The sequence below is a fragment of the Balaenoptera ricei genome, chromosome 7 (genome assembly GCF_028023285.1).
Source record: "Balaenoptera ricei isolate mBalRic1 chromosome 7, mBalRic1.hap2, whole genome shotgun sequence".
Lineage (NCBI taxonomy): Eukaryota > Metazoa > Chordata > Mammalia > Artiodactyla > Balaenopteridae > Balaenoptera > Balaenoptera ricei.
The window spans coordinates 91,872,404-91,944,492 of NC_082645.1; the positions used below are offsets into that span (position 1 = coordinate 91,872,404).

Genomic DNA, 72,089 nt, shown 5'->3' on the forward strand with positions numbered 1-72,089 from the left:
GGAAACTAACCCCATTACCATACAACTCGAGACTGCAGGCCACGTGGCACAGCAGTTCTCCTGGGTTCCCTTACCCTCCTGCTCTCCGCCCGGGTGCCCCTTCCTAAAAAAGTCTCTTGCTTTGTCACCAAGTGTGTCTCCTTGGACAATTTATTTCCAAGTGTTAGACAAGAGCCCAATCTCAGGCCCTGGAATTGGTCCCCCTTCCTGCAACGATTATTCTGACTTTTAATTACATATACATAATTCAGTAAATTTTATTTTGGGGGACTTCCCTGGTGGCACGGTGGTTAAGAATCCACCTGCCAGTGCAGGGGACACAGGTTCAAGCTCTGGTCCAGGAGGATCCCACATGCTGTGGAAGCAACTAAGCCCGTGTGCCATGGGCTTATCTGGAGAATGGGGATCATGATATTATCTACATCAGAGTGTTGTGAGATTTCTATAAGACAGTATAGTAAAGCACATAAAGAGTAAGGTCTCAATAAACGTTTATATTATTATTATTATTACTTGCTATGAATTGCCCAAAGTGCTTTTCACTTATACAATCTGTTGATGAAGTGCTATTATTACCTACCCACTTTGTGGCAGGGACCACAACTGCCTCCTCAAAATCCATTCCTTTCTTCTTTCTTACCTTCAGAACCACAATTTTATTTAGGAAATGAATGTTGTTGCTGTACCCAGATAAAATGCTACATTTCCCAGCTTCCATGGATGCTGAGAATGACCACTAAGATTTATGTAGAAAACATGGGCTGGGGCTTCAAGGAAAGTTGGCTCTGCTTTGGAGGTATGCTTTGGAAGATCGACCAAATGACTGAAGATTCAGCAGCTCTTTAGGAACTATAAGGGAAGGAAAAGTGCAGGAGAGATGTTACAAAAAGCCTAGACTCCTTGAGACCTCAGCCTGGAAATTCTTGAAGCTGTATTACAATCTCCCACCTCCAAACTTATTGTTCATTAGAAATATAAGCCTTTATGTGTTTAGGTCACTACTACTTTGAGTTTGTTGTTATTATATTTTATTATATTTTGCCAAACCAAATTGTAACTCACATACGCAACACCATGCTAAAATCCTTAAAAAATAATGCTAACTTCATCATTCGAGGTATCATTATAGGGAATTCCCTGGCGGTCCGGTGGTTAGGACTCCACGCTCTCACTGCCGAGGGCCTGGGTTCGATCTCTGGTGGGGGAACTAAAATCCCACAAGCCATGTGGTGCAGCTAAAAAAAAAAAAAAAAAAAGGAATCATTATAATTATATTAGAGTCTCATCGTGTGAGGTAACCTGGGTAATTTTGTCTTGAAACAAACAAAAAACTTTGGGAATATACCTCACAGTGTTGTTGTAAAGATGGAATAAAAAGAAAGAAAGCACAGGGCTTCCCTGGTGGTGCAGTGGTTGAGAGTCTGCCTGCCAATGCAGGGGACACGGGTTTGAGCCCTGATCTGGGAGGATCCCACATGCCGCGGGGCAGCTGGGCCCATGTGCCACAACTGCTGAGCCTGTGCATCTGGAGCCTGTGCTCCGCAACGGGAGAGGCCGCGACGGTGAGAGGCCCGCGCACCGCGATGAAGAGTGGCCCCCGCTCGCCGCAGCTGGAGAGAGCCCTCGCACAGAAACGAAGACCCAACACAGCCAAAATTAAATAAATAAAAAATGATAAGTCAGATACAAGTTGGTAACCCTTGGATGGCTGCTTCATATTAAAAAGAAAAAAAAAAAAAAGAAAGAAAGCACATAAATTGATTTGCCTAATACAGTCCCTGGCATGTAGTGATTATTTGGTTTGTAGTGGCTAACATTATAGGGCTGTCCCAAAGGGAATCAAGCCTGAGAAAACTTTGCCTTGTCCTTGGAGTAGAAAGCAGGGACAATTATTTTTATAGCTCATCAGTTGACAGTATGTATCATTATTTTTTTTGTCTGATAAATTCATTATTCAAGAGGATTTCAGCTCAAGAGTGATTGAGAAGATAAGTCATAAAGGAGGGTCAATACGTTTCCTGAGTCTGGAAGCACAAGAGGAGTGACTTTCTACTCAAAGATGATGCCAGGCAACAATTTGTAATCTCCTGATGTTGTGTTTCTGGGCTATGAGAGAAAACGTATCATTGTACCCTGTATCTAAGCTCTGAACTGATTATGTCATAGTTTATGTCTAGGTAGGATGTGTATTCAGAAAAGCACAGCTGTGCCTGGGCCAGAGAGCTTGGCTCATCATTGCCTGATTCTTTACTCCTATTTGCTGGTCATACAACCAGCATATCACAACACAGAACAGGTATGAACTCAGTGGCTCTGTGTGTTTTTGAACAGTGGAAACATCTACAGAGATTGTCTCCCTAACCTGTGGTGGCCCATGTAATTAATGGGTGACTTTGAAACTTTCAGACAGACGGTCATTGCCAAAAACCCTCAGTGAAGTCACAATTCACATGCTGAGGAGAATTTTTTTAATTGGCTCAGTCTGGTTTAGCATCATACTCTTTTCAGTTATGCTATAAAAGAGAAATAAAATGTTGGAGACAGCTCCCAGTCAATGTATATTTATCTCATCTTAAGTTTATTCTCACTGGACTTAGGAGACAGGCCTCTCTGAAAATTGTTGGCCATGTCACGAGACGTCTTTTGTGAAGCCACAGTGTCCAAGATGATGTGCAAAGCACATAAGACTACTGCTTTCCTAGCATTTTGTCCTGCTTATCCAAACAATGGCCTAATTTAAGTGGAAGGAAACATTTTCTAGGGCAGCCATTCATAGATAGTTCATACATAGATAGTGTAGAATTGGTAATCACATTCTAATGTTATAAATTGTTTTATGACATTAAAAAACAAGCTAGGGCTTCCCTGGTGGTGCAGTGGTTGAGAATCTGCCTGCCAATGCAGGGGACATGGGTTTGAGCCCTGGTCTGGGAGGATCCCGCGTGCCGCGGAGCAACTAGGCCCGTGAGCCACAATTGCTGAGCCTGCGCATCTGGAGCCTGTGCTCCGCAACAAGAAAGGCCGCGATGGTGAGGGGCTCGCACACCGCGATGAAGGGTGGCCCCCACTTGCCGCAGCTAGAGAGGGCCCTCACACAGAGACGAAGACCCAACACAGCCATAAACAAATAAATAAATAAATAAACCCAAAGTTTAAAAAAAAACCCAAAAAACAAGCTAACTCAATTCTATGCTATATATAGGAGACACACCTAAATCAAAGAGATTATGGCACCTCCATACAATGGAGTCTTCTGCAGGTGAGAAAGGAATAAAGAATATCTCTGGGGCTTTGCTGGTGGCACAGTGGTTAAGAATCCGCCTGCCAATGCAGGGGACACAGGTTCCAGCCCTGGTCTGGGAAGATCCCACATGCTGTGGAAGCAACTAAGCCCGTGTGCCACAACTACTAAGCCTGCGCTCTAGAGCCCACAAGCCACAACTACTGAAGACCGCGTGCCACAACTACTGAAGCCCACGCACCTAGAGCCCGTGCTCCGCAACAAGAGAAGCCACCACGATGAGAAGCCCGTGCACTGCAACGAAGAGTAGCCCCCGCTTGCTGTAACTAGAGAAAGCCCGCGCACAGCAACGAAGACCCAGTGCAGCCAAAAATAAATAAATAAATGTATTAAAAAAAAAAAGGAATATCTCTACATACTGATGTAGAGTGTTCAGCAAGATAATTTCAGTAAAAAAAAAAAAAAGATGGGTCCAGAACTATATTACAGTATGCTACTTTTTGAGTAAGTATTGGGCTATACTCTGCAGGCCTACAAGGCCTGCACTTGCTCAGCTTCAAGACCAAAGAAAGAGCCTGGAGTCAGCAACAGAGACATCAGTGGTTTAATGGATGGGGGATCTTACACGTCTGAAGCAAGGTCCTGGAGTGACATCCCACTGTGTGCTGCAGACTGTGGGCAGCACATGGTGGCGGTCTTCACACCCAGGGGAAGGGAAGATTGCCAGTTATGGGGGGAATTGACATTAGGTTGGTTCATTAGTTACCAGGGAAACCAGCAGAGGGGCATGCCCCTCACTGTCCCTTTGGTAAGAACAATCTCTATGTAAAACAACTATACCCCAATTAAAAAAACAACAACAACAATCTCTAGCTGGGGCCTGGGGCAAGTGCACAGGAACGTCAGTCATGTGAGTAAGGTATAGATGAAGCAGACACTGGTAGGGTAGAGGATGTACAGAGAGCAAGAGAACAGCCATCTTGAGCTGTCTGACCATACAGTAAGATAGGGTGTGTGTGTGTGTGTATGTATCTACATGTGTGTATGTGTGTGTCTATATGTATATATTGACAAAGATTCTTTGCTTGACCAAACTTTACGCCATCTCCCCTGAACCCTCTCTTCAACAAGGATTCTTTCTTGCAAAATCTAGTTTTAGCAAGAATCCCGCTAAGTCAGTTTAGGAGAACTCCCCACAGCATGGCTGATACATATGCCAAATTAGTAGCCTCTTTCTCAACCACCCCCCAAATTTAAGTAGTTTCCAAGCTTCTGGAATATGCCCATAGGTTTCATTTTGAGGCTCTAGACCTTTGGTGGGATTTTCGCCCTCCCTTGAGGAAGAAAACTTCTTTCACATTTGTTTTTTAAACTGAAGTATAGTTGACTAACAATGTTGTGTTAATCTCTGCTATACAGCAAAGTGATTCAGTTATACATATATATACATTCTTTTTTAAAATACTTTTTTCCATTATGGTTTATCATAGGATACTGATATAGTTCTTTGTGCTATACAATAGGACATGTTTGTTGCCCCAAGGCAGGTGGGATCTTAGTTCTCTGACCAGGGATTGAACCCGCATCCCCTGCATTGGAAGGCGGATTCTTAACCACTGGACCACCAGGGAAGTCCCAAAGAACATGTTTAAGGCAAATAAAATGGTTGGGAAATTTGACGCAGTCCAGGCCTGGAAACTCTGAACCAATCATAATGGAATATTAGGAATTCCTTCCCCATCTTCATACAGGATCTGGAATTTGTTATCTGACTTAATCTCGATGTCATAATTCAGGAACTGCGGTGGTAAAGTACTGGCTCTCCCAGTTTTCCCTCTGCGGAGCCCCACTGTGCAGGAATGCCATGAACTTGCCCATGGCATAAAATCCTAGCTGATGCTTCAGAGGACCAGGCTTTGTCTTAGAAATATTTTCCAGTGGATAGAAAAACAGCTCTTCCTGCTTTATAGCTCACTGCAGGCTCTGTCCCTGAGAGTGTCCGTGGAACTGCTGATGCAGAGGTTTATTTCAGTGAGGCGGTATTAGGCAGCTGCTATGAGGGTGAGACGGACTCCCCCTGTTGAGTCTATGACTAATCACTTGATCCAAAACTTTGTTCCCTTTCTTGTCCCACCCATGTATTCCCCTCAGGATTGAGAAGTATCAAAGAAATGGGGGGGGGGGTGTTGAAACCAAGCAGAACCCTGCGGGGCCTTCTCAGGTACAAAAGCCCCTCCACATCTCCCATGTCTTGTTTGTAGAAAAAAGGCATTATTAGTCTCTTAGGCCTTTCCCCAGTTCCAAAAAGCAGACTCAAGCAGTTACTAATTTGAGAAATGAGGGAATGCAGAAACAAAGGAAAAGCAGTTAAACAAGAAAAGTAATGATAGTTGAAACAATGTTCAGCAATAAAACAGAGTGCTAGTTCCTCCTCAAGGGATTTACATAACAATCTGATGTATATCTTTTTTTTTTTTTGATGTATATCTTTGAGTCCTTCTGCAGGAACTAAGACCCCTACCGAGGTGCAGGATGGCGATTACATGCTGACCACAGCATGTAGAACCCAGACTGGTTGGAACCTGATGATTAAAATTCCCTAAACATCACCCTGTTACCTCACCACCAACCAATCAGAAGAAATTCCACGAGCTGCAACCCTCACCCCAAATGATGCCCTGATAGCTATTGAGGAATTTGGGTCTTTTGAGAAAGAGCTGCTCTTTCTCCTTGTTTGGCCTTGCAATAAACCTGTATTTTCCTTCGCCACAGTCTGGTGTCGGTAGGTTGGCTTTGTTGCGCAGCACACAAGAGGACCCAAGTTCAGTTCCAAAAAAATTTTGGTGATTACTAAGGGACAGCTATCCTGAGTGAGCATCTTACTCTTGGCACATAGGCTCCTGGCTGGTGGTGTCACTCGCATCCTCTCCAGCACTGCTGGAACAACTATGCCTCACAGATAGTCCTGAGCACTTGCTGCACACCACCATTGTGCTGGCAGCAGACCATCATTGGCCCATGGCACTTTCGATTCCATGATGAAGGAAACATTTCTTTTTTTTTTTTTTAAAGTATTCGCCATGTATTTCTTCTTTAGGTCTTTTTTTTTTTTAATTTATTTTTATATTTATTTTTGGCTGTGTTGGGTCTTCGTTTCTGCGCGAGGGCTTTCTCTAGTTGCGGCAAGCGGGGGCCACTCTTCATCGCAGTGCGCAGGCCTCTCACTATCGCGGCCTCTCTTGTTGCGGGGCACAGGCTCCAGACACGCAGGCTCAGTAGTTGTGGCTTACGGGCCTAGTTGCTCTGCGGCATGTGGGATATTCCCAGACCAGGGCTCGAACCCGTGTCCCCCGCATTGGCAGGCAGATTCTCAACCACTGCACCACCAGGGAAGCCCCAGGAAACATTTCTAATGCATGGTGGAAGCTTATGTGGGATGACACCAACGTATTTTTCCCTACTGGGTGGCCTTGATTGGATTTTCCTTTTTTGGGGGTGGGGGGTGGGAAGAAAGGCAAAAGACTTGGTCATCTGATTTTGAGTGGAGTGCTGCTGTTGCAGGAAGGGGGACCAAGAGTGGGCTCTTGTCTAACACTTGGAAATAAACTATCTGAGGAGACACACATGGTGACAAAGCAAGAGACTCTATTAAGAAGGGGCACCCGGGCAGAGAGCAGGAAGGTAAGGGAACTCAGGAGAACTGCTCTGCCACATGGCTTGCAGTCTTGAGTTGTATGGTAGTGGGGTTAGTTTCCAGGTTGTCTCTGGCTAATCACTCTGACTCAGGGTCCTTCCTGGTGGCATGCACATCGCTCAGCCAAGATGGATTCCAGCGAGAAGGATTCTGAGAGGTTGGTAGGACATATGGACTGGCATCTCCTCTCTCCTTTTGACCTTTCCCGAATTCTTCTGGTTGGTGGTAGCTTGTTAGTTCCTCATTCCTTACCAAGACCTCCTGTTTTAAGATAACTCATGCAAGTGGTTACTATTGTGCCTGGCCAGGCGAGCAGTTTCAGTCAGCAGTTCCCCTAACAATTCTCCCCTGAGAGACTTCATTCTCAAGATACTTGTTGGGAATTGGGGCAGAGGTCTCTTTCTTCTGTAACTACTTCTGAAACAGGAGGGAAGTGGGCAGGGCACAATCTTTAAAGGAATGACATAGCCCAAGAACATGATATAAACTGAGTAGAACCATATAGGTCCAAGATGGCAGACCAGTCGACTTCCACTAGACCTTGAGCCTCAGTATACGCTCATTGTAACACATCAGCAAGCTAAATGACACACCCACAGGTGTCATGACAGTTCCAAGGCCAACCATAAGGGTCAAAAAGTGGGCAGGGGCCCAATTCCTGGAAATCTCCACCCCTTCCCCAAAGTAGTTGGAATACTCCTCCCACTCATTAGCCTATGAAATTACCCACCCCTATTAAAAACTGACAACCCCATACCCTGGGGCCACTCTCACCTTCTGAGGTGGCCCACACTCTGTCTGTGGAGTGTGTTTCTTTCTAAATAAATCCACTTCTTACCTATCACTTCGTTTCTCACTGAATTCTTTCTGTGAGGAGACATCAAGAACCAGAGCTTCATTAAGTCCTGAGACCAGGTGTGTAATCTCAATGAAAAGACTGTGGGTTCAACTCCCAGTCTGAGCTGCAAGGTTTCATCACTTTAACTGGATTTTCCCTTCCGGGTTGAGGAGTCCATTGGCCATTTGGCACCACTTGAGTGGTAACTGGGAAACACCCTGTTAGACCAAGGCTTGTTTGCACTTCTGTCTGGAATGGCAGGTAGGAAACTTTCCATTCTAGTGCTAGGGAACTTGCCATCCTGAGAAGCTGCTGGATATGGATCTGCCAGTTTTTCTGCCTCTAGTAATATCGGCCATGAATAGAAACAATTGTTCTATTCCATCTTGTAGTCCCCTAGCTTGTATTTTGCAAAGCTGGGAGATCTTCAGCTATGTTCCCATGAAATAAAAAAAAAATGGTATTTTATCATAACACTGCTTAGCTTCAGTACTCCTTGGGGTGTGGAGAACAACAGCCCCTAATGGCTCTCTAAATTATAACACCATCTTTCAACTAGAACTGTCCTGTAAAAGGGAAAGAAAATGGGATGAAATTCCTTATGCATAGGTTTTTTATGCTATTATATCAAAGTGAGTCTTTTGGAATTGGTTTGGCTTTTATCTTGGGTGTGTGTGTGAGTATCTCTGTACATGAGTCTGAATCCTGTTTTCTCTTCCTGGTTTTGACCCTCATTAGGGGGTCCTGGTTTGCGGGGAGAACCCACTGGTGAGAGAGAAAGGAACTGAAAGGATTAATCATTCTCAGAGACACTCCTAGTACTGACCCTCATTAGAGGGCCATGGTATTGACCTTCATTAAAGGATCCTGATAACTTTCATCAGGCTGTTGAATGTTCTCCTAGGCTCATCTGTGCACTTCTTTGTAAAGTCCAGTTTTAGCAAGAGTCCTGCTAAGTAATTTCACCAAAACCTCCCGCCCTCCGTATTTGACCACCCCGGATATCTGATCAGAACCCTCATTCTGAATTCACCCTCAGGTGATTCACCACCCTGGCCTGTCTTCAGCAAATCGTGTTAGGTGGGTTTTGCCATAACCTTCCTTATTCCTAATGTTTCTTCTCAGTAATTTTCCCTTCACTGTCCCCCCCTCCTGCTCCGTAGCTGTAAGTTTCCCCTTGTCCATGCTGTATTGAGACTTAAGTGCAGTCTCTCCTTCACTGTGAAGTCCCAGCTGGAGAGGTTCCCGTACCTTTGCTACGGCCCTGAATAATGCTTGTCTTCCCATTTTAACAAGCTGTCAATGACAAATTAATCAGTCAATCTAAGAAAGAAGTGGAAAATTTTATTCAAGCCAAATTTGAGGATTATAACCCGGGAAGAGCATATCAAAAAGCTCCGAGAACTATTCCGTCCATTAGAAGTCAAGGCACAGTTACGTAAGTTTTTGAGACAGAGGGCTGTACATCAAGTGACGTTTATCGACAGTTTATATGATCCAGATCTAAGCGTCATCAATGGTGGGTCATGTGACCCCTTACAAGATCAAGGAGGAATGTTATCTTTGGAGGAGTTGTCTTGATGCTAGGAGAAGGTTGCTCTTTTTGGTTGAGCAGGTTTGGTCGATGCATGATGTCTATACAGTGGACAGTGCGGAGAGAGGAGACCAAAGGGCAAAGAAGAAGAATATTTTTTTTTTTTGGCCACTCCCCGCAACATGCGGGATCTCAGTTCCCCGACCTGAGGGATTGAACCCGGGCTCACAGCAGTGAAAGCACTGAGTCCTAACCCCTGGACCACCAGGGAACTTCCAAGAATTCTTTTGTTTAAATTTTTCTTGTTTTGCCATAAAATATGATTTTTATTTCACAAAGAATCACTGAATATTCTTCTTCACGGCAGCACCGTAAGGGACATCGCGACACCTTGCGGCCAAACTGCAGTGTCGCACGGACCTCAGCACCTTGAGCGAGTGCAGATTTCGGAGTCTCATGGAACTCTGCACCTTGGCTCCCTAAGTGATACTTCCTATCACTTCTCCCTACTGAATACTTCCTCCCTACTGGATCGCCCTGTACCTCTGCTCGGTACAAGGGGCCTTCCCCAGGCACTCTTTGGTGAGTCTTTGCTTTGCCTTATTTTAGTCGGAAACTTCTCGACTCATCTGTGCAATTCCTCTAGAATCCTGTTCTGGCAAGAACCCTGCTAATCAGTTTCACTAGAACTTTCCACCCTCCATAACTGATCACATTAGATATCTGATCAGGTTTGTCATTCTCCAGCCCCCAGGATGAGTCTGACCAGCCTGTTGAGTGTTTAGAAGGATTCGGTTAGATTGGTTTAGTCAGAACACGCCTTTTCATGATGTTTCCTCCTCATAATTTTACATCCACTGCCCCCGACCCTGCTCTTGGCTGGAAGTTTCCGCTTGCCCATGCTGTATCCGGAGCTGACTCCAGTGTACTCCCAATCGTAGAGGTCCCTATCCCTAGGGCTACGGTCCTGAATGAAGCCTGTTTTACCACATTAACAACTGTCATTGAACTTTTTTTTTAGAGTGAAACCGCATACCACACTGTAAACTGCATTGCTGGCAACAGGCACGTATGGCATCGCACGTGTCTCGTACTTGGCCCCGTCCGTAGGTACTGCAAGCCGCTCCTTTCGCGGCACTGTGCACGGCACTCTCAGGAAGAGCGAGAGGAGGGAGCTCAACTTTCTTTTCGAGCTCCCTAAATTTTTTTTTTCAGGTAAAAACCATGTTTTCCTTTTTATTGACACCTTTTCCTCTCTTGGCTGCTACTTTGGTAATAATTAGGTCCCCACCTCTCAAGAACACTGCAACTGAACAGGCTGAGTATTGCATGTAAACACTGCATGTGAACACAGTCTCCAAACCAGGGCTTTCGGAATAACAAGGACAACAAAACTAGGAATAAATAACAAGAACAGCAAAACCAGGAACAAATAACAAGAACAGCAAAACCAGCCTTTCTCTTCACTTACAAAGGAGTCACTCAGAGGGGCTTCCCTGGCGGTGCAGTGGTTAAGAATCCGCCTGCCAATGCAGGGGACACGGGTTCAAGCCCTGGTCTGGGAAGATCCCACATGCTGTGGAGCAACTAAGCCCGTGCTCCACAACTACTGAGCCTGCGCTCTAGAGCCTGTGAGCCACAACTACTGAGCTGCGTGCCACAACTACTGAAGCCCGCGTGCCACAACTACTGAAGCCTGCAAGCCTAGAGCCCGTGCTCTGCAACAAGAGAAGCCACCGCAATGAGAAGTCCATGCACCGCAACGAAGAGAAGCCCTCGCTCGCCACAAGTAGAGAAAGCCCGTGCACAGCAACAAAGGCCCAATGCAGCCAAAAATAAATAAATAAATAAATTTATTAAAAAAAAAAAAAAAAAGGAGTCACTCGGAGGGTCCAAAGCTCTGCTTTCCAAACGTAGAAAACCTGGGGCTCAATGTAAAACTGGAAACCAAAATGTATCAGAAACGAAGCATAGTACAATACTTCCTCAAATACTCAAGGTCTGATCATCCTGCCTGTTCAACAAGGAATGGCCCCACTCCAGCATTTTTAAAGGAAATGCTATTTCTCTTTCTATTTCATTTTCTAGCTGGGTATAAGATCTACTAAAAATGATACACTGAATCAGAATAAATCAGCTGAGTCACGAGAGATACTCCCAGATAATGATTTTTGGTTGCTGAGATTATTCAGCACATTATTTCAAAGTGGCAAAATTCAGGACAATCTTAGAGAGAATTCAAAAGTGGCAGCTATACTTGCTGATAGGTTCACGCGAGACACATGTACATACAACCCCATTTTACGGTGTATATGTCAAGGGGCCAAGGTCCCTGATCAGCACCACAAGTTATTTTGTACATTACAGTGCACAGGACAACAGAGGGAAAGACACCTTCTTGGAGAGGTTCTTATCACTCCGAAGGAGGCTAGAGTCCAGCGCCCCGGGTGGTGAGATCACTCTGCCCTAAATACCAATAGTTCAAAAACCTACCCTGGACTTATTTTGAGCCGAAGTAGAAAGACACACAGATATGAAAATGATTGCCATGAAGGAAGAATATATTTATGACACCATAGTCTCCCACAGCTGGTCATGCAGGGCCACCTGGGGAGGTAGCAGGCAAGGTCAGCAGGCAGGGACGGGGTGCAGAGGCAGGGGGACATTGAGCGGGTCGGAGCCTTTATGGAGGTTTTCTTGGGAAAGAATGGGCGAAGCAAGGTGTGAAGCTTCGACCCGCAGTCCCGCAATACTTGCAACTTCCCAGTCTTGAGACTGAAGAAAGAACCCAGAGTCAGAGTCAGAGACATCAACGATTTATCTGACAGGGAATCTTACAAGTCAGAGGCAGAGGTCCTGGAGGGACGCTCCACCGAGTTCGGCCGATGGCAGGTAGGAAAGCGCAGCAGGCTTTGCTACACACGGGAGGAGGAGGTGATCACTTATGGGGGGCATGACATCAGAGGGGCTCCTTGGTTGCGAGGGGACTGATGGAACGCATTCACCCCACAGCATTTTGGGTTAGCAACTGTTGAGAGGGCCGCTGTTTCCTGTTGATGACCGAACAGACTGGAGCCATTCTGGTCCCAGGGCTAGAACAATCGTTAGCTGGGGATTGGGCCAATCACGTAGGCAGTCATTGATGAAATTTTCAGCTTAGCTAACACAACATTGTAAATCAATTACACTTCAATAAAAAAAATTTAACACAGTAAAACAAACAAACAAACAAACTTCCCAAAGATAACGTAAAGGAACAAATTCAGTTAGTCCTTGTTATGGACTGAATTGAATCCCCCAAATTTATATGTTGAAGTCCTAGCCCCCATTACATCAGAACGTGACTGCATTTGGAGACAGGACCTTTAAAGGGGTAATTAGGTTAAAACGAAGGCATATGGGTGGGCCTTAACCCAATATGACTGGTGTCCTTATAAAAAGAGGAAACAGGGAAACAGTCAATATAAACAGAGGGAAGACTATGTGAGAACACGGTGAGAAGGCTTCTGTCTCCGAACCAAGGAAAGAGGACTCAGAAGAAACACTCTCAATACCTTCATTTGGGACTTCTAGCCTCCAGAACTGTGAGGGGATAAAGTTCTGCTGATTAAGGTAAAAAAACAAACAACCTTTTAGCTTAGAGAGGTGCCTGGAGGCACGAGGCTGGGAAGCTGCAGCTACAGGGTGTCCCTTGAGGAGAGGGAGGGTGGGTGTGCAAGTCCACAGCCTGGGGCACTTTAGCTCCTTACCTGGAGGCACCTAATGTCCCAGCAGAGCCAGACAAGCATCCTACTCAGGCGATGAGGACCCCTTCGCACACCCAGCGCAGAGCTGCTGGTCGCCTCCATTGTTTGACCATAACAAGGGCTGGATTCTCACCCAGATCTGCAAATCAAGAGACACATCTCTCTGGAAGATAAGAGCTCCATCCTCAAGATAAAAAAAAGAGACTGGAGTAATACCTGTGTAGGGAATCCTCACAAGGAAGGACTGCCATACCTGGACCCAAGGAGCTTGCTTCCTGTGGGGGGCTCCTGTCTGATGTGCAGCAGACAGAATGTCATAGTGACTCAGCAAGGGGGGGCTCTAGGGGACTGAGACCATCAGGCAGTATCTCACCCTCTGCTACACTGTGTAGTCGTCTTTTTACAAGTGAGAAGTACGACATTATTCTGCAAGAGGAAGATTCCAGAGACTTAAACACGCAAAGGTTTGCACCTTGGGAGCCCCTTGGAACGTTGACAGCTCAGGATCTAAAAGAAAGTTCTGTGTTAATGAGTTACACAGTTCACGTGGAAGGAAATGTCACTTTATAATCAATAATAATACTAGCGGTCCAGTGGTTAGGACTCCCCGCTTCCACTGCAGGGGGCATGTGTTCGATCCCTGGTCGGGAACTAATATCCGAAAGCCGCGCAGTACGACCAAAAATAATAGTAACAATAATAAGAAGAATACTAAGAATAGGAATAATACTGAGTGAGGTTATAACTAAAACCTCAACGTATAAAGGAGATGTAAAAGGAGCACATAATTTAGTGGGTGAGCCATGAAACTAGAGATGGGATTTGGGGGTAAATTTGCTACTATCTGAATTTTAATCCAGACATCTCTGTTAACAAGCCATCGGGAAGTCACTTCCCACACATTTCCTCCTTTTCACAAAGAGGGGGCTGGCACAGTTATTTGATAAAGTCCCTTTCAGGCCTGAATTCGTTGACTAAGATTTACTGTAGTGTCTTAACGCTTTTTCATGCCACAGTAGTGTGGAACATTAGAGGAAAATCTAGACTTTTAGTTGATAGAGAGCCAGTTGGAATATCAATGATAGGATTTTAGTTTTAGGAAAAATTGGTTTGATTTCTAGCTTGATTACTTTAGCTTTAATATTATTAGGTGAGCTTGAGCAAATCATTTAATCTTTGAGCCTAGTTTTCTCACTTACAAAATGAGGCTAATAGGCTAAATGATTTCCAAGTTTCCAGCTAGTCCTAGAGTTCTATTTCTACATAGTTGAATTATTTTATCATGCTGTTTCTTAACTATCATGCTGTGACTAACACTTTTGAAGCTACTAATTTTACGTCAAGCTTTAAAGTCTATAGTTTTTTTAAAAAATAAAATTATTTATTTATTTATTTATTTATTTATTTATTTATTTATTTATGGCTGTGTTGGGTCTTCACTGCTGTGCGGAGGCTTTCTCCAGTTGCGGCGAGCGGGGGTTACTCTTCGCTGCGGTGTGCGGGCTTCTCACTGTCGTGGCTTCTCTTGTTGCGGAGCATGGACTCTAGGCGCCCGGGCTTCAGTAGTAGTGGCTTGCGGGCTCTAGAGCGCAGGCTCAGTAGTTGTGGCGCACAGGCTTAGCTGCTCCGCGGCATGTGGGATCTTCCCGGGCCAGGGCTTGAACCCATGGCCCGCTGCACTGGCAGGCAGATTCTTAACCACTGTGCCACCAGGGAAGCCCCTAAAGTCTATAGTTTTTATCTTTGGAAAATATTATTTGATCTTCAGTATGTCCAAATCAATTTAATAAAATCATCTTAAAACAGGGGAAAAAAACCTTTCAGCTTAGGATGGGGAGGCAATCATACACCTAGGTAAGGGTGAGGCAGGGCCAGGTCCAGCAGGGGATGTACAGAGAGCAAGACAGCAGCCATCTTATGAGGCCTGATCATACACAATGTAAGCAAGGGTAACATGCTGCAAAAAAAAAAACAAACCCAATAAAGGCTGGGACCTAAACTCCCCCTGCGCTCCTGTCTTCTGTCTTCTGACGAGGTCAGCGATTTTCCACATGGCCCCGTGCGTCCTGCCTGCTGGCTGTGCCTCCTGTCTTTAGGACCTGGAAAGACTCACTGAATAAAGTGTATATATATATTTTTATGTATTCTACTGTAATCCTTGGTGTCAGAGGATGGCAACATCAAACTGAGCATTGAAAATACCAATTTCAAAAGTAAAGATACACTGGAAAATGTAAAAACAAATGGAGACGATATTAGTCAAACTAAAGTGGATGATTGGAGGATGACAGCTCTCTCATAAAAACGACGACAACAACAAACAACCTATCACTGGAGAGCTTGAATAGCTCTTTAGATTTAGGGTTGTTTCCCAGCTGTGTAAAACCTGGTCGTGGAGAGTCTGAGGATCTTAGTACCTCCTGAACCTTAGGATGCGGGCCATGCCGGCTTCCCTCAGGCAGTGAGCCGTAGCTCGGAGACCATGTTAGAGACCCCTTGACATTAGTCGCTCTTTTATTTTCTTTTATTTTAAAAAATTTTTACTGGGGACTTCCCTGGTGGTCCAGTGGTAAAGAATCCGCCTTCCAATGCAGGGGATCGGGTTTGATCCCTGGTTGGGGAACTAAGATCCCACATGCCGCGGGGCAACTAAGCCCGTGCGCCACAACTAGAGAGAGAAGCCTGCGCGCCGCAAGGAAGATCCCGCGTGCCGCAAGGAAAGATCCCAAGGGACAAAGATCCTCCGTGCTGCAACGAAGATCCCGCGTGACAGAGATCCTGCGTGCCGCAACTAAGGCCTGACACAGCCAAATGAATAAATAAATAAAATAAAAAATTTTTTATTGGACTATAATTGATTTACAATGTTGTGTTACTTTCTGCTCTACAGCAAAGTGAATGTTATACATATACATATATCCACTATTTTTTAGATTCTTTTCCCAGATAGGTCATTACAGAGTATTGAGTAGAGTTCCCTGTGCTATACAGTAGGTCCTTATTAGTTATCTATTTTATATATAGTAGTGTGTATATGTCATTCCCGATCTCCCAATTTATCCCTCCCTTCCTTTCCCCCCTGGTAACCATAAGGTTGTTTTCTGCGTCTATTTCTGTTTTGTAAATAAGTTCGTTTGTACCATTTTTTTAGATTCCACGTATAAGCGATATCCTTATCGTTACTCTTATCCTTCTCTGTCTGACTTACTTCACTCAGTATGACAATCTCTAGGTCCATCCATGTTGCGGCAAATGGCATTTGTCACCTCCTTATTTTCTGTCTTTGATATAAAATCCTTAAGGATAGTTTGAATTCTCTCGAATCTAGCAAAGTTCTTCAGTCTCTACCTCCTCCTCCTCTTCCCCAACATTTTCCTCCATTGGGTGTTCACCACACACGCAGTCAGTGAGTCCCTTTGCCTGCTCTGAGCAGCAGCCTTGCAGGGATTGAGCCCAGGCCACGGCAGTGAAAGCCCGGAATCCTAACCACTAAGTCACCAGGGAGCTCCCCTAGTAGCATCAGTTGTATCTTTCCAATTCTGCTGCGTGCTAATAAATGGCAGCACTGGGAATTCCCTGGCGGTCCAGTGGCTAGGTCTCAGCGCTTTCACTGCTGTGGGTCGGGGAACGAAGATCCTGCAAGCCTCGCAGCACAGCCAAATAAAGAAAAAAAAAATGTGTCAGCACTTGATAGCCCACATACATTGATTGGGTGCTGTGTAATCTCTCTCTTTTTTTTTTTTGGGTTCATAGTTGATTAGTTTTGACAAAAGGTCAATTGATGACTGCAAAGAACGTGAACTGATAGAATGTAATATTCAATTTTGTGCACATATTTTTCTTTTTGCCAAAAAGTGGTGTCCCATTTCTCTTGAATACCATATATCACCTCAGTATTTAACATTTGGTTCAACTGAATACAGATGGTTACTGTTTAATAGTATTTTTTAAAATTGAAGTATAGTGGATTTACAATATTATTGTATGTTAGTTTCAGGTGTATCGAATAGTGATTCAGTATTTTTACAGATTATACTCCTTTTTTTCATGTAATCTTTTATGAATTGGTCCACCTCTTGGGGACTTTTGGGGATAACTGGAACCAGTTGCTCCTTTCCCCCTTTTCACTAACCATTGAGCTGTTGGGCTCCAATGATGTGACCCCCTAAATCCCACCGGTTTGGGGGACAAATCATGATAGTAGCAAGGCAGACAACAGTGGCGATCTATTCTATTCTATTCTATTCTTCTTTTGGCCGAGGCTTGCGGCACGTGGGATCTTAGTTCCCCGACCAGGGATCGAACCCGTGCCCACTGCAGTGGAAGCATGGAGACCTAACCACTGGACCGCCAGGGAATTCCCACAGTGGTGATGTTTTAGACCTGAACAGCCATGTTCAGTGGGCCATGATTTCCTGAGAAGGAGACCCACACCTGGACCCCAGGAATGGTCTGAGACCCTTGAGATGCTGTCCGGTGGTGCACTCTCCTCGTACTCCGTGAAACAGGCTGGATGTGGACGCAGCAAAGCGCAGAGAAAAATGGGACATGGTTTACTGGGTGCCCCAGAAGCATAGAACGTTCTGGATACAGTCACTTTCATCTAAATGACTCAGATGGCCCCACTGCCTATCAGACTCAACTCTCACTAGGACGGTAGTCACTCCTCATCCCCTCAGACGACCTTTTCCAGAAACTGATGAGTTCAATTCCCTATATACCCCCAGGTGCTCTATCCTGGACCCTGGGTGCTCGCCAACCAGGACACATATGTAGAGTTCCCCTGGGCAATGAGTCCCAGACATTTACCCCTGACCCCAGCTTTGTACAGGTATCACTGACAAATAGAAATTGAATATACTTAAAGTGTACAGCTCTATAACTTGATATACACATACATTGTGAAATGATTACCCAACCAAGCTAATTAACACGATCATCCCCTCGCATAGTTACCTGTGTTTGTGTATGTGTGCTGACAACACTTACAATCTACTCTTTTAGTAAATTTCAAGAACAAAATACAGGGACTTCCCTGGTGGCACAGTGGTTAAGAATCCACCTGCCAATGCGGGGGACACAGTTCAATCCCTGGTCTGGGAAGATCCCATATGCCACGGAGCAAAAAAGTCTGCACGCCACAACTACTGAGCCTGCGCTCTAGAGCCCATGTGCCACAACTACTGAGCCCTCGTGCCACAGCTACTGAAGCCCGTGCGCCTAGAGCCCGTGCTCCGCAACAAGAGAAGCCACTGCAATGAGAAGCCCGCGCACCGCAACGAAGAGCAGCCCCCATTCGCCGCAACTAGAGAAAGCCGGCGTGCAGCAACAAAGACCCAATGCAGCCAAAAATAAATAAATAAAATAAATAAATTTTAAAAAAAGAACAAAATACAGTATTAATTATAGTCACCATGTTGTACTGTAGACCCTCAGAACATACTCATTTTTTTTTTTTTTTGAGCAGACAATGGTTTATTGCAGGGTGAAGCAAAGAGACAGGCAGCTCGTGATCAAAAGGCCCGAACTCTCCAACGGTTTTCAGGGAAGAGTTTTTAAGGGCAAAATTTGGGGTGATGGCTGCAGGGTGCATGACCGGCTGGCTGGTGGTGAGGTAACAGTGGTGTGCCAGGAATCTCAATCATCAGCCTTCTGGTTCCGACCAGTCTGGGGTCTCAGCATATAGTAACCATCCTCCACCTCGGTGGGGGGCTTAGTTCCTGCAGAACAACTCAAAGGTAAGTGTCAGATTGTTATGTCTATCCCTTGAGGAGGAATTAGGACTCTGTTTTATTGCTACACTTGTTTCTTGACTGCTTTTCCTTTGTTTTTGCATTCCTTCACTTCCCTAATTAGTAACCTCTTGAATCTACACTTTGAAAATCAGGGAAAGTCGAGGAGACTACAACCTTTTTCTACAAACAGGGAACGGGGGACATAGAAAGGCTTTTGTACCCTGGAAAGCCCCACAGGGTCCTGCTCAGTTTCAGAATGCCTTAGTGTCACTCCAAAAGTCTGTGGCTCCCACTGGGTGGGTCCCCATCAGAGAGATAGCAGAATGAATACCTGTGTGCGTGAGTGTGCGCACGCGCACACACACTCACATACACGCACACACACACCCCGCTGCCCTCCACTGCTCCCAGGCTGAACTCGGTGTTTCACACTTAAACTGCCCTTTAAGCCTGGCTGGAGATCTTCTGCCCCTTTAAGAGAAGACCCATCGGGTAGGAAAGGACCAAAGAGCCAAAAGAATTACCATATTCCCTTTTTACCGTACTTCCCTCCTGCTGCTTCGTAATGGCTCTGTCTACCAGAGGCCAGAGCACTAGGATGGACATAGCCCCCCAAAGAATGAGAATGGGCTCACTCCTTGGTCAAAGAGAGCACAACTCTCCTTTTTTCAGCCCTGGAGGCTACAGAATTAAGCTTGGGATTCCTGATAAAGTTTGGCCCCTGCAGGGTTCCCCCAAGATCTCCAAAAGCCCTGAGCCCAAGTACAGGATTGGGCTGCCGGTGGCTAGGAAGTGAAGAGGAATTTTATGCTGCTGGCTCTAAACAGGGATTGCAATATTTGCTGGACTGTGAGAGGCAACTTCCTTTGGGCGGTGGTTCGCCAGTAGCCCGCGGTCAGGCAGCACCCAGCACCTCAGTCCTACTCAGATGCTGAGGTTCTCTGAGGTTCCTCTGGCCTCCCTGCCCCAGCCCTGCCAGACCATGATTTGTGACCACATTTCACCATGATTTCCCATGTTTCACAGCATTTGCTCAGATCTCTGATGCTTGAAATGGCGTGTGACTACTCTCCGGGTCTCAGGGACCTAAAGGTCTGGGTACACTCTTCACTTCCCACCTGGGACAAAGGGGCAAGAGTACTAACAACTGGGGCTTCCCTGGTGGTGCAGTGGTTGAGAATCTGCCTGCCAGTGCAGGCGACACGGGTTTGAGCCCTGGCCTGGGAAGATCCCACATGCCGCGGAGCAATTGGGCCCGTGAGGCACAACTACTGAGCCTGCGCGTCTGGAGCTTGTGCTCCGCAGCAAGAGGGGCCGTGACAGTGAGAGGCCCGCGCACCACGATGAAGAGTGGCCCCTGCTCGCCGCAACTAGAGAAAGCCCTCGCACAGAACCGAAGACCCAACACAGCCAAAAATAAATAAATAAATAAACAAAGAAGCTTTCATTTAAAAAAACAAAACAAAACAAAAAAGAGTAGTAAAACTGCAAAGCCTCTCCAAAATGACCTTGGTAAATTTCATCCTTAGGGCAGCTTCTTAAAGCCTGTTGGGGACACCCTGTTTCTTTAAGACGAAAAAACTCAAAAGCCAACTGAATTCCAAAGGAGGCTCAAATGCCCCTTACTGTTTTGCAAATGGCTCTCTTAGCCCGAGGTGGGTCTGCCTGTGAGACTGGCTGCATCCTTCTCCTCTTTGAGTCCTGGGGGTCTAAGGAATTGAGTTTTGGGTCTCTGTGTGTGGGGGGGTCTGGTACCTGCAGCTTCACCCAAAAATCATTAGCTACCCCTTTGGGCAAAAAGAGCACAGCCTGCTGTTGAACCACGGTCTGCCAGTTGCCCGAGTCCTGCCAATTCCCCATGGTTCGCCAGGTGCCCGTGGTCCGCCAGGTGCCCGCGGTCCACGAGGCGCCCTGTCCGCGGTCCACCAGATGCCCACGGTCCACGGGGTGCCCACGGTCCACCAGGTGCCCAAGGTCCACCAGGTGCCCACGGTCCACCAGGTGCCCACGGTCCACGAGGCGCCCTGCCCACGGTCCACCAATTGCTTGAGGCCTGCTGAACTGTCATCCTGCAGCGTTGTAATTGCCACGCTGAATCTGCCCTCATCCCCTTAGCTTCCCAGCCCTTCTTTGCTTCTCTGCACACACCTCCCCGTGACTCACTATTAGTGCACGTTCGTGTGACGGATGCAGAGTGAGGCCAGACAAACCGAAATGTCAGAGTTTGGAGCAGAGAAAGGTTTATTCCAGGGCCATGCAAGGAGACAGAGTTGTACCCTTTGACCAGCATCTCCCCATTTCTCCCACCCTCAGCCTCTAGCAACCACTGTTCTACTCTCTGCTCCTATGAACTAGACTTTTTTAGATTCCACGGAAAAATAAGATCACACAGTGTTTGTCTTTCTGTGTCTGGCTTATTTCCGTAGCATAATGTCCTTCAGGTTCATCCACGTTGTAGCAAATAACAGTATTTACTTTTTTTTAAACCCTGAATAATATTCTATTGTATATATCTATACACCACATTTTGCTTATCCATTCATCCATCGATGGACACTTAGGTTGTTTCCATATCTTGGCTACTGTAAATAATGCTGCCATGAACACTGGAGTGCAGATCTGACTTTGTGAGATATCATTTCCTCTGGATATACACCCAGAAGTGGGATTGCTGGATCATATGGTAGTTCTATTTTTTATTTTTTATGGAAACTCCATTGTGTTTTCTAGAATGGTTGTACCGACTCACACTCAATTTTTTTTTGAAGGGTTTAATGACTTCTCCACTTCCCATTAGAGAAGTCCCCGTACTACTGCTATGTTCCTGAATAAGACATGTCTTGCCACTTAAACAATTTTAGGCTGGGAAATCACACTACTAACACCCGACAAAAAACAACGCAATGCAGTAGCCATCAAGCAGCAAGCTAGCCAAGCACCAGCGGTGCCCTTTAGGCAGTGGTTGCTGCCGTTGGGTCCCATTGATGCGCCAAGCAGTCCAAGGACCTACCATCTCCGTCTGGCGAAAGCACTCTGCCATGCAGTGCCAATTGTTCTAAAAACCTACCCTGGATTTGTTTTCAGCATAAATAGTAAGACACACACACAGCGAAAATAATTGTGATGACCGAAGAAGTTCTGTACTAATTTCACAGTCCCCTAGAAACAGGAGGGCCACCAGGGGAGACAGTCTGCACCATCAGCAGGAAGAGAGAGGAGAACTGGGGGCAGGGTCCTTTCTGGAGGTTTTCTCCAGAGGGAATGGGCAAGGTAAACAAGAGCAGGAACTATGATTGGAGAGTTTGAACATTTACTAGGAACCCTGGGCCATAAGGTTGTTCTCCAGTAGTCTCACACCTGGCCCTGCAGCGATTAGGGCAGGGGATAGAGTCCTGGAGTGCAGAGGTCTGATAAAAGGATCCGCCTGGGTAGGGGGTATGGACTCTGAATTGGTTTGCTTGCATATCAAAGTTTTGCTGGCAGGCAAGTTGCTTGTTATCTCTTGGATGTAGTTAATCCTGGAGAGTGGGTTCCCAGTGTCCACAGGCTCCAAATGCCAGAGCATTTAGGAGTACATTAAATAAGATAGGACAGTTAATACCATTGACCCTGTGGCACTCGAGCGTTTCTTAGAGGCTTTGGCGGTAAGGATGATACCTTAGTCATAGTAGATACGAAAAATGAACAAGTTCTAGAAACCTGCTGTGCAACACTGTGCCTACAGATAAAAATGCGGTATTGTATACCTGACTATCGGTTAAGAGGGTAGATCTCATTAAATGTTCTTACCACAATAAAATGAAGTATAATAAAATAAATATAACAGTAGGGAAGTACATTATTACAGTATTTTAAGAGGCAAACAAGCAGGACATGGATCACTAACATACCTATCAGTAGAATTAGCAAAAGTTTGAAAGGTTTGTTACTTACAGTTTACCAGGCAGGGTAGAATATAGCAGGATCCCGGGGGAAGCAAGCTGCTAGCTCTGGAAGGCAGACATCCCGTGGGTGATATTGCTGTAAATGATCCCGGAGACGTTTAGGGGAGGAGTAGGGGAGGCTGCTGTAAGTGTGGAGCGGCACAGCTGGGTTGAGTCCAAGGGGTAATTCTGCATAAGAGCTTGAGGAGGGTGCTGAGTCCTCTTTAGCAGTGAACTCCTGGGCTGGGGTGATGCCATCTGCTGCAAGGTCCTTTCCGACAGTGAGCCAAAATCCTTTTTGAAAGGTGGTAAATCCTCTGTACCCTGGTTCATCTGTTTTGATGCTGGAAAGCCCCACGCAGGGCTGCCAGGCAGCGGATATTCTCTCCGCTCTCAGGTCCCTGGTGGTCTGGACAAGTTGTTCTGGCAGGCTCAGGTTCAGGTGGGGAAGCAGCCCCTCAGTTTCTGAAAAACAACAGCAAGGACAACAATGACCACCACCACCACCAACACCGACAAAATGACTCCAGTTCTGACTCCAGTTTGTTACTCACTCTATGGTCATGTACAAGAGATTCTGAGGTCCATTTAGGAGCAAATACCCATAGACGGTGTTTCGAAGGATGCCAAAGTTTTCATCCCTACACCTTCTTCTCCAAAAGCCTCTTGAGTCAGGTTCCTGCTCCACAGTCCATCATCACAACTCTATTTCTCCACTGTCTAATTTATTTTAGTTTAAATTTTAATTTAGCTAACATTTTAAATAGAAAAAAATTCAGAAAACTCATAAACCATAACATAATAAGCACCAGTGAAAAATTTCACTCTCTTCACCGTCATCTTTCCCATTTCTCACAACCTCAGCTCTGCCATAAATGATTTTATTCATTTCCTGAGTTTCATTGTGAAAATACAATTACTGTATATATTTATATTCCTAGTTCTCCTTCTCTAACACAAAATTATTATACTTTGCTTTTTTCTCTTAATATATTCTGGAACTCTTTCCAAATAATATTCAAATGTCACCAGTGAATTTTTAAAAAATAGGGTCTATGGAATTCACATCAGCCTCTAAATTCTTCCTTATAGCAACTGTATTCCAATGGAATACTTCTAATATTGTTGCAAGTCAACCAGTGAAAACATCTGGGAGCTTAAATAGAGGAAAAGGCTCACGAATATAGTTCTCATATTGATGACTTCATCATACAGAAAGGCAATAGGAATTATTGTTTTTTTTAAAGTTAAAACTCCAGAGAACATAAGTTTTGCAATGATTTTTGAGTTAAAGAAAGGAACAAGGGGACTTCCCTGGTGGCGCAGTGGTTAAGAATCCGCCTGCCAGTGCAGGGGACACGGGTTTGATCCCTGGTCCGGGAAGATCCCACACGCCACGGAGCAGCTAAGCCCATGCACCACAACTACTAAGCCCGCGTTCTACAGCCCTCGAGCCACAACTACTGAGCCCAAGTGCCGCAACTACTGAAGCCCGCATGCCTAGAGCCCGTGCTCCGCAACAAGAGAAGCCACCGCAAAGAGAAGCCTGCGCACCGCAGCGAAGAGTAGCTCCCGCTCGCCACAACTACAGAAAGCCCGCATGCAGCAATGAAGACCCAACACAGCCAAAATAAATAAATTCATTAAAAAAAAAAAGAAAGGAACAAGTGTTAAGTTTAACTGAAGGAAGAATAGGGTGGGAAGGCTAGAACAGAGATGTTAAATCTCACTGTGCATAATTTTAAATTGATCTGGGGGAAAACGCTTTGATATTAGAAGTGTAGCTGCTTGCCCTGGTGCCATGCCTTTGCCTACATCCACTCCTGACAAGCAGAAGCAACCAGTAAAAATGTTTTTGGTCTTTAGTTCTGGTGGATCGTCTGTATGTTTAGTTAGAAATAGGCTTATATTGCTATTTAGTGATTTGCCACCTTTAGACATTACGCAGTTGACTCGAACAAGGCTGTGGTTGGGGCACTGTCTCCCCCTGTGCTCTCCTCCCCGTATTTATACTGCCATTCGCCTAGGTCCGCCATATACCTCTGCAACTTTTAGCTATATACTTTAACTTTCATTCCCTTTCACGAACCTCTTGTTCCAACAATCAGAAAGATGAAGACATTAGCACTACTATCCTTTCCTCATCCTTCCTTCTTCTTTTAGATGAAATTTTTGTCAAGGATGGGAAATATCTTACAGGAAAGAATCAAGAACAAGATAAAATGAATGGAGGTATTTTGTGACCATTCTCATTAATTTTAAAATTGTGACTTGAATGGGGCATGTGAGTGAATTCTTTTCCCTTAAAGATGACATTATACCCTTTAAAGAGGTAAAATGCCAAGCTAATGGATAAAAGCTTCATAACGATCTGACTTGTGAATAGGTAGATAGGCACAATAACAGAACTTGGGGGAAACATAATCCAAACTCTAAACCTATGGAATCTAAATTCTTTTATGACTCAGGAATGAGATCTAGGTTTTCCCTAGAGCCTTCTTCCTTAAGACATTAGCCTAATGTTAGCTTACACAGCTCACAAAATACAGGTATTATTGGAATGATTTCCGGACCTAAAAGAGAAGCTTTTATTCTTCCTTTGAAGAAAGAAGAATATGAAATAACATATACATAGGATCATTTTTCTCCCTGAGGAGGGAATGGGATACATACAATCCCAACCTTGATCCCTAGAGTCCTTTAAATAAATATTTGCCGAATGTATGGGTTTAGATCTGTAGTGGATTAATAAAGGATTGGGGGGAAATTACAACTTTTAGAGCTTCATCTTAAAGATAATTAAACTCCGTCGAAAATGCACCCATTGCCACTTCACAGAAATCTGGTCTGGAAGGACTGCTAATCCGATGCAGGATGGCACTTCCTCTAATTTTACATGATAGTATCATGTTGGAAAAAAGTGCAGCCACAAACTAAAATGCAATGGTTTCCGGTAACTTAGTATTTTTATTTCATACTTAGTGAAAGAACACTTTCAGACTTAGATGCAGACTATTATGTATCAATCTTGTGCGTGCATAAAAAAGGGAGATATAAGTAAAATTGGTTATGGTGTTCCCCCAATTTCTTCACTTTCCAACTTTTCTAAATCACTTTTTGAAACAGTTGTTGATGGCTGTGGTTTTCCATACAGTACTGTCTTTTGTGCCACCAAAAGTGTTGGTGGTGCACCAAGCCTTCAAAAAGTGCTCCACTTGGGGCTTCCCTGGTGGCGCAGTGGTTGAGAATCTGCCTGTCAATGCAGGGGACACGGGTTCGAGCCCTGGTGTGGGAAGATCCCACATGCCGCGGAGCAACTGTGGCCCGTGAGCCACGATTACAGAGCCTGAGCGTCTGGAGCCTGTGCTCCACAACAAGAGAGGCCGCGATAGTGAGAGGCCCGCGCACCGCGATGAAGAGTGGCCCCTGCTTGCCGCAACTAGAGAAAGCCCTCGCACAGAAACGAAGACCCAACACTGCCATAAAAAAAAAAAAAAAAAAAAAAAAGTGCTCCACTATCAAATCCGGGATTTTTTCCAAGCTGCAGATCCTATTCCTCAAGTTTTGATGCCAGCACTTTCTTGATCTATCCTGAAGAGTTCAATGGATGGTTTTCAGGTAACACCCAGGACTCATTTTCCTTCTTCAATGATTTTTTTGGACTAAAACGTAAGAGCAGTTGTAACTGACTAACCGTACCATCAGGAATAATAACTATGTAATTTCACTTTTTTTGGGGGGGGATGTTAGGCTTACTATTTAACTGTTCAGATATAGGTTTCCAAAGTGCATTAAGAACTAATGTACTTGGTGAGTAATTCAGGGCTCCCACGGTTTAATAGCTTGTAGCCAGTGCCATATCTCTCTTTTGTAAGTGCCAAAATCTCTTTTTGGTCTTGGGAAAATCTTCCCTCTTTTTCTAAGAAAAACTCCCTTTAAGTCTGAGAGACTCCTATGTCTCTCCCTCCTCTTAATTCCTCCTCCTGTTAATTCCCTCCTCTTAGGGTTGTGGGCTTTATTATATTAAAAAATGCACTTAACTCAGTTGAAATAAGGACAATGTGAACAGCTACATGCAAGTTTCTATGTGTGGAGGGAAGGACAACTAGGTTAATATAATAGCCACCTGGCCAATAATATTGAGACCAGTTTGTAAAATGCACCCCGATTTCAGAGATGTTAAAGAGTGAAAAATGTGTGTGTTAGCATCTGTGAAATACATCATGTCATGGTGGCTGGGTTAACAGGTGATGGGTTTTCTTTGATCAGTTCCAAGGCTGGGATTTGGAAAGGGCTTGCCTTAAAAGAAATCAGTACTTTTTGGTGTGTTTAAAAAATCTAAAGGGGTTGACGAACGAACAGTTGCAATAGCCCTCGTTTAAAGCAGGGGAGAAAGTTGTAACAGGGGGAAAGATGTAGTGGGGGAGGCAGGAGCTGAGAATTACATAAAGAATGGAAACTACGGATGCCAAAGCAATGGTTAGGTTTAAAAAAGGGGAGGGGGACAATGTCACAAGCTCACCAAAAAAGCATAATGATAGTTATGGCAAAGAGCAAAGTAGCTCATGTTGAGATTATTTTTACGTAAGACATAAGCTCTCCAACTGGAGGCCCTCTCCATTTTAGGTATGATAATTTTCCTTATGACAGATTATGATATATTTAGTACTGTGATTGATTTAGGTTTGTATCCATTATACACAAAACTGTTTTTGCACACCACTATATTTGTAGTGAGTGGTACAGAATATAATTAAATGACAGTAGATTCTGGTCAATATTCGGAACCCTTTCACATGCAATGCAGGTCTCTGAATACCTAACTTCTTTAAACCTCACTTTTCTCATTTGTCCAAGGGGGTCATAATAGCGTTCGTCCTAAGATCCTATAAAGGGTTGCTCTGAGTATGAATTGCAAGAATACACACGTAAACCTTCAACACGGTGCCTAGCACAAAGTAAGCGCTCATTAAACAGCAGCTTTTGTTAGGTGCACCTCATGTGGGAAACACACGAAAACAGCGCGAACGACTAGCTCTCTTAGCTCCATTCTCTACAGTTCCTATGTGGCTTTGAATTGGCAAGCAATTTCTATTTGGTCCCTCAAAGGCTAAAACCTTGATGTCTACCCTGCGCTATGAGCCTAGTCATTTGGGCTGGAACACGTTTGATTTCACAAGCTCCGGACTCGGGCCCTGACCCTGGAGGAAGTGTTTCCTTTCAAGATGTGGGGAGGGGACAGCGCGGCGGGAGGAAGGGTACTCCAACCACCAGGGGCGGGGGCGGGCAGGGGGCGGTCCCGTGGCTCCTGCGTCAGAGGGGCCCCTGTTTTCGCACCTTCGTTGACGTCAAACCTTAATGAGGGCTGCAACGCTACATTCCCCGTGGATGTCTACGTGGGCTGAGTCGTGACACGGGCCCCGGGTCCTGCGAGTGACGCTCTCGCTCTGCTTATCCTCCCGCACTGGCGGGAGAGACGGTGGCTCCAATTTCTGGCTCCGCGGGCGGCGGGCGGCGGGCGGCTCTCTGGACAGCCCGGGGGTCTGGGCGTCGTGGTGGATCCGGAATAGGAAGGGAGCGTACTCCCTGGGTCCTTGGCCTCCACCCAGGCCGGGAAGGAATCAGGGCGGCCTCCACCGAGGTGAGAACGGCCGCAGGGCGGAGTGGGGGCGGGGCGAGCGCGGGAGGGGCGGGGCCGGGCGGCGCGCAGCAAGGGAGACGATCGCGGGCTCCGAGAGCGCGGCCGGGGGTGGGGCCTGCTCGTCTCGCTCGCGGGGTGGCTTCTTCTTCCAGACGGACGCGTAGACTGCTCGCCCGGCTCCAGCGCCCGCTTCGCAGGTCCTTGGCTTCCCCTCACCCTGAGTCCCTTTCTGCCCCTCCTGCGTGAGCGGGGCCGGCGTCTCCGGGCCGGAATCGAGGTGGCTGGGGCGTGGGTGGAGGTGGCGCGCAGGCTGCTTTGCCCGTCTGTCGGGGGCCCCAGGTCGGAGGGTCTCGCGGACTAGGCCTTGGGCTGGGGCTGGGGAGGAGGCGGCCTGCGGAGGTCGGATTTAGGGCTTTGTACCCGCGGGAAGTGCAGGGGCACCTACGGGGCCGAGATCCGGAGCCACCTGTCCACAAATCCCTTTCCCCCAGTGCCCTGCGTTGTGTCCAGCTGTCCCCAAATCTAGCCTTTACCGGCCTCTGGCGATCAGAATTTATTTTGGAAACGTTAGATTTTTGTGTTAACAATCATTTTACTATTGTCGTGCAACAGTTGTGTAAATCTGGTCAAATTACGCCGTTGTTATCACGTGCTCCTAAGGCCCTTTCCAGTTCCTAACATTTTCCGGCGCGATGAATTTGGCAGCGCTTGGAAGAGATACTGACTCTCACGGAACTAAAACGTTTTTTACCCCTTCAAATTGAATTTTGTTTACCTTTGTTTTTGTTTTTTACAGCAATTATGTACTATCGGGGGGAAAAATCGCTGAAAAAGCTATAGCAATCTCATCCTCAAGAGAGAGTCACTATTAACAATTTGGGATACATAAACAGATATTCGTCTTACATAAATGGGGTGCTAATGTGATCTACTGTTTAATACATGAAGGACTTTTTCTATATCAATGCATAAACATCTTTCCACTGCCTTCTCAACTTGTACTGATTTGGACCCAAAGCCTGTAAAGCAAGAATTTTCTTCTCCCTGAACCTTGACCAGTGGCCAACCTTAGCAAAGAAACTCCTAAAAGATTTAATAAAATATCACTGCAGTGGCCAAGATGTTGGATAGAAATAAGCTGAATTCAGGGTAACAATCATTTTCTATGAAGTATTGTTTGCTCTGCTTAATAATTTGAGGCAATGTTTTTTTTTAAATTGCAGTTTTCAAACCATTAGTGAATTGTGAAATTAATGTAGTGAATCATAACCACTAGTTTCATAAGCCGAAATAAGATAACATAGAAAATACCAGAATGCATTACCTGTAATGAAGATATTGTTTTGTGAAACTTTTAAAGTTTGCGTGTGTGTGTGGTGTGTGCATGTGTGTCTACATATGCTGGATTGTGATATAAAATGTACTGCTTCCCGTGTGCCATGCTAATCAAATTTGAAAGTCACTAACCCAAGGTACTGTCAGCACTCATCTCAGAAAGGGAGGGGGAAAAAAAAAAGAATGGGAGTGATGATGCAATTAAGTTTAACAATAGTTCTACTTTTTTCTTTGGAACATTTGACAGTGTTTATTGTAGCAAATTAGATCTTAATTATTTGTTTTCACCTAATATTAAAACAATCAATTAGCATTCCTGAAAATACAGAGAGAAAGCCTTTTAAAGAAGTTCAGAGGTTAAGAGCATAAACTGCTCAGATTGACCTAGGGTCAAATCCCAGCTACACTGGTTATTTGTGTGTGACCTGGAACATGATAGTGCTTCTCTCTGAACTTCAGTTTCTTGATTTGTAAAGTGGGAGTTACCGGAACACCAACCTTATAAGGCTGTTTGATATTCAGATGAGATAATGCATGTGAAACTGTTGATTTAGTGCCTGCACAGTTTAAGTAAGTACTCACTACAAGTTAGCTATTAAGACTGAACGGAGGTATCCAGGATAATTCTTGTCACCAGAGGTAAACCCATAGAAGGTGGATAATCCAAAAGAGTGGGAAATTGAAAATTAGTTAATAATGTTATAAGGAAAGGGACACTGAATTAAGATGGTCTTTTTATGTCATTTAGCCATTGTTTTGTGACTGCTCCCCAATTGTTTTTCTATTGCTAGAAAAGTAATTTAGATTATCTTATTCAGTAGACCAAATGCCCTTCTATTGTCTTTACTTATTTATTTATTATTGAGCTGATGTCTCTATTGTCAAGCAATTGAAAAATATTTCCCACAGGGATTCTGGGTTTTGTTAGCTCTTATTCAATACCACTGTCAGCTTGAGAAACTCACACACTTATAATTCAAGGCACTTCAAAAATGTGTTTATTTATCTCTGCAGTAGGTACAGATCTCAGGTATGCAAGAAACAGTCCTAAAAAAAAAGCACTTTATTTCTATTTGAGACAGTTCTGCTGAAGTTATCTCAGGCATTTCAAAGATCTCTCTTCACTGCCCCAGATTGGTTTTGCAGTTTTAAATGTTACATAAACCAATGAAATAAGAGTGTAAGCATTGTCATTTTATATAGCACTTTATTTTTATGAAAAATATAAATCAAATGCTTTGGCCTCAAAAAAAGGCTGTTGCAAAAGCACTTAATTGGGTATCACAACTGTAAAAGGTTGGGGGAAATCTTAAACATTAATTGTAATACTTCTCTCAGTTTTGAAAATGTCTTTAAGTTCTTATTCTGTTTTAGAGGAACCAAAATGGAAATGTTACCGAACCGAACTTGGGTCTGCTCGCCCGCTGCACAGCAAAGCCAATCTACTGACACCGGGTTGTGGTGAAGGAAAGTACAGCGTTTATTTGCAGGGTGCCAAGCAAGGAAAACAGGCAGCTCGTGTTCAAAAGACCCGAACTCCCCGATGGCTTTCAGGGAAGGGTTTTTTAAGGCCAACATTTGGGGCGAGGGTTGCAGCTCGTGGACTTTCTTCTGATTGGTTGGTGGTGAGGTAACAGGGTGATTTTTTGGGATTCTTAATCATTAACCTTTTGGTTCCAACCAGTCTGGGGTCTGCCTTCTTGTTAGCATGTAGTCACCATCCTCCACTGGGTGGGGGGGCGGTCTTAGTTTCTGCAGAAAAACTCAAAGATATGCTTCAGATTGTTATGTATATCCCTTGAGGAGGAACTAGGACTCTGTTTTACCACTGAAATATTGTTTAAGCTATCATTACTTTTCTTGCCTAACTGCTTTTCCTTTGTTTCTGCATTCCCTCACTTCCCTAATTCGTAACTGTTTGAATCTGCTTTTTGGAACCAGGGAAGGCCTAGGAGACTAAATCCTTTTTCTACAAACAAGAAATGGGGGACATGGAGGGGCTTTTGTACCTGGGAGGGCCCCACAGGGTCCTGCTTGGTCTCAGTCCCCCCTTTTCTTTGATACTTCTCAATCCTAAAGGGAGCAGGGGTGGGACAAGAAAGGGAATAAAGTTTTGGATAGAGAGGTTAATCATAAACTCGTCAGGGGAACTTGGTCTTAGGGGTACTTGGTTTCAGAAACTCCTTGCGGGTAAATCCTGATGTGTTTATGAAAATATGAAAAAAATAAGACTTGGAACTCCAGCTGTCCTATCCACAAAAAGCCCTCAATGAAACAAAAAAGTCTATCTTGACCTTATATCAAACATGTATTCATTTGTATGTTTTAAGTTAGATAAAATATTAAGGTTATGTGTGTATGTATTTTAAAAATCATCTTATTGGCCAATTTTTAAAAAGTTAACTCACCAACTACTGGGTCTTATCAGATAAGAGGGCTTTTATCTTACACTGATAAAATGAAATAGTATGAAATAGTATGCAATCTTTAAACATTCTGTTTGGAATTATATATAATGTCATATAGAGGTGCTCATCATATATGGTTAAATGAAAGAGGAGACTATAGAATAGAATGGGTAGTACCATTCCATTTTTGTAAAAAACATGTTTAGAACAAAGAAGAATATATGGCAAATGTAAATGGTGGGTAGTGGAATTACAGCTGATTTTATGCTCTTTATTTCTTAATTTTTATAATTGTACTATAATTTTGTTTTACTTTCATAATAAAAATTAATAAATTAATAAATATCATAAAATTAATAAAAGTCATTTCTTAAAGAAAAAAATTAATGTGTGTTTTCCTAATTTATAAGTATAAATAAGACTAAGTCTTTGCTCTAAGGGATACTGACTCTTTGAACTTGGATGTTTTGGGTATTAACTAATTCTCCAATATTCTAGGAAATAGTGCTGAATAGTTTAATAGTTATATTCCTTATCCTATGAAAAGCATCTTTGAGTAGGAAAGAACTGTTGTTCCAGAATTTTCTTAAAGCACTCCTTGAGTACACTGCTTTCCAAAAAATTTATACACTGCCTGAAGATATGGTCTAAATCTTTAGTCTGCTTTTAAATCCTATCATGTTAAAACTCAGTCTACTTTTCTTGCTTTAGTGCCCCTTAAATTCTTAAATGAAAACTTAGCTCCAGATGAATTTGTCAACTAACTATCTCCAAAAATATCTTGTGCTTTCTTGCTTTTATACTTTGCTTCTTTGTTACTTGGAATAGCTTTTCCTGACAGTTTTGTAAACAAATTCTACCCAGTTTCCAATGTCCAGTTAAAAAAACCATATCCACTGTGACATCCCTGGTTCCTCCAGCTAAAACTGAATTTTGCAGCTAAACCTATTTGTACTTATTATTTGTGCCTAGGCATTTCTCAGATACCACCTGATATTTTTGCATTTATTTCCCAATTCCATCTAAACTTCTTGAGAGCAAGAAAGCTTGTCTTGTATTTCTCTCTATCCCTTGATGCTCCTAGCATAGAACCCTGCACAGGGTAGGTGCTAAATGTTTATTCCTTGATCATACAGTGGTGTCAAGTGTTGAGTCCAAGTGCTGGAATTTCTTGTTAACCAGTGATCCTGGGTAGGGGGGTTAACACTTTGCCCAGGACAATGTGGAGGAATAAAAAATGGATAATTTGGTTTAATTGTCAATTGATATAGATAGGTGATAAGGAATTGACAGTATTTTTTATTAAAACTAACACAAAAACTGAGAGTTGTGTAGTTAGTTCAGGACCCAAACTTAAGTTTCACATAAATATTTCTTTGAAAAGTTTCTTATGAAGCTCATTTTGGGTTTGATGGCCTCTTTGTTCTTAACCCTACCAGAGGCACAGCTGTGCCTTGCGTTCTTACAGCTACTGTTCCCAGAACCCAGAGATCTGAAGTATTTGAGGGTGGGTTATATGCACCATCAGAGTTACTCTGTTCCAGAACATCTTAAGAGGTCATGTGGGATTCAGTGCGTCATAGTATGTAAAGTGCTTTGTGTTCAAAAGTTAGTAGTTTTTCTCCTATTACTGGAAACATAGTCGTGTCACTCTTCAAACTTAAATTGTGACTTGAGGGTATTTAATTTGGTTAATGGTAGACACTCATAGGGCTTATCATTTTTTGTTAAACAGTTTTATTTTAATTTATAGATGTTTGCCAGGACTAAATATAGCTGATGAAATATCTGACCTTTTCTGCTCAAGGTAAATGATTTGTTACTTTATAAAAATACCAGGTACCAATAGAATTCGGAGTTTGTATAAAAAGACCCATTTGGTCATGTAAAGTAATGTAATCCCGGGCCCCAAAGAAATGATCCCTTTAAGAATTTTGTTACTACATGAAAAATGACGCATTATTGGTTCAACCTATATCAGAATCACCTTGGAACATTTTAAATATGTGTAATATGCATGTGCCTGGCTTCCCACCAGGGGATTTTGATTCCATAAGTTTTTGGGGTTCTAGCATGTGAATTTTTCCAAATGCCAACAGGTGCTTTTGGTTTATTGTAGCTCTGTTTCATTGTGGCATGGCACTAGAGATGATGAAATGGCAGGTAATAATGCCATGGGAGTTAAAGTCCATAAGGGTTAAAGATCAAAAAATATTTAAAGTATTTAAATTTTGTGTGCGTGTGTGTGTGATGTTAGACTCATACTTTCATTTTGCCTTTTATCCAATGAATGTTTTAATTATATTTTAAATAAAGCACTAAAAAGTTTATTTAATGATTTTCAGAGTTCAGGTTTAAACTCTAGAGTTCTCTCAGCCTGAAAATTGCCACATCTATGAATACAACTTAAACTTTCTTTCATTTTGTTGCTTCAGGTTAATAAGTGACGTAAATTAATGGAAAAAAGACCAAATTTTAAATAAATAATTTCTTATATATTCTTTATTTCAGAAGCTGGTTTAATTGATTTATTTTCCCTATAAGTGAGAAGTCAGAAACTATCAAAGTTTCTCATAATAAAAAGTAATGGGTAAGTGAATGTTATGAAAGCATTTTGATTTAATGAAGTTTTTCTATTCTTATTGGTTTTAAGGCTGTGGTTTCAATTTTTGAACATTGATTTTAATGAATAAACTTTTTCTGTTGCAGGATAATCTATCAGAAACACTCATAACATTATAGGATCATTCTCTTTATTTTTTTCGACAGATAAGAGTGTTTAAAATAATTAGAATTAAAACCTTGATGAAATTATCTCTTAAAATCCTATTTTCACTTTCACAAAACAGCAAAAAAACTCATTGTATTTAATTTATTACTTAAATTTGTTATATTTTGTGTAAGTGAATAAATTGTGTCTGTATCATAATTACTCGGGAAATTAAAAAAATTCTGAATTCTAGGCTCTATTCTCAGATTTACTAAATCAGAATTTTGGGGTATGATTTTTATATTCAGCCTGGTTTGGAAACCAGTATGTAATGCAGTATGTAATGATGAAGGATTATAGTTTTGGGGAGGAGGGTAGAAACTTGGAAACTATTCTTTATTTGTAGAGAAATCTTATTGCACTAGTTGGAAAAAAATTCTTCATATTCGTTTTGTTTATGTAATTGTCAGAAGAGAAATGTCTTTTGTTTCAGAGGCTATATTAGTTGCTATTTTGTTTTTTAGCAACTTTGTTGGATAAATTACTTTAAAATCTGCCTCTGTGGATTAAGCAGAAAATAAATGTAGTATCTACTCTCATGCTAGAGAATAAGATGTTATATATGACACTGAGAGTTCACATAATCTGGGATTTTGTGTAGAAACATAATGGGAAAATTAATAAGCTTTGTTAAAGTATAGTAAATATACTATAGTAACAACTTAGAAATAGTAATTTGTCTTTATAAATTGAGTACTGTATTCAATACTGAATCACTTTCTGATAACTCTTAACAACTTAGAAAATCAATAAAAAATGTAGTCATCTAGGCTTCAAATACTGGCAACACACTACTCTTTTAGAAGATGCATAGGTCTCAGAGAAAGACAAATACTGTATGATATCATATATATCCACGTATATGTGGAATCTAAAAAATAAACTAGTGAATATAACAGAAAACAGACTCACAGATAAAGAGAACAAACTAGTGGTTACCGGGGGGAGAGGGAAGAGAAGAGGGGCAAGATAAGGGTAGGGAATTAAGACGTACAAACTACTATGTATAAAATAGATAAGCTACATGGATATATGGTACAACACAGGGAATATGGCCAATATTTTATAATAACTATAAATGGAATATACCCTTTAAAAATTGTGAATTGTACTATGTTGTACACCTGAAACTTACATTGTGCCTCAACTATTCCTCAATTAAAAAAGAAAAGAAGATTCAGAGGTCTCATTTTATTCCAGGCTCATTGATTGGTTCAGTAGCTCATGGTAGCCTTGTCTGTTTTCACAATTATTAGAAATATGAGTGGGTAGGACCCAAGAATGAATTTCTGGTCTCTGATATTATCATAGCTATTTTCCTCATGGTAGTAAGGAATTTACTGTGCTTTTGCCATTTTTGTTTTTTTCCAGTTTGAGTATTCCAGGACAATAGCCATCTGACTTTGGTTATTCAATATGCAGAACAGACAAGGATATTGCAGCTATTGCTGTGTGCACTATAATAACCTGGAACAGGTGAGATGATCCTATTACTATGGTCATACCACAAAGGACCTAGTCGTAACTTTCCCTTCTTTTACGTTTGATTAAATTCATTTATTCCTTCATTGAACAGACCATATTGAGAATCTACTAATGGGCAGATACTGTTTAAGTTTCTAGGGATATGGCCATGAACAAAATCAGTTTCCTTTATTCATGAAGCTTATACTTGAGTGCAGTAAGACAGAAAGTAAGTAGTCATATAAATTTAGTACATAGTATGTCAGATTGTGATAAATGTTATGAGGAAAATAAAATAGGGAAGAGTGTGCGATTTTAGGTAGAGTGGCCAGGTAAGGTTAAGGAAGTGACATTTGAGTTGAGATTTGAATGAAATGCGGGGCCCAGGCTTGCTTATATCTGGGGGAAGAATTTCTGGGTAGAGGGACAGGAGAGCAAGGATAGAGACCCAGAGGCAGAAGAGTGGTTAGCATGCTAACTAAAAGCCGGGAGGCCAATGTGGCTGCAGTGGAGGTCAGGTGGGGGGGTGGATGTTAAGTGACAGGTGAAGAATTCAGAGCATTAGATTTTGTAAGTCATTGTAAGACAAGGTAAGGACTTTGAATTTTATGCTTTGATGCACAAAAGTTTTAAATTTTGCTATAGTTGAATTTGTCTTCTATTGTTACTTGTGTTTTTGGTGTCATAAAAATTGCCTAATCCAAGTTCATGAAGATTGATTCCTATGTTTTCCTGTAAGAGTTTTATAGTTTAGCTCTTACTTTTAGGTCTTTGATTCACTTTGAGTTAATTTTTGTGTGTGATATAATTTAATTATATCCTAAAAGCCCTGTCTTTTAAAAATACAGCCACATTAGTGGTTAGAACTTCAACATAAGAAGTTGGCAGAAGTGGGAGGGGTGGACGCAGTTCAGTCTATAGCATTTACACTGATTGAGTTTTGGATGTTAAACTAATTTTTCATTCCTGGGATAAATTCCACTTGGTCATGGTGTATAATTCCTTTTATATGTTGCTGGATTTGGCTTGCTAGCATTTTGTTGCAGATTTTTGCATATATATCCATAAGGTATATTGTCTGTAGCTTTTTTTTTTTTTTTTTTTTTGGCTGTGTTGGGTCTTCATTGCTGCGCGTGGGCTTTCTCTAGTTGGGGCGAGCGGGGGCTACTCTTCATTGCGATGCTCGAGCTTCTCATTGTGGTGGCTTCTCTTGTTGCAGAGCACGGGCTTTTAGGTGCGTGGGCTTCAGTAGTTGTGACATGCGGGCTCAGTAGTTGTGGCACGTGGGCTCAGTAGCTGTGGCGTGAGGGCTTAGTTCCTCTGCAGCATGTGCGATCTTCCTGGACCAGGGATTGAACCCGTGCCACCTGCATTGGCAGGCGGATTCTTAACCACTGCGCCACCAGGGAAGTCCTCGTCTGTAGCTTTTTTTCTCTGTGATGTGTTTGGTTTTGGTATCAGGGTAGTACTGGCTTCATAGAATGAGTTGAGTAGTGTTCCTTTCTCTTCTTTTTGTTGGAAGAGTTTGTGAAACATCAAGTATGGAGATTTTGAAATAAGTATTGATGGTAATAGTAGCTGCAGCTTTCTGACCAGGACTGTTAACTTAGAAGATTCTCAAGTTTTTCTTCAGCTGTGGAATTGTCTCATAGGTGAAGCAATCATATAATGAAGCTTCTGCTAGTTCTAAACTGTTTGATCTTTGATGATATCTAAGACAAGTTTATAACATATAAAAATTCTGCTGTTTAGTAGCATTTGTTTTGTTTAATGATCTAATAGTAAACACTTAAATTCATACTAGGAAGAGTTTTTATTATTGTGATTTCTACATCTCTGCCTTTTTAAAAAAGAAATAATTTTTAATGCTGGTTATAAACATGAGGAGGCAGATAATAAATCTCAAGTTCTCTTCAATATTTCTCTCATGATTGAGAAATTATATCATCACTTGAATGGAAGATTATTTGTTGAACTTTTGATAATGATAAAACATGTTTATGCTTTAACCACAAGTTCTAGTCAATAAGCATTCAATATAATTTTTTTGCTTAAGGTTTAGAATAATAATTTTTAGACATTTGGATACTCCTGTACTAAACTGACATTTAAAAAGATTCTGTTGATGACAGCTGAGGCAATTTGTACTAACTATAAAAGCTTGAAAAAAATATACACACACACATATATATGTATATATATAATTCAAAACTTTGGTGAACTACTAAGGCAGTGAAGACATATGGGGCCCAGATCTAGCTGAATATTGAACAGAATATTCAACAGAAATAATGGAAGCCAAAGGAAAGAAAAGAACTACCAACTTAGAATTCTATACTCAGTAAATAAGGTGAAATAAAATATTTTCAGGAAACAAAAATTAAGGGAATTTATCACCAGCAGACACTTACTAAAGGAAATACTAAAAAGAGTTTTTCAGGTAGAGGGAAAATGATTCCAGTTGGAAGCTCAGAGATACAGGAAGGAACGAAGAGCAATGGAAAGGTAAATAGGTGGGCAATGTAAATGAATAATATCTTGTGAGATTAACAACAGTGGCATATAAATTGGAAGGGGAGTAAATTGAGCTAATACCTAAGGACCTTGCATTGTTCAAGAAGAGAGTGGGGACTTCCCTGGTGGTCCAGTGGTTAAGACTCGGCACTTCCAATGCTTCCAATGCAGGGGGTGCAGGTTGATCCCTGGTCAGTAGAACAAAGATCCCACAAGATCCCACATGCCGTGAGGCATGGCCAAATAAAAAAAAAAGAGAGAAGGAGAGTAAAAGTAACAAGTACTTTTGATCGGTCAGGGTTGCATGTTGTAATCTGTTACCATAATAGACTAGGAAAAAGTCTATACAAAATATAGATCTTTATAGTCTATATAAAATTGGAATAATAAAAAATAGTCCACAAGAAAATAAGAAAGCAGAGAAATAGGGACACTGTGTAGGCAAGACTAGAATAATAAGACAGATTTAAAAATAAAAACAAGAATTAACTACAAATATATCAGTAATAAATTAAGTGAAAATAGACTTGATGCTTGAATTAAACTATATTCAATATTTTATCAGAGGTCCTAGTCAGGGAAATAAAGAAAGAAAAAGAAAGGAAAATGATAAAGATTAGAGAAGAAGAAATAAAACTGTTACTATTTGTATACAGTGTGATTGTGCACAAAGAAAATCCTAAAGATATTTAGATGAACTATTAGAATTGATAAGAGATTTTAAAAAACGTTTGGGCCAACATAAAAATAAATTGTCTTTTTAGAGTAAATATATATATGTATAACAATCACTTTGCTGTACACATAAAACTGACATAATATTGTAAGTTAACTATACTTCAATAAAACATAGTTAGAAAAAAAGAATAAAAAAATTGTCTTTCTATATATAAACACCACATAGAAGATGAGATTTGAAGAAGATATTTACAACAGCATGAAAAATCATCAACTTTTAAGGAATACGTATAAAAAATACGTATAAGATTTTTATACAGAAACTAAACACTGAGAGAAATTTAAGAAAAATTTAAAAATTAAATAATTGGTATGATATACCATGTTCATGGATTGGAAAAATCAATGTTCTGAACATGTCAGTTCTGCCCAAACCTATATATTGAGTCAATGAAATTCTATTAAAAATTTCCAGCAGTTTTTTTTTTAAATAAAAAGTAAGCCAATTCTAAAAATATATATGGACATGCAAAAGACCAACAAGACTCAGGGTAATCTTAAAGAAGAACAAAGTCAGAGGGCTTACTGTCCCAGATATAAAAACTTATTATTATGTCATAATCATTAAGACAATGGTGCAAAGTTAGAAAGACCATGGAAATAAATCAGAAAGTCCAGAAACAGATGTATATGTGTATATTTGATTTGTGACAAAGATGGCACTAAAGAGCAGTGAGGAGTAGGCTTTCTTCAATAAATGATACTGGATCAATTGTTTATCCATAGGGCAAAAAAAATGCAATTTTATTGCTAACTCATCCTGGTTACAAAAATCAATTCCATGTAGATTGTAGATGTGAGTACTGTAGGTAAAACAATAAAGTTTCTAGAAACAGATATGAGAAAATCTTCATGACTTCGAGGTGAGGAGAGGTTTCTTAAACCGGTCACCAAAAGTACTGGCAAAGAAAAAAATTGGTAAATTGGACTGCAATGAAGTTAAGAAACAATGGAAGACAATTAAGAAAGTGAAAAGGTACCCTTGGGAAAGATGCCGGATTTACTTTGTGTGTGTGTGTGGGGGGGGGGGCACCAATAAAACTTTATTTATGAATGAACACACACACACACACACACACATGCACACACATACACAAAAGAAAGTGAAAAGGCAAGCCACAGAGAGGAAGATGATACAGATCTTCCTCAACTTATGATGGGATTACATCCTGATTGTAATTTGAAAATATCTTAGGTTGAAAATGCATTTAACACACCTAACCTACTGAATATCAGAGCTTACCCAGCCTACCCTAAAAGTACTCAGAACACTTCATCAGCCTACAATTGGGCAAAATCATTTATGCAAAGCCTATTTTATAATAATTGAGTAGCTCATGTAATTTATTGAATACTGTACAGAAAGTGAAAAACAGAATGGTTTTAAGTGTATGGGTTGTTTACCCTCCTGATAGTGTGACTGATCTTCCTCTTCCTCTGAGTCCCCTCCCATGGGCACAGGTCCAACCTAATCGCTTGCTTTTCTTCCCTTCCTAACCATCCTATGTGTGTATCTTTCTTCCAGCCTTGGTTGTACAGGAGTCCTTTTACCCATTTCCAGTTAGTTTTCAGTAAGAATTGTTCCACATGTAGATGTATTTTTGATATGTTCGTGAGGAGAAGTGAGCTCCACATCCTCTAATATTCTGCATTGATTTGAGCTCCCCTTATGGTTTTCAGATGCATATTTTAGAATTGCTTTATAGAAAGGGTATATTAATTTATACTTCTACTAGGTGTATAATGAATTTATATTGTGACACTCTCACTACTAATGAGTATTACCCATTTAAAAATATTCATTTTCTTTTTACTTTATAGCATATATCCAGTGATCAGCACAGATACTTGACCACACAGAGTAGACAATGGATGGGTACCACTAGTTTGATGGAACGTTTCTTGCAGGATGTACTGAGGCACCACCCATATCATTATCAAGAAAGCAGGTAAAGTAACTGGGTGGAATAATATTAGCACAAAGTTAGTTATATGTTACAGTAAATGTTTGTGTTAATTGTTCTAATACTTCCTAAAGTGAACCTTCGAATCAAGGAATATAACATGAAATTTTATCTAGTAACTTACCTTTGCAATTATTTAAAATTTTTTCCTAGCTTAGGTAAGAAATTTCACTCTAAAAGTTATGGACTACACTATGCTTTTTCTAAAGAAAAGTCTTAGGCCGATAAATAATTATATATCATTAAGGTGTTTTATAAGGATGTCACAGGATTAAACAGGGTAAAAAGGTGGGAGCAAACATAACTTTTACAAGATTAGTAACCAAAAAGTTGGTGACAGTAGCCAAGTAAGGGTGGTTAAGGTAAAAACTAAGTTAATTCCACATTAATGGAACTATTTGCTATTTTGTCAAATAGAATTGGCTCTTTTTATAATTTGTCAGTATCTTGATAGCTTACTCTCATATTAATTTATTTTGGTTTTAATAAAAATAAATATTTTGATAACACTTAAAAAAGTTAAATGTCCTATGTTAAAGAAGAACTTTGGTAGAAAATCAGATTATGTACTGTGGTGAGTTTGCAGCTACAGCTATATAAGATAAGGCAAAATAGATCATTAGCACATCTGTGCAGAATTAGTTGAGTTCAGCACTAGCAGCAGAAAAAAGGATAAACTTCTTGAACGCTTTGCAAGTCACCAACCTAGAACTTAGTAAATAGTGAAAAAGTTTTAATGGGGAAAAGTCAGGAAAAAAATATGTGGTTTTCATAGAGAATGGACTTGAGGATGTGGGGAGGGGGAATGGTAAGCTGGGACGAAGTGAGAGAGTGGCATGGACATATATACATTACCAAATGTAAAATAGATAGCTAGTGGGAAGCAGCTGCATAGCACAGGGAGATCAACTCAGTGTTTTGTGACCCCCTAGAGAGGTGGGATAGGGAGGGTGGGAGGGAGACGCAAGAGGGAGGGGATATGGGGATATATGTATACATATAGCTGATTCACTTCATTATACAGCAGAAACTAACACAACATTGTAAAGCAATTATACTCCAATAAAGATGTTAAAAAAAAATTATGTGGTTTCTTAGCTGGTGGAAAGATGGAATTAGCCTATCTTGGGGTCACTATAAATTACCAGTTTATAGTGTATATAAACAATGCTTCAACAAACATATTTGTACATGCAACGTTTTCTGTGGAGTAGATTCCTAGAATTTGAACTTTTGGGCTAAAGTTTATGGACACTAAAAAATATTTTTTATTTTTTAACTTTTCATTTTGGAATAATTTCAGGCTTACACAAATTTAGCTGCAAAACTGGTACAAGGAATTCTTGTGTAACTTTTACCTAGCTTCCCCAAATGTTAAATCTAAAATAACCACAGTACAGTGATCAAATCCATGAAATTACATTGATACCATACTATTTACAGACCTGATTCAGATTTTGTCAGTAGTGTTACTAATGTCCTTTTTTTGGACCAAGATTCCATCCAGGACCACACAGTGCATTGAGTTGTCACATTTCCTTACTTTCCCTTAATCTCGAGTAGTTCCTCAGTCTGTCTTTGCTTTCAAGACCTTGACACTTTTTAAAAGAGTACTGGCCAGTTATTTTGTAGGATATTCCTAAATTTGGGTATGCCTGATGTCTTTTCATTTTGTTTATGGTCTCCTTTACTGTGCAAAAGCTTTTAAGTTTGATTAGGTCCCATTGGTTAATTTTTGCTTTTGCTTCTATTGCTCTAGGAGATGGATCCAAAAAAATATTGCTGCGTTTTATGTCAAAGAGTGTTCTGCCTATGTTTTCCCTAGGAGTTTTATATTATCTGGTCTTACATTTAGGTTTTTAATCCATTTTGAGTTTGTCTTTGTATATGGTGTTATAGAATGTTCTAATTTCATTCTTTTACATGTAGCTGTTCAGTTTTCCCAGCACCACTTATTGAAGAGACTATCTTTTCTCCATTGTATATTCTTTCCTCCTTTGTCATAGATTAATTTACCATTAGTGCGTGGGTTTATTTCTTTTTATTTATTTATTTATTTAGCTGTGACGGGTTGTAGTTGCAGCACACGGGCTCTTTCGTTGCAGTGCGTGGGCTTCTCTCTTGTTGTGGCACATGGGCTCCAGAGCACGCGGGCTCAGTGGTTGTGGTGTGCAGGCCTAGTTGCCCCATGGCATGTGGGATCTTAGTTCCCCAACCAGGGATCAAACCCACGTCCCCTTCATTGGAAGGCAGATTCTTAACCACTGGACCACCAGGGAAGTCTGCATGGGTTTATTTCTGAGCCCTCTGTCCTGTGCCATTGATCTATGTGTCTGTTTTTGTGCCAGTACCATCCTGCTTTGATTACTGTAGCTTGGCAGTATAGTCTGAAGTCAGGGAGTGTGATTCCTCTAGCTCTGTTCTTCTTTCTCAAGATTGTTTTGGCTATTCAGGGTCTTTTGTGTTTCCATACAACTTTTAAAATTATTTGTTCTGGTTCTGTGAAGAATGCCATTGGTATTTAGATAGGGATTGCAGCGAATCTGTAGGTTGTCTTGGGTAGTATGGTCATTTTAACAATATTGATTCTTCCAGGAACACAGTGTATCTTTCCATCTGTTTGTGCCATCTTCAGTTTCTTTCATCAGTGTCTTATAGTTTTCTGAGTACAGGTTTTTTGCCTCCTTAGGTGTATTCCTCGGTATTTCATTCTTTTTGATGTGATAGTAAATGGGATTGTTTCCTTAATTTCTCTTTCTGAGAGTTCATTGTTAGTGTATAGAAATGCAACAGATTTCTGTATATTAAGTTTGTATCCTGCAACTTTATCAAATTCTTTGATGAGCTCTTGTAGCTTTTTTTGGTGGCATCTTTAGTATTTTCTATGTATAGTATCATGTCATCTGCAAACAGTGACAGTTTTACTTCTTCCTTTCCATTTTGGATTTCTTTTATTTCTTTTTCTTCTCTTGTTGCTGTGACCAAGACTTCTAAAACTATGTTGAATAAAAATGGTGAGCATGGGCATCCTTGTCTTGTTCCTGATCTTGGAGGAAATGCTTTCAACTTTTCCCTGTTAAGCATGTTGTTAGCTTTGGTTTGTCACATATAGCCTTTATTAAGTTGAGGTATGTTCCCTTTATGCCCACTTTCTGGAGAGATTTTATCATAAATGGATGTTGAATTTTGTCGAAAGCTTTTTCTGCATCTATTGAGATGATCACATGGTTTTTATTCTTCAATTTGTTAATATGGTGTATCACATTGATTGATTTGAGTATATTGAAGAATCCTTGCATCCCTGGGATAAATCCCACTTGTTCATGGTGTATGATCGTTTTAATGTGTTGCTGGATTCTGTTTGCTAGTATTTTGTTGAGGATTTTTGCATCTATATTCATCAGTGATATTGGTCTGTAATTTTCTTTTTTTGTAGTATCTTTGTCTGGTTTTGGTATCAGGGTGATGGTGGCCTCAGATTGATTCAGAAGTTTTCCATCCTAACCTTACACCTAAAGGAACTAGAGAAAGAAGAACAAACAAAACCCAAAGTTAGTAGAAGGAAAGAAATGATACAGATCAGAGCAGAAATAAATGAAATAGGGACTTCCTTGGTGGCGCAGTGGTTAAGACTCCGCCTGCCAGTGCAGGGGACATGGGTTTGATCCCTGGTCTGGGAAGATCCCACGTGCCACAGAGCAACTAAGCCCTTGTGCCACAACTACTGAGCCTGAGCTCTAGAGCCCACGAGCCACAACTACTGAGGCCACGCACTGCAATTACTGAAGCCCGCATGCTCTAGGGCCCGCGTGCCACAACTAATGAGCCCGCGTGCTGCAACTACTGAAGCCCGTGTGCCTAGAGCCTGTGCTCTGCAACAAGAGAAGCCACCATAATGAGAAGCCCGCACACCGCAATGAAGAGTAACCCCCACTTGCCGCAACTAGAGAAAGCCCGTGCACAGCAATGAAAACCCAACGCAGCCAAAAAAAAAAAAAAATTTAAGGAAATGATATAATAAAAAAAATGAAATAGAGACTTAGAAAAAAAAGAAAAGATCAATGAAACTAAAAGCTGGCTCTTTGAAAAGATAAACGAAATTGATAAGCCTTTAGCCAGACACATCAAGAAAAAAAGGGAAAGGGCCCAAATCAATAAAATCAGAAATGAAAAAGGAGAAGTTACAACCAACACCACAGAAATACAAAGGATCATAAGAGACTACTGTGAACAGCTATATGCCAATAAAATGGACAACCTAGAAGAAATGGTCAAATTCTAGAAATGTATCAATACAATCTCCCAAGACTAAACCAGGAAGAAATAGAAAATATGAACAGACCAATTACCAGTAATGAAATTGAATCAGTAATTTAAAAACTCTCAACAGACAAAAGTCCAGGACCAGACAGCTTCACAGGTGAATTCTACCAAACATTTAGAGAAGAAAATTTTAATTCTTGATAGACATTTCCTGGAAGGCTATACCAATTTATATATAATTTATTGCATAAATTGTATATATATGTATATACACGAGTAGTATATGACAGTGCTCATTTCCTGTCACTCTTGCCAACATTGGGATTATCAACCTCTTTCTTTCTCCCTAAAATAATAGGCCAAAAAGTGTCTCTTAATTAACCTTTATTTATTTATGAGTAAAGTAGAATTTCTCTTTCTATATAGTTATTAGAAATATATTTATCCTATGGATTGTTTTTTCATATACTTTGCTTATTTTTCCATTGAATTGTTTGTATATTTTAGGTTTGTATGCAATATTTATGAATAATAGTTCTTTGTATTTTAAATGTTATTTATATTTTAAATATCAGAATCTGTCATGTGTTTATCAACTGTGTATGTTATTTTTTACCATATAGAAAGAAACATTTTGACACAATCTAAGGAGAATTTTTCTTTATGGCTTCTTTCATGTCTTTTTCTTAATTCCATTGTCTCTTCTTTTAAATATTTTTAATCTTCTTGGAATTTATTTTTATAAGTGTTATGTAGCAGTACTTATTTTTTAAATAAATATATACTAATTATCTCCACTGATATAAAACATCACCTGTAACATAAAATTCTTGTGTTTGTGTGTGTGTATCTACATCTACTTCTATATCTATATATTGGATTTTGAATACCATTTTCTTTCCTTGAATGTTTTTAATCCCATGCCAATACCACATTACTTAATTATGTTTATAAGCTTTCTAAATTATACAGTTCATCTTTAAAAAATTTCATCTCTCTTCCCCCCCTTGTCTAGACATTGTTGGTTTTTGTATTATTTCAGACTTCTTGAAAATCAGCTCTTGCTTTATTTTTGTTTCCTATTTATTGGTCTTTCTTTTTCTTAATTTATATCTGCAAGTTTCCTGAGGTAGGGGGATTTGGTTATTTTTCTGTCTTTTTGAATTAGGTGCTCATTTAATTAATTTCTGTTTACTAATTCTTATTTTAATGGGAAATTTAAAAGTGTGAAGTTTTCATTTTGATCACATCTCATAGATTTAATATATAGTTATTTATTTTGTTTGTAGATAGTTTAAAAATTTTTCCTTTTTAGCATAAGCGTTATATAAAAGAGTGGTTTTCAACCTTTAATGGTTACACTTTTGGAGGGCTTTTTTTGTTGTAAAATTAGTTTAAAATAAGTAGAAATACAGATTGTGATTTAGTTGTTAATTTTAAACACACACAAATACAGATACAAATTTTGGGGGATTTCCAACTTGTTTGATTTTATGATTCTGCCTTCCTTTCTTTTCTTAGCCAAATGTTACAAAATTAATTTTATTTTGAGACTCTGTCTTCTAGGAATCTTGCCCAGGGTAGGAAGAAAATAACATTTATTATGCATTTAATAAAAATCTTAAACAGATGTTAGAGTATTTTTATGGATTTTTTCCCCCTTGCTTTTTAGATCAGTGCAAAATGAGAGACTTCATATGACTACTGTGTCACCTTCTGGAGTGGTTCCGAATGATGATTTTGTTCCTGAAATAATGACTGAGGATGCTACTGGAGTCAGAGAAGAGATGTCTTCCAAGGCTTTTGAACCTGTTGAAGAGCTGTATTCTAGACCTAGTAAACCTCAGGAATATATACAGAGTGTTTCAATTCGACCATCAGTTATTCAAAAACTGGAGAAAGGACAGCAGCAGCCCTTGGAGTTCATTCATAAAATTGGGAGCAGTATGAAAGAATTTAATCCAGTTGGTATTGGTCATGCTACAAATAATAGACAAAATGTAATATGTTCATCAGTGATTTCTAATGCTCCTGTTAGTTGGTTACCTGAAAGTTCTCATGAAAGACCAGTTACAACTAATGCTACTACTGGGTTACCACTAGGATCCCATTTGGATTCAGTTAACAAATGTGACCCAAACAAAGTTGACAAATACTTTAAACAGCTAGACAGGGGCTTTAGAAACCCTATGCTGTCATCCCATCCAGAAAATTCTTCAGTAACATACCAGAAACCTAAAGAATCAAACAGGAAATCTTTATGTATAAATTCAGATAAATTGGCTATACAGGAAGATGTAAAATCTCAGGGTAAAACTTTGTCAACTGGCTCTAAAGTCCATGAATTTGTGGGTGCTGAAGGCTCCTTAAAATTGGAATCTCTTTCCAGATTAACAGTAAACCCAGCAGTCAACCTGAATAAAACTGACATGCCTTCTAATAAAGGAATCTTTGAAGATGGCATTCCAAAGTACCATGAGAAATTCTTTCCTAATATGGATCATACCCAAGAAGGAAAGCATTTGGTTTATAACAAGTCAGCCTTTTTGGAACAGAAGATCTCAGTGAGTTCTGAAGTGAAGTTTGCTGGTGGCTATCTTCAGTCAGCATCTGATCACCATGAAGAGGCTGTGCCAGACCTTTGGAAGGAGGAGCAAATTGACCAAGAATATAAGAACTGTGAATCAAGAGGTTCTGAAATGAGTTTTGATGGCAGTTCCTCTTTTTATTCACTGACAGACCAATCTAAAGTGACTGCCAAAGAAATAAACCTCTTAAAGGAAGTACGTGCTGATTTGCAGTATAAGAACAATAAATCTTGTGTTTCTGAAATAAGCTCTGATTGTGATGGCTCCCTTCAGTTGACTTCCAACCAAACTCAAGTAATTGTTAAAGATGTAAGTGTTCAGAAGGCAATGCATATTAGGCTGGTTGATGAAAGCTATGAATCTAGTGATTCTGAGATGAATTTTGATTGTGATGCCTCACTTCAGTCAACTGATAACTACCCCCAACAGCCTGAAAAAGAAGTAAACCTTCCCAAGGGGGCACACGTTGGCTTGGTTGATATGAACTATGGATCTAGTAGCTCTGAAATAAGTGCTGATTCTGTTTTCTCACTTCAGTCAGTGGTTGACCAATTCCCAGTGGCTGTCACAGAAACAAAACTTTGGAAGAAGGTTCACATTAGCTTGGTTGATAAGAACTATGGATCGAGTTGTTCTGAAACAAGTTTCGATTGTGATGTTTCTCTTCAGTCAGTAGTTGACTATCCTCAACTGGCTGTCAAAGAAAGAAACCTGGAGGATAGACTTGTCTATCTGAAAGATAAGAATCGTAAGCCTAGTAGTGCTAAAGCACATCTTGATTGTGATGTCTCTCTTCAGACCATGACTGATGAACCTCAGAGGGCTGTTGAAGAAGTCTATCTTCTGAAAGAGAAGAATGATGTTGTGGATATGAACTGTGGGTCTCATGGTCCTGAGATGAATTTTCATCTGATGAAAACAGATGCTCAGTTAGTGCCTGACCAATCCCAAGTGACAGTTAAAGAAGTAAACGCTCAGGAAGTAGCTCTTGACCTGGAGAATAAGAGTGTTAAATCTAGCATTTCTGATCTAAGTTTTGATTCTCATGCTTCTCTTTATCCATCAGCTAATGATCAACCTCAGGGGGCTTGTGGTGAAATAAATCTGAAAGTGTTAAATGTGGATATGGAAGTTAAGAGCTATGGGTGCTCCAGTTCTGAGCTGAGTTTTGATTCCGATCCTCCTCTTATGTCAGTTACTGAGCTGGATGTTGAAGAAATAAGGAAGAAGCACATTAACCTGGAAGATGAGAGCTTTGAGTCAATTAGTTCCAAAATAACTTTTGATTCTGATATTCCTCTTCACTCAGTAGTTGACCAATCTCAAGTAGCCATTTATGAGGAGGAGTCTATTGATCTGGGAAATAAGAGTAATGAATCTTGTGTTTCTGAAATAACTTTTGATTCTGATATACCTCTTCATTCAGGGATTTATCAACCTGAAGTAGCTGCTAAAGAAACATTCATTCAGAAAGAAGAGTATATACACTTAGGAGGGAAGGATGATGAACGCACTGCTTCTGAAATAAGTTTGGATTCTTATATCCCTTTTCACTCAGTGATTAACCATCCAGAAGAAGCTGTTAAAAAGCTAAATCCTCAAAAAGAAGAGTGGGCACCCTTAGAAAATAAGGAAAATGAACCTTGTGGTTCTGAACTAAGTTTTGATTATGATGTTTTTTGTTCAATGACTGGATGTTCTGAAGATCCCATTAAAGAAAGAAACCTGAAAGAGGAGATTATACACTTAGAAAGTAAGGGTAATGTACCTGTTGTTTCTGAAAGCAGTATGAAGTCTGATATTTCTTTTCATTTAGTGACTGATCATCCTGACATAGCTATTAAAGAAATAAACCAAAAAGAAGAACATGTAAATTTAGCAGATAAGGGTAATGAGTTAAGTGTTTTTGAAACAAGTTTGGATTCCGATATCCCTCTTCAGTCAGTGATTCACAAACCTGAAGTAGTTGTTAAAGAACTATGGCTTCAAAAAGAAAAGCATGCTAAGTTAAAAGGTAAAAGTGCTAAATTTAGTGGTTCTGAAATAAATTTAGATTCTGATTATTCAATGACTGAACCTCAAATAGCTGTTAAAGAAATAGATGTTCAGAAAGAAGAACATGTTGTTCTAGAGAACAAGAGTGATAAATATAGTGGTTCTGAAATAATTTTGGACTCTGATGTCCCTCTTCAGTCAATGAATGAAAACCCTCAAATAGCCATTTTAAAGGAGGACCATGTTGACCCAGAAGATGAAAGTACTGGACCTAGAGGTTTTGAAAAAAATTTGGGTACTGATACCCCTCTTCATTCAGTCATTGACCAACCTCGACTAGCCCTTTTGAAGGAAAAACATGTGGATCTGGCAGACACAAACAATGAATCTAGTGATGGCAAAATAGCTTTTCATTCTGATGACCCTTTTCAGCCATTGACTGAACAATTTCAGGAAGTGGTTGAAAAAACAAACCTGTGGAAAGAAGAGGATATGGGCCAGAAGAATAAGGTTGATGAACCTAATGCTTCTAAATTAATACATAATTCTGACGTTTCTCTTCTGTCTGTGTCTGATCAAACTGAAGTAGCTGTTAAACGAATAAACCTCAAGAATGAAGGTCATGTGTACTTGGAAGATAAGAACAGCCAATATAGTGGTTCTGAAATGAGTTTGAATTCTGATCTCTTGGTTCAGTCAATAGTTGATCATCCTCAGATAACTATTTTGGAGCAGGAGCATACTGAGCTAGAGGATAAGCACAATCAATCTTGTGGTTCTGAAATAAGTTTTGATTCTGATGACCCCCTTCAGTCAGTGGCCAACCAGCTTAGAGAAACTGTTAAAGAAGTAAGCCTTTGGAAGAATGAAGTTGACATGGAAGATAAGAGAGATGAATCTAAGTGTTTTGAAATTGTGTATGATTCTGATGTCCTTTTTCAGTCAGTGGCTGGCCAAACTAAAGTTGTTAAGGAGATCAACCTTCGGGAGGAGCATGTTGACTTGGAAGATAAGGTTCTCAAACCTAGTGATTCAAAAATAAATTTTGTTTCTGATGAACCTCTTCAGTCTGTGGCTAACGAAATTCAAGAGGCTATTACAGAAATAAGTCTTCTGAGGGAGGGACATGTTTGTCTGGGTACTAAGAGCTATGAATCCAATGATTCTGAAGTCATTTATGTTTCAAATGCCCATCTCCAATCAGTGGTTGAGCAACCACACATATTGGAAGAGCAACAAGCCAGTTTGGAAGATAAGAGCAATGATCCTTGTGGTCCTGAAATAAGTCTTGTTTCTGATGATCCTCTTCAGTTAGTGACTAGCCAGCTTCAAAAAGCTGTTGAAGAAATAGGTCTTTGGGAGGAAGACCATATTTACCTGGAAGATAAGAGATATAAACTAGGTGATTTTGAAGTAAGTTATGATTCTGATGTTGACTTCATAGCTGGGCATTCTCCTGTGGCTGTCAAAGAAATAAACTTGCAAGAGAAGGATCATGACCTTCATAAGAACTGTGAACTTAGTGTTTCTGAAATAAAATGTGATTCTGGTGTTCATCTTCGGTTAGAAGTTGACCAACCTCAAGTGGTTTGCAAAGAAGTAAACCTTCAGATGGAAAAGCATCTTGGCATGGAAGAAAGAGTCAGTGAACCTAGTGATTCTGAAATGATGTGTGATTCTGATGTTCCTCTTCAAATAGTGATAAACGAACTTCAAGTGTCAGACAAAGAAACAAATCTTCAGAAGATGTTATTTGTGGACCTGATGACCAGTGATAATGATTGTGAAATGATTTCAGATTCTGATGTCCCTTTTCAGCCAGTGATTGACTCACCTCAGATGACTGTCAATGAAATCAGCTGTATAAATGCAGAAAGTTTTGTTCCAGAAGATGAGAACTGTGACTCTTGTGATTCTGAACTAGGATATGTTTGTGAATCCTCTCCTCAATCAGTGACAAACCATTCCAAAAAGACCTTTAAAGTTGTAAACCAGAAGCAAGACTATATTATTCTGGAAGAGACAAGCTGTGAGCCTTATATTTCTGAACTAAGTTTTCAAATTGATGCCTCTCATCAGTCCACGACTTCCCAGTCACAAGAGCCTGGAAAAAAAAAGGCCAAATATATTGACCCCGAGGATAAGAGCCGTCAATCTAATCGTCCTAAAAGAAATTTTGAACGGGAGGAGACTTCTCAGCCAGTGACTCAGCAACGGCAGAAGGCTAACAAAGGAGTCAACCTTTGGAAAGATGTAGAAAATATTGGCCTAAAAGATAAGAACTGTGAATCTAGTGTTTCTGCAATGGATTGTAATGCATCTCCTGAGTTGGTGATTCATCAAATGCCTGATAAAGAAAACCTTTTGAAGTTAAAACATACCGATCTAGAAAGTATGAGCTGTGAACCTTGTGGTTCTGGGATGAATTTTCAATGTGATCCCTCTCTTCAGTCTGACAACAACCAGCCTCAAGAAGCTGTTAATAAAATAGACCTATTTGAGAAGATGTCTTTTGACCTGAAAGAAACAAACCATAATTCCCATTCAGGCTCTGTTCCCATGGTTGATTCTATACGGAACCTGGAAAAAGCAAAGGAAGTCATAGAAGATGATCCTGATGAACCAGTTCTTGAAGGCTTGCCTCATGTCCCTCCTTCATTTGTGGGGAAAACGTGGTCTCAGATAATGAGAGAAGGTGACGTGAAAATTAATGCTCTCGTGAAGGAATTTAAGAAAGGTCGTTTCCACTGTTACTTTGATGATGACTGTGAGACCAGGAAAATTAAAAAAAAAAAATCGAATGAAGGAAAAAAGATTACCTGGACTGACCTCAATCAGGACACTACATCAATTCAAGTTCTTTCAGATTGTGATGAAAATGCAGGTGGTATTTCAGATATTGATGACTTTTCAGTGGCCTTAGATAAACCTAGCCATTATCCTTCAGCAAAGAAGCATTTTGAACAAACATGCCAAGTGGCTTCTCCATGCCAAGCTATAAAAGTCAGCCATGGAACTCAAACCAATCTCGCAAGTCACCCAGCGACAAAAAGAAGAATAACTGGACAAGAGAAAGACTCTCCAGTAAGGAAGCGTTTACTTTTACAGAATGACAGAAAAACAAGAAAGAAAGTAAAAATTGGAAAAGTCGAATTTCCTGAGTCATGTATTACAGTTTTGAAGCCTTTGCAACCAAATGCCTTAATTTATGTTCTTTCTTCAAATATTAAGCTGAAGAAAGGTGAATCCAACAACCTCTCTAAAAGGAGGCACGGTAGTAGAAATAATTGGGATCTTAGCATACAGTACAAATTTAACCAGAGTTCCTTTAATTGTTATGACCCATTGAATAAGCAGATTGTGATTGATCCTTCTTTGAACATAGAAGTACCAGGGCCTGACAGGAATAACTGTGTGGAAATTCATTTTAGCCACCTAAATTCTAATGCAGGAGATGATGATACTTATGTACAAAGCTCTGCTTCGGCACCTTTTATGACAGTGTCAGTAGGACATGAATTAATGTCACATCAGGAGGCCAGTGAATCTGTGTTTCTGGAAAAATCCAAGATTTTGAATTCTAGTGAAGTTTCAAAACAAAGTAATTTCCAGTCAACTCTTTTAAATCATGATGTTGCCAAAATTTCTCTGAAATCGATTGGAAATAAGTATTTGGAAAGTAAAAGGAAAATTCAGAGAAGGAAGGTGACAACTAATAATAAGCCAGGTTTTCCCAAAGAAGGTTGTAGACCAGTTATTCCCCAGCAAAAAACCAGAATTGCTTCAGAAAAACGGTCGATTTGGATTCAGACCAAACTAAGTGATATAATTAAAAAGTATATTCCAAAATACTCTGTTTTTTTGCGTCACAAATATCGGTCCAGGTGCACTTTTGTTAGGATGCATCTTAAGAAGAGAAAATCTGATGTCAGTAGGTTAAAGAAGGCAAAGAGACCAGCTAAAATGCTTTCAAAGGCCTCGGTTCCATCAGCTGGAGCTGAAGAGCAGTCAAAAGCTATAGCAAGCTCTTCTCCCAAGCAACCTGTGCGGGGCTCTTCTGCCGTTGCAGGAAATAAGAAGAATGGTAATAAAAAACGCCCTAGAAGACAACGAAGAAAGCCTTCTAGACCTGTTAGAACATATGCTTTGAGAAGTTCGTATTCTGGTATACCATATTCTGACAGAATGAGGACTCGGCTCTCTAACAAATCGTGAGGTAATGAGGTAAACTAGAGGTGTTTCTATTAAGGGCTAGTTGAGGATTCAGTACTTCAATTGAAAATATATTTGGTACCTAGTGTACATAGCTTTCCTAACTTTGGTGAAAAAAATGAGCCTTCAACTATTTTGCTATAGACTTATTTTTCAGAACTTTTATATTAATTTAAAGTTAGTGTTTAGGGTCCTTTTTTTTTAAATTAAAAAACTTCCTTTGTCCATTTGCTGTGGAAGAGCTTCATCTTAATTTATATCACATAATTTAGCACAATATATACAACTTTCTTCCTCAAACCATGTCCCTCTTATTTATTTTTTATGATTGTGTCTCTCATGTCAGCAGGTTATATTGCAAGAATGGATGTGGCAAACATAAAATGCTTTTTTACTTTTTAAAAATTGGAACAAATGAATATGTAGTTATTTTCTGTATGTTTCAGAGTGGCATTGTCAATATCATATTCTAACTGGATAATTAAAAAGAAGAAACTGATTATCTCAGCTTTTGAGTGGGATTAACCTAAATAATCACACACAAAATATAATTTATCTTTCTTTTAGAAGCATTCCAGAGAATGAGATTTCATAAACTTTAATCCAGTTTTAAAAACTGGTGATTTTACATACATAACACAAACTCTTCCTTCTTCATTTAAACTGGATCTGCAGGTATCTAACTTTCCTCATTTGGACACATGCGTACATGCAATCTCTGTAGGTTTTTCTTTAGCATTATTAGACCTTAAGGGGAAAATGACCTTGCCAGCGTGATTATGCTTTTCTACCACCTTTTTTCCCCTCCACCTGAAGCGTCAGTGGTTTATTGTGAAAATCCAGTTATCTTATGGCCTTATCTCTTAAAAATATTTTAGATATTTCCATATCCTTTTTTAATAGCTTGAACTGAAATGACTGGTTTGGTAATTTGGGCAGACCATTAATTGTTGTTATTAATAAGTTATAATCTTAATAATTCAAAAGATCTAATAAAACTGATAAGTGGAGACCCATTTTGCAAGTGAAAAACTGTATTTGTGCGTTGGTTTGGCTTTCCTTCAATTTGCTAACTGATTTTGGTAGTTCACCTAAAAATGTCAAGATATGCAGTTTAGGTCTGAGGTACTCAGAAAATCTTTAGATCCTTTATTCAGGGATACTGGTTGAGCTGGTACAGATAGTTATCCTGTTAAGCCAAGGATCCTGGGTCCTTTTCTATCATTGATGTTAAAGGGAAACATGAATTTCAGCTACTACATTGTATAAACCATATTTTATTGAAACTAGATCAGTGTACCATGATTTCAGAGATAAAAATTTGTTATCTTAGAAGTAAGTATAGTGTAACAGTTGGTTTCTAAATGTAGTTTTATTTCAGGGGCCATTATTTAATCTGTGGGTATGTTATGGTGTTATGTTGTAATTTCTTTACTTCTAAATTTAAAACAGTAATTATATTGAAAAAAATGGACAAATGTTTATATTTTTAGTTGCAAAGCAACTTCAACTTTGCCTCATATACAAATATTTTAATTTCCTTTCTTAAAATATCTGTAAACCACTAGTTTAAAATAATCCTCCAATTTGAATTTAGGAAGAAAACTGTCCTACTGATTAGGAAGTAAACAAGCAGCTAATTCATAAAAATATTCTATTTGTGGGTATTGTTGTCTTTTTTCCTTGTGAAGTAGACACATAATTCCCTTGAGTACTGTTGGTAGGCATTCTGCCATCTTTTAGTGTCAGTTTAAAAGCAAGAGATCATATGGAAAAAATGTACCATGTAATTATGATGTATCATATCTATTGTGATTACATCGTGCACAGAGAATAGTTCTTATAATTCAAGTGATCAAAAACTTGAAGTTGAAAAAAATTACTACCTTTTTCACATTGGAAACTTCTAAGTACCATTTTTTTTTAGAGGAAAAGGTTTATATCTGAATTATATTAAAGTATAAAATAGTCCTGATGATTTTTTTTAAACATTTTGGAAATGTTTACTAAGTTCCTATAATCATCATTATTTTAGACAGGCTTGAAAACTCGAAATTGTAAAAGTTATAATGGAAATTAAATAAACAGTGAATAACTTTCAGAATTTGGTAGGATACAAGAGTGCCCCTCTGTCAAAATTTGTTTTGGCTTAATTTGCATATTAGGTAAAAATTGGATGTTTTTTGTGTATTCAAGTATGCATTAAATTCTCTTAATAGTAAAAAATCAAATTATAACCATAGTGAATATTTTTATTAATCTTGTCCTTGTTCAGTATCTTGCATAGATGTTTACTATAATTGTTCCAAATTGTGCAGTATGTAGACAACGTTGTGTGAAGTGTGTTTTGGATTTGTGCATTTAACTTTTTTGTGTAACTAGGGCTCTGAGTGACAATTTTTTTGCTAAAGAGAAACTATATTTAAATATTCAAATAATTATATATTTCCATGTAAAACTAATGTGAAGAGTAATGTATTTTTTATAATGCAATTTAAAGAGTAAGTTTGTTTTCAAAGTTATCAAGATAAAATTCATCAAATAATTGAAATTTGCCTCTACTTTCTCTTCATGTTAGGAACTTTATCTGGGAATACTTAAGGAATCATAGATTAATGAAAACAGAAGTTCATTTTATAAATGGTCCTAGAGATAATAAATAGGGGAATATAAATGTTGATGCCAGTGAGAAAATAGTTTAACCAAAGATATGCAGGTTATGTTCAATGAAGTAGTTATTTCAAAGGATTAAAATTAAACAACTGTTTCTTTGGTGGAATGCTGGGTTAGCAACTTTTCACTTTGTATACATGTATTGGAAGAGTCAGTGAACAGGACTGAGTTCAGGAGGCAGTATCTATATCATTATTTGACACCTACTGGAGGAGAGAACTTTGGTGCCTCCAATACTATAGCGTATGTTTTAAAGAACGAGAAAGCATGGAAGAGTGTATCTATGTCAGTGAGGTCAGTGCCTTTGGCCTCAGCAGTATTGACTTCTAGAGGTTTTGGTCCAGGATTATATTGTTAAGATGAACAACAGACTTCTCTTTATATAAAAAAGTTAATAGAGTGAAAATGTAAGATGGAAGCTCATTTTCAATAAAGGACTTTTATGTATAGAAAAAAATGTGGAAAAATGTGAAAAATCATGTAATTAGGAAATTACACATCAAAATGTCAACGTAAGAAGATTACAGGCTGAGGAAGCGTCTCAACATTTCCTTATACTTCATTGAGACCGTAAATATTAGGGAAATAACACTATATTTAATGTTTCCTTTGTTCTTCTTATACTTGGTTGTACAATACATATTTAAAAAGTTCTCCCAAAGTATTTTAAATTATTTACCTTGACTAAGGAGTTGCCTAGGATGAACTATAGTTTGTTGCTGAATCTTTGAAGTATGAACTTTTACTTTTCTCTATGTTCATAATTTATTACATTCATGTTGCTTTTTTCATGCATTTTATTTTCTGAATTTTTAAGCTGGACATGTATGTGTACATGTTGAGCCCTCGCTAAGTACCAGACATTGTTCTAGGCTTTTAACCTGTATTATCTCATTTGATTTTCAAAGAGCCCTTTTGAGTTAGGTACTATAGTTGTGACTAAATAGCAGATGAGAAAATTAAGGCATAGAGCCTCAATTTTGGGATTGCAAATGAATGTTGACTGTAATCAAATGGGGATTACAGATAATCCCCATTCCCATTCCCAGTCCCAGGCCACCCCTAATCTAATGTCTGTCTTTATAGTTTAGCTTTTTCTGGACATTTAATGTAAATGGCATCATACAATATGTTGTCTTTTGTGTCTGACTTTTTTCATTTCCCAAAATGTTTTAGAGGGTCATTCATGTAGCATGTATCAGTATTTTTTTTAAATTAATTAATTAATTAATTTTTGGCTGTGTTGGGTCTCTGTTTCTGTGCGAGGGCTTTCTCTAGTTGCGGCGAGCGGGGGCCACTCTTCATCACGGTGCGCGGGCCTTTCACTGTCGCGGCCTCTCTTGTTGCGGAGCACAAGCTCCAGACGCGCAGGCTCAGTAGTCGTGGCTCACGGGCCCAGTTGCTCCACGGCAAGTGGGATCTTCCCAGACCAGGGCTCGAACCCGTGTCCCCTGCATTGGCAGGCAGATTCTCAACCACTGCGCCACCAGGGAGAACCCCTGTATCAGTATTTTGTTCTTTTTTAAATTGCTGAATAGTACTTATAATTAGTTTTTAATGAAGCTGGTAACAGAACACTGGTCTCCTGATGACAAATATGATAAAAGCTGTTAGGCTTGAGGCTAGATGTTCCTTTAGGCCTCTCATACCTGTTATCCTCGATTACTACCCCAAATCCAAGACCAACTGGATATCTGCCTTTGTGAGTGCTCCTATTCCATACTTGAATGCTTTATGCTTCCTCTGTCTTTGACTCTTATTTCCTTTACTGACCATCCTGGCATTCTTTTCACTGTGCTTTGTGAATTCTCATTTTCAGTGTCAACACATTACTCTGTGTTCCCAATCCTTTCATTATGAATTGCTTGCAAGTGACCAAACTGAGATTCATATTCAAGTTGCCCATTATTCTAACCTACATGAGCAGTAAAGCCAGGAATTGTTGATGATGTACAGGTCATAGTGAAAGTTCTTGCTTTAAATTACTGTACTACATAACCACAGTGTACATCATCAAAATCAGGAAATCAATATTGATGTAATATAACCCTCTACTCCACAGGCCTTGTTTGGATTTTACAGATTGTTCCAAAATATTCTCTATAGGTCCAGGATTAAATTCAGGATCACATACTGTCATGATTCTAGTTTCCTTCAGTATGGAGCAGTTCCTCAGCCTTTCTTTATTTTTTATAACGTGACATTTTGAAGTGTACAAACAAGTTTCTTTGTGGAATGTCCCTCAGTTTGAGTTTGTGTGATGTTTCTTCATAATGCTTTTCTTTGTGGGGGCAGGGCAGAAATTCTGTGGACTTCTCAGTGTATCATAACAGAAGCCATGTGATGTCAATTTGAATAAATGTGGTGATTGAAGATATCCAGCTTTTGTTCATACTTTAGAGTAAAAGCTTTTAATAATCTGAAATGGGGACTCTTATAGAGGGTAAGATGACTTATCAACAAATAGTTACATTTTTTCACCACTGAGCTTTGAGGCAATTGTAACTGTGACTATATTATCTGTTATGTTTATCATCTAACTGATCAAAGATAAGACAGTTACTTATTCATACATTTAACAAATATTACTTAGACCCCTACTATGTGCCTTGCCCTATGGTGGGTGCCATACATCAATCAAACAGGTCTCTCTAGTTGCTAACTTTCATTACTGATGTGAGTGAAAGACAATTTCAATAGTGGTAAGTCTGGAATTACAACATAATTCTTAGGCTTCCAAAAGATCATTAAAAAACCTGTATAGATAACACAAGATACTGCTGTTTAGCATTGAAAAATTCCTCAACTTTCTACATTGAGGCCCATTGCAAGGCATTTCTCATGATTATCTGGAAAGATTGTTTTCCTGTGTTTGCATCATTATGAACAGTCTGTCCTGTGTTGGTTTGATGCACCAGGATGAAGTGTTATATAGACTCAGTTACCCATCTTAATCACAGCACAAAAATGACTTCCTAAGGAAAAGTTGATATCTTCATCAGATGTTTATTTTAAAAAAATTTTAAAAAGCTAATTGAAGTATAGGTGGTTTATAATATTATGTTAATATACAGCATAGTGAGTCAGTATTTTTGAAGATTATATTCCATTATAGGTCGTACAAGATAATGAATATAATTCCCTGTGTTATATAGTACATCCCTGTGGCCTATCTATTTTATATATAACAGTTTGTATTTGTTAATCCCATATCCCTAATTTATCCCTCCCCACTTCCCTCTCCCCTTTGGTAACCACAAGCTTGTTTTTTATATCTGTGAGTCTGTTTCTGTTTGGATACATATATTTGTATTATTTTTTAGATTCCACATATGTGATATCATACAGTATTTGTCTTTCTCCTTCTGACTTATTTCACTAAACACAATGTTCTCTAGGTTCATCTGTGTTGCTGCAAATGACAGTATTTCATTCTTTTTTATGGTTGAGTAATATTCCATTGTATATATATACCACTTTTAAAAAAAATATTCTTTTTTTTTTGGCTGCATTGGGTCTTCATAGCTGCACATGGTCTTTCTCTAGTTGTGGCGAGTGGGGGCTACTCTTCGTTGCGGTGTGCAGTACTCTTCTCATTGTGGTGGCTTCTCTTGTTGCGGAGCATGGGCTCTAGGTGCGCGGGCTCAATAGTTGTGGTGCATGGGCTTAGTTGCTCCACGGCATGTGGGATCTTCCCGGAAAAGGGCTGCAACCCATGGCCCCTGCATTGGCAGGCGGATTCTTAACCACTGTGCCACCAGGGAAGCCCTATACCACATCTTATTTATCCATTCATCTGTTGATGGACGTTTAGGTTGCTTCTCTGTCTTGGCTGTTGTAAATAGTGCTGCTATGAAGATTGAGGTGCACATACCTTTTCGAGTTAGTGTTTTCATTTCCTTCAGATATATGCCCAGGATTAGAATTGCTATATCATATGATAGTTCTGTTTTTAGTTTTTTGAGGGACCTCTGTACTGTTTTCCATAGTGGCTGCACCAATTTATATTCCCACCAACAGTGTACAGGGTTCCCTTTTCTCCACATCTTCTCCAACATTTATTATTTGTAGATGTTTTGGCGATAGCCATTTTGACAGGTGTGAGGTAATTTTCATTGTGATTTTGATTTGCATATCTCTAATAATTAGTGATGTTGAGCATCTTTTCATGTGCATTATATGTCTTCTTTGGAGAAATATCTCTTCATACCATCTGCCCATTTTCTGATTGGGTTGCTTGCTTTTTTGATATTGAGTTGTATGAGCTATTTATATATTTTGGGTGTCAACCCCTTATCGGTCGCATTTGCAAATATTTTCTCCCATTCAGGAGGTTATCTTTTCATTTTGTTAATGGTTTCCTTTGCTGTGCCAAAGCTTTTAAGTTTTTTTTTTTTTTAATGTATTTATTTATTTATTTATTGCCTGCACTGGGTCTTTGTTGCTGCACATGGGGTTTCTCTAGTTGTGGAGAGTGAGGGCTACTCTTTGTTGCGGTGCGTGGGCTTCTCATTGCGGTGGCTTCTCTTGTTGCGGAGCATGGGCTCTAGGATCGTGGGCTTCAGTAGTTGTGGCACGTGGGCTCAGTGGTTGTGGTGCATGGGCTTAGTTGCTCCGCAGCATGTGGGATCTTCCCAGACCAGAGATCGAATCTATGTCCCCTACAGTGGCAGGTGGACTCTTAACCACTGAGCCACCAGGGAAGTCCCAGCTTTTAAGTTTAATTAGGTCCCATTTTTTTTATTATTATTATTATTATTATTTTTTTTACCTTAGGAGACAGAACCAAGAGAATATTGCTACAATTTATGTCACAGAGTGTCCCGCCTGTGTTCTCTTCTAGGAATGTTATGTTTTCAAGTCGTATATTTAGATCTTTAAACCATTTTGAGTTTATTTTTATATATGGTGTGAGAGAATGTTCTAATCTCACTGTTTTACATGTGGTTGCCCAGTTTTCCCAGCACCACTTGTTGAAGAGACCCTCTTTTCTCCATTGTATATTCTTGCTTCCTTTGCTGTAGATTGATTGGCCATAGGTACGTGGGGTTATTTCTGGCTCCCTATTCTGTTCCATTCATCTATTGCATCTGTTTTTGTGTCAATACCATGATGTTTTGATTACTGTAGCTTTGTAGTATAGTGAAGTCTGGGAAGGTTATACCTCCAGCTCTGTTCTTCTTTCTCAAGATTGTTCTGGCTATTTGGGGTCTTTTGTGTTTCTATACAAATGTTATTTGTTCTAGTTCTGTGAGAATGCCATTGGTATTTGGATGTGGATTGCATTGAATCTGTAGATTGCCTTGGGTGTTATGATCATTTTAATAACATTATCTCTTCCAATCCAAGAACACAGTATATTTTTCCATCTGTTTTTTTTCAGAATAGAGGTCTTTTACCTCCTTTGGTAGGTTTATTCCTAGGTATTTTATTCTTTTCGATGAAGTTGTAAATGGGGTTGTTTCCTTAATTTCTCTTTCTGAGAGTTTGTTGTTAGTGTACAGAACTGCAACATATTTCTGTACATTAATCTTGTATCCTGCAACTTTACTAAATTCATAGATGAGCTTCAGTAGTTTTTTGATTGCATCTTTAGAATTTTCTATGTATAGTATCATGTCATCTGCAAACAGCGATGGTTTTACTTCTTCCTTTCCATTTTGGATTCCTTTTATTTCTTTTTCTTCTCTGATTGCTGTGGCTAGGACTTCCACTACTATGTTGAATAAAAGTGGTGAGAGTGGGCATCCTTGTCTTGTTCCTGATCTTAGAGGAAATGCTTTCAGCTTTTCACCATTGAGTATGATATTAGCTGTGGGCTTGTCACATATGGCTTTTAATATGTTGTGGTATATTCCTGCTATACCCACGCTGTGGAGAGTGTTTATCATAAATGAATGTTGAATTTTGTTAAAAGCTTTTTCTGCATCTACTGAGATGATCATATGGTTTTTATTCTTCAGTTTGTTAATGTGGCGTATCACATTGATTGATTTGAGAATACTGAACCATCCTTGCATCCCTGGGATAAATCCCACTTTATCATGGTGTATGATCCTTTTAATGTATTGTTGGATTCGATTTGCTAATATTTTGTTGAGGATTTTTGTGTCTATGTTCATCAGTGATATTGGCCTGTCATTTTCTTTTTTTTGTAATATCTTTGTTTGGCTTTGGTATCAGGGTGATACTGGTCTCATAGAAAGTGTTTGGAAATATTCCTTCCTCTGCAATTTTTTGGAGTAGTGTGAGAAGGATAGGTGTTAACTGTTCTCTAAATGTTTGGTAGAATTTACCTGTGAAGCTGTCTAGTTTGGACTTTTGTTTGTTGGGCGTTTTTAAATTACTGATTCAATTTCATTACTGGTAATTGGTCTATTCATATTTTCTATTTCTTTCTGGTTCAGTCTTGGGAGATTGTACATTTCTAGGAATTTGTCCATTTCTTCTTGGTTGTCAATTTTATGGGCATATAGTTGTTTGTAGTATTCTCTTATGATCTTTTGTATTTATGTCGTGTCAGTTGTAACTTCTCTTTTTTTTTTATTTCTGATTTTATTGATTTGGGCCTTCTCTCTTTTCTTCCTGATGAGGCTGGCTAAAGGTTTATCAATTTTGTTTATCTTTTCAAAGAACTAGCTCTTAGTTTCATTCATCTTTTCTAATGTTGTTTTAGGCTCTATTTCATTTATTTCTCCTCTGATATTTATGATTTCTTTCCTTCTACTAACTTTGAGTTTTGTTTGTTCTTCTTTTTCTAGTTCTTTTAGGTGTAAATGTAAGTTGTTTATTTGAGATTCTTCTTGTTTCCTGAGGTAGGCTTTATTGCTATAAACCTCCCTCTTAGAACTGCTTGTTTTTGTTATTTTTTTGTCCTGACTTTGAGTTTAATCTGTGGAAGAGCCCCATACTCAGGGCATTTGTCAAAAACAACCAGTACAATTGTGTAACATCACAAAGCTATGGTACCAGTTGGGGGCAAACAAGAGCCTGGTCAAAACTTAAAAGGCAGATATGGGGAATGAGGTGTCCACAGGGCTTTTGAAAAACTCTGATATATTCTTGGGGGTCTAAAAGTCTCTACAAATGCGAAAGGCTGTGTGCATGCCTGGGAAAGACTCAAGAGGGCCCCAGTCTCTCACCTCTGGCTGATTAGAGACCCTGTGCAAGCAGGAAGTGACAGCTAAGACAGAGATATAAACTGCCTGTGTGTCAAGGGCATGTACCAACATACCTACACACAGAGCTTCTCAGCAAAGGCTGGAATGCTTATTGGTTCAAGGCATTTAAGGACATCTATGACCAATCTTTAGCTGACCACTAAGCTAATCAATCAGAGAACTCAGTGGCTACACAACTATAGAGAATACGGAATTTATAAAATTAGTCCAGGAAGGCCACTAAACTAACAAACAGTTGTAGCAACAACAATAAAACAGCAATAACAACAGACCCTTGGGGGTGGGGGAAATCTGATTTCCAGAGTTGTCACAGTATATTATCTAAAATGTCCAGTTTTCAAATTGGGAGGTTAGTATAAAGGGGCTGAATTGTGTTCCCCCAATATCCATATGTTAAAACCCTACCCCCCAATGTGACTTTGTTTGGAGATAGGGCTGTTAAGGAGGTGATTAAGGCTAAATAAGGTCATAACAGTGTAGCCCTAATCCAATAAGATGGATGTTGTTATCAAAAGCAGAAGAGACACCTGGAATGTGTTCTCACAAAGGAAAAGGTCATGGGAGGACACAGAAAGCAGGTGTTTGCAAGCCAGGGAGAGTGATCTCACCAGAAGCCAGTCCTGCCAGCACCTTCGTCTTGTCTCTCCAGCCTCCAGATGTATGAGAAAATAAATTTCTATGGCTTAAGTAAAAAGAAAAAATGTTCAGTTTTCAATAAAATTTTTAAAAATATTTTTTAAAAACAGGAAAGTATGACCCATACCCAGGAAAAAAAAAGTGTATAGAAACTGTCCCTGAGGGGACCCAAATGTTGCACTTACTAGAGACTTTAAGTCAGTCATTATATATAATATAGATATGCAATCTATAATATAAGTATAGAAATTAGTATTTATAAATATATAAATATAAAGAACCAAAGGAAACCATGTCTAAAGAATTAAAGTATGAAAACAATGTTTTACCAGATAGACAATATTAATAAAGAGAAATTGGAAAAAAGAACCAAAGAAATTCTGGAGTTGAAAAGTTTTTCACACATTTTTCTTTAAAAGCTTATTGATCTTGTCCTCCTTAGTAGGTTATGTAGGCTCCTTAAGGATGTAATAGTTATCATGTAAATTACATTCTTGCATCTTTCAATGTGTCTAGTGTAATACATAGTTTTCCTGTTTAGCACATAGCATACATAATTTGTGAATGTATATTTATTGTGTGCCTGTCTTCCTCACTAGCTTGGAGACTTCAAGAGAATTGAGTCTTGTCTACTTTATTCAGCAATATCTATCCAGCATCTGACTTAATATCTGGCTGATAGTGACTTTTTAAAAAGTATATGTTGAATGAATAAATTATGAACAAATTAATGAATGAAAAGAACAATCATTTGATGAGTATCTGCTCTATATCATGCGCTGTACTATATTTATATATATTATCTTAATTACTCTAGGATGCCTATCATTACCCCTATAATCCAGTCACTAATTTCCTTATCTTGGAGGTAGGAAAGACCATTAGTAAAATTGGTTTGGTTAGCATACTATGCAGGTTAACAATCAGATGATCTCTAGGCCAGGAAATTCTGGGCCTCCCTGGTTTACCCTACTGAGTATGGTTGGTTAAGTGATTGCTTTCTTCCTGTCTTATACAAATGAGTATTCACAGAGCTCCAAAAGTTTATTTGAGTCTTTACATAAAATTCACCATGATAGAACTTATGTGGAGATTGTAGGGGAACAACTCCACATGGCACCCTAGCAACCTTACATGTATCTACATAGGTCATGCAGGCAAAGACCTGAGCCACAGCTAATCTGAGTCTTGGCTGAACACCTTATTATTCTCCCAGAACAAGAGTGGAAGGAAGGTCTGTGATGAGCTGGTCCAAGGCCATCACTCTTGAGTTTTTCATTGCTCGGGGTACTAATGATGTATAAAGTTTTCTGCCTTGCCACTTCGGAATAGAGCTGCAGACTCCAAAACCACTCAGCTGCAGTTTATTTTATCATCTATCTATCTATCTATCTATCTATCTATCTACCTATCTATCATCTATCTATAGCCGCCCTGTGTGGCATGCGGGATCTTAGTTCCCTGACCAGGGAATGAATCTGTGCCCTCTGCAGTGGAAGCGCAGAGTCTTAACCACTGGACCGCCAGGGAATTCCCTCAGCTGCAGTTCAGAGTTGGGTCCGCACCAATGGAATGTCTCACAGCTTGTGTCACAATCTTCTGGCCTCTATTTTTGTAGTGGGTCATCCTTTTTGTTGTGTAGAACAAGGATGACAAGGAGCTGGAGTTTTGGCTACTCTTTTGCTTCCAATGTAAACAATAAACTGTCTAAATCTAAAAAGAGCTAATGTGTCTTTACCAGTTGAATCTGGTAGCCAGCGTTGGCCTTTCTTGCTGCTGTGTCCTTTACAGGGCCCTAATCCCAGAGTGGGAGTCCTCTCAACCCAAATGTGTGACGTGCTTCTCCCTCACCTGGCCATGCCTCCCCTCCTCTACAGGACTCAGCCCATATGCTTTGAAGTCCAGATCTTGGTTATTTCTCGTAGATAGCTTTCAATTTTTGAAACTTTGGTGTGGTGTATGAATCTTTTTTTTTTTTTTTTTTCCAATTTTGAAAGTTGAGTAGAAGATCCTGAGGATGGAGAGGGGAAAATTCACTGAGGGGTGTGCACTTGGAGTGGCAACATGCTTTTTTTTTCTTTATGATTGGCCTTGGAAAAAATTATACATATATAAAAATATATGTAAATTATATATTAAAATTCAAACATTGGGATTCTGGAAGAGTTAATCTCTTGTCAATTGCCATGCAGTTTTTGACTTGTTATTATGCAGAAGAGGGTTTTTTTCTTCCTTCCTTGAATTTCATTACAAAGTCCTTTCTAATGACTTGCTATTGCAGGATCCTGTGAGTATGTTTGTGCGTGCATGTGTATGTGTTCGCATGTGTGTTTTTTCTTAACTAGGAGAGGTAAGGGAGAGGGAAAGACCTCTTATATGGGAGAAAATCGTGACATAGAGAGGTTAGACGTATTATAATCAATCAATGGTCAATAAATGTTGAAGGAGCATTGTATTCCTCAGCAGCTATCTGAGTGCTTGTTCTGCATCCTTATCAGAGACTTCGGGACACTGGTGTTTGGGTAGTAGTTTTCCTTTAGGCTAGTTACTAGGGGGCACAGGACACTTTCACCCCTTCCAGCCAGAATGCTATGAGGGAAAGAGCTGTGGCCATCAAAATATTTATCTCTAGAATATCAACTAGCTATCTGGAAGTCACTTGACGAATTTACTTATTAATGTTCATGTCAGAGATGTTGAGTGACTTTTCTTTACCAAAAACAAAAATGAAAGCACAACTTTAAGAAATTTAAGGTAGCAGATAAAATAAATTTCCCTGTTTGTTGCAGAAAAGTTTGAAGCTATGGACAAGCAAACTGAGAAAATTAAAATTATCCATAATCTCATCATCCAGAAATAACACAGTTTTGGTATTTTGGTTTATATTCTTCCAGATTCATTTTAATGGGATGATCCTGTAAAGAGCGTATGGAATATTGTTTTGTGACTAGTTTTCCCTCCATTAAATACATTGTGATCATCTTTCCTTGCCATATTTTTGAATAACATACTTTTTAATGGCCGTGCAGTATCCCGTTGCATGGATGGCCAAATGTTTATTTAAATAATTCTAGATTGTCATATACTAGATGGTTTTCAGTTTATGTTTTGCAAGTATAAAAACTCTGCAACTACTATTCCTGTGGATAAAGCTTTTTGAATATTCATGATTATTTTCTTGGGATAAATTCCTAGAAATAAAATTGTTGCAACACAGCCTATGTGCATTTTTAATAAGTGCTTTTTCTAATGTAGATTAAACTGGTTTTATAAATAGTTGCTCTAACAAAAAAGTGCAGCAGAGATTTAACATATGAATCTTTCTTAAATTGGTCCATAATAAAAAGCTGAGGCTAATTTTTGTGCTGTCATATTGTGAAAGGAAATTCCATTGAGGAAAAAAAGCAATATAATACAGATAGGCATACTTCTGGTAGTCTGTCTTTTGTATTGTTTCTCTGCCCCCATAGAAAGTAAGTTCCATGAAGAGAAGGACTTTTTTCTGGTTTGTTTAATACTGTATTTCCAATGCCTGTATCTAGCATGGAGTAGGTACTCAATACATAATTTTTGAATAAATAAATTAATGACTCTGGACTTTTTATAGGTGCTGTAGTTAACAATACATATTGAAGTCATTAACAAGTGCTTGAATTGCATGGTGTTAAGTAGAGGCCCATTGGTAGGGTAGTGGTGAGGCAGGAAATGTAAGTTAATTTAGCTTTATTGATTGATAAGACAAATTTAATTATTGCATGTGTTCCAGGAAGAAACACTGGGACAGAGTTAGAAATGCAACTAGAGACTTGTTGTGAAACATGCTTGTCAAATAAAAATGCCTGTGAAATATAAAGAGGGAGGGAGCAAGAGTAGGCAGAGAAAGTCTTCAAATGTAGTGTATGTCTGACACCTAGGAAATGTAGTGTATGTCTGACACCTAGGAAAGGAGCGGGAGAAAGAAAGAGGGTTGGGTGGGAAGAGCCACTGTGGTACAGTCTGATAAAGTCTTGGCCAGTCCAAAATGAAGCTCCAAGGTAAAGATGACCCATAGAAGAGTTCCACATTGGGTAGCAATGGCTCAGTCATTGGCTGGGGGCTGTCCAGGAGGCTTATGGGCTCAGCTCAAACACTTAGTGGATCCTGAAGATGCTGCAGCTAGAGGCTGTCAGTTAACTGCATTCCTGGTTGCTGACCAGTGAGTTCTTCTTAAAGGGAGATCTGAGAGGTGCATCTCCATGGTTACCATAGTCCTCACCTTGAGCTGTGCAAATCCTCTTCTCCAATCACATTTGGAGGAACAGCTTCATCAGGGTTTATTATAGAGTATTGCCTTTAAACTTACACTTTAACAAGCCATGTCACTGCTCTTTCAGACTGGTTGCTCTTCGGATGGTATTGTGTGTAATATGACCAGTGAATCCCATGGTCATGAGCTCATTACTGTACCTCCTTTGCTGTGAGGTAGGTTGGATGCTATGCTGTATGTGATTTTTTTTTAAAGGAATTTATTTATTTTTATTATATTTAGTTTTGGCTGCATTGGGTCTTCGTTGCTGCGTGGGCTTTCTCTAGTTGCGGCGAGTGGGGGCTACTCTTTGTTGCGGTGCGCGTGCTTCTCATTGTGGTGGCTTCTCTTGTTGCGGAGCATGGGCTCTAGGCGCATGGGCTTCAGTGGTTGCAGTGCGTGGGCTCAGTAGTTGTGACTCATGGGCTCTAGAGCACAAGCTCATTAGTTGTGACGCACAGGCTTAGTTGCCCCACAGCATGTGGGATCTTCCCGGACCAGGGATTGAATCCGTGTCCTCTGCATTGGCAGGCGGATTCTTAACCACTGTGCCACCAGGGAAGTCCCTGTATGTGATTTTTATGGTTGCAGACTAGTCACTCTAAGCCCCCAGATCATGGATGTTGGCAGGAAAGGTGGAGGCAGAAAAGATATACCCTTTACTTGAAATAAGTGTTCTTGAGAGAATGAATCACTGGCTTTTCCAGGACATAAGGGGTCCAAAGTAGTCAACTTGCCACCAAGTGGCTAGTTGGTTTCCTCAAGAAATAGTGCCAAATCATGGGTTCAACATTGGTCTCTGTTGTTGGTGGGTTAGACATTCAGAGATAGCAGTACCTCTATGGACCTCGGTAAGTAAATGTCCATGCTGTTGGGCCCATGTGCAGCCTCCATCTCTGACATGGTGATTACTCTATTTGTATGTCCATCTTTCCAGTTCTCAAGTGATTGATGATGAAGGTTGGCTAATGTCAACTGGCTGAACCATTTTATCTACTCGATTGTTTATTGCTTCCATTGTGGTGGATGCTTTCTGGTGGAGGTTAGCATTTGATATAAAAATTGTTATACTTTGTACCCATTCCCATCTGCCCATCCACTTGCCTCTACTCCAGAACTCTTTTCTCCAGTCACTCAGAATTTTCCTCCTAACCCCTTGACCAGTCTATCAGGCCATTCTTTACTGTCCATGATTTTGTATATATTTTCACCTTGGACCATTTCTCCTTCCACACAAGTGAATGATCAGGTGTGCCAGGTGAGGCTCCTGCCATTGTAAAGATTTTCTCTCACCACTGTCTTTCAAAGTCAACCCTGAATGGGACTGTAATGAAGTCTCCATCTATTTTCAGCTTTCCCGCACATTCAGAGCCAATCCATTTGTGAACCAAGCTCAGGTTTTTTCCTCTTGGTTCAGCTGTTCATGTGGGACCCTCCATATGACCATGAGGTGTAAGCTAAAGGAGGAACATTGGTGCAACCAAGGAAGGCAAATAGGAGTCTGAACTACTTCCCCAAGCAACTTACACATGCTCTCTTGTCTAGCATGAGCTTGATCCCAGGCAAATCTTTTCCATCTTATAAGGGGCTTCTGCTGGACGTTTATGTGCCTGGTGTCTACTACTTCAGGGAGCCATTATCACTATTGCTATTTCTGAGCCACTCTCTGTGACTGCCTCTCCGACGATCAGCCCTAATCTGCAGAGGAGGACCACACTGAATTTCTTAGTGACATGGGTGCCCCTCTCCCCACAGCATTTCTAATGGCCTTTGTGAACGGTGTGTCCTATAGGTTTTCCTGTGGAATATTATTCTCTGATCGATCTTCTGGTCCCACATATATCTATGCATCCCAACCTGTCCAATTCCCTGAGGCTTTAAATGATTTTTTCCACTGCCTGCCAGGGCAACTCATGCATTTCAAATTCACTTAGCGTGGGTCATTGCTTTCTCCAGGTTTTTAAAGCCACCCTACCAGTGAGTTTCTCTCATCCCTTTGGGTCCTTGCCAGGGTGTTAAATCGTGTATTCTGATATAGTGTCCCTAAGTCAGTAAACTCTTGCTTGTACAGGAGTTAATCAAGCACACTCAAAAATCCAGTCCTTTGGCTTCTACTAGTATATCCTAGCTAATCCTTGCAGGTCCTTTAGGGTATGATCTCTTCTTCCCTTATTATTTCCAACATGTGTCCAGTTGTAGTAGGTTGGGATTTCACCCCAGTTATTGATCAGCCAAGTGAGGAGATGGGGACAGATTCTGAGGTGGGGCGCTGGTTGGCTTGCAGGGGAGAGGTCTCTGCAGTGTCTTTCTCATAGGGGAAGTACTAACTCAGAATAGAGCCTCATGCAGGAAATGCTAAGTCTTCATAGGGAGGGGTAGGTAGCCTCTGCAGTCTCTGAGGGTTCAGGGTAGTCTACAGAGCCAAAGTCTTTTGGGGAAATCCATGCTTATCCCATATTTTAGTGTCCTGTATTTTCTAGCCAGAGCCCTGGTCTTAGCACAACAGACTTGCCTTGGCTGTGTGTTCAGTAGTCTTTGAAATTTGGCTGTGCTGAATTTGCTCCACAGCTGTGTCTGTTCTCTAACTGCAGGAGATAACATCTCTTTATAAGCTGTCAAAGATGTCCTTTGACTCATACGCTTAGTTTTTAAGTGTTAACTGCCTTCGGTTTCTCATTACCCCTTTGTATCCCTTAATAACCAGCCAATTC

The 72,089-nt window shown here is 40.0% G+C and overlaps 1 protein-coding gene and 1 long non-coding RNA gene across 3 annotated transcripts; both read left to right on the top strand.

Moving 5' to 3' along the window:
• Positions 1-28,117: 28,117 nt before the first annotated feature.
• On the top strand, positions 28,118-32,438 carry LOC132369168 (uncharacterized). 2 transcript variants are annotated; one of them, XR_009504275.1, is made up of 2 exons: positions 28,118-28,352; positions 31,062-32,438. It is a non-coding gene; the product is annotated as an uncharacterized LOC132369168 (long non-coding RNA). The 2 variants fall into 2 exon arrangements; XR_009504274.1 differs by lacking the exon at positions 28,118-28,352 and adding an exon at positions 28,462-28,549.
• A 2,166-nt stretch (positions 32,439-34,604) lies between these two features.
• Positions 34,605-55,535, top strand: ZDBF2 (zinc finger DBF-type containing 2). The gene is made up of 4 exons (XM_059928538.1): positions 34,605-34,685; positions 36,237-36,341; positions 41,403-41,530; positions 47,481-55,535. Exons 2-4 carry the CDS (start codon positions 36,282-36,284, stop codon positions 54,604-54,606), a joined length of 7,314 nt encoding a protein of 2,437 aa, XP_059784521.1. The 5' UTR covers positions 34,605-34,685; positions 36,237-36,281; the 3' UTR covers positions 54,607-55,535.
• The last annotated feature ends 16,554 nt before the right edge of the window (positions 55,536-72,089 follow it).

Coding starts and splice junctions, on each gene's coding strand:
- ZDBF2 (XM_059928538.1), top strand. CDS start 36,282: ATGCAGAACAGACAAGGATATTGCAGCTATTGCTGTGTGCACTATAAT. Junction 36,342..41,402: donor ACTATAATAACCTGGAACAG/GTGAGATGATCC, acceptor TTTACTTTATAG/CATATATCCAGTGATCAGCA. Junction 41,531..47,480: donor TATCATTATCAAGAAAGCAG/GTAAAGTAACTG, acceptor CTTGCTTTTTAG/ATCAGTGCAAAATGAGAGAC.